The sequence below is a fragment of the Diuraphis noxia genome, unplaced genomic scaffold (genome assembly GCF_037042655.1).
Source record: "Diuraphis noxia isolate RWA-SAM2 unplaced genomic scaffold, SU_Dnox_SAM2 contig0005, whole genome shotgun sequence".
Taxonomy (NCBI): Eukaryota; Metazoa; Arthropoda; class Insecta; order Hemiptera; family Aphididae; genus Diuraphis; species Diuraphis noxia.
Window position 1 is genome coordinate 45966301 of NW_028301715.1, and position 72089 is coordinate 46038389.

Below are 72089 nucleotides of genomic sequence, written 5' to 3' on the forward strand. Positions count from 1 at the left end.
GCTACCTGTGAGCGTTTTTTTTCAGAAATGAAGAGAATCAAATGTACAATATTATTCTAGTTAATTCCTTGGTCAGAAACATGGTAGCTATCTATTAAAGCTAATCATACAGACTAAGTGGTCAAAGCTTTTTCGTTTTAGATAGGTAACTCGTAGCTGTTTCAATGAAACGAATAACACTAAGTATTTAAGTTGACGATAGCTTCTAATTTTTAGCATCATAATTTATAATAATAATACAACATTATACATATATAAAAATTATAATAAATGCTGTTACATAATTAATCCTTTTCATTTAAAGTAAAATCGCTTGCTGGTTGAATAATTAATACCTAATTTAAATACTAAGAAAGTACTTTTTAAGTGACAAATTAGATGCAATAGGTATATTTGATATATATTTGTATATTTGATTATTTGTAGGTAAATAACTACGGTAAAATAAATAACAATTATTAAAAATGCATTTTTTTAAACTATTTTTATTTTTCATAACATGGTGCACAAAAATTCGAAATAATCAGTAATTTAATTATATTTTACACGCTAAAGTTTCATTTTAGATACCTGATATAAAGAATTTAATAACACTAAGGTAGTAGGTATTTAAGTGGACGATAGATTTAAATAATCACTCATTATTTCGAATTTTTGTGCACCATGTTATGAAAAATAAAAATAGTTTAAAAAAATGCATTTTTAATAATTGTTATTTATTTTACCGTAGTTATTTACCTACAAATAATCAAATATACAAATATATATATCAAATATACCTATCGCATCTAATTTGTTACTTAAAAAGTACTTTCTTAGTATTTAAATTAGATACTAATTATTCAACCAGCAAGTAATTTTACTTTTAATGAAAAGGATTAATTATGTAAGAGCATTTATTATAATTTTTATATATGTATAATGTATTATTATTATTATAAATTATGATGCTAAAAATTAGAAGCTATCGTCAACTTAAATACTTAGTGTTATTCGTTTCATTGAAACAGCTACGAGTTACCTATCTAAAAAGCTTTGACCACTTAGTCTGTATGATTAGCTTAGATTAGGTAGATAGATACCATATTTCTGACCAAGGAATTAACTAGAATAATATTGTACATAACATTCTGGCAACTTGGTTTTCAGAAGATCAATCTTTCCTTCTGGTTTGCTTAAGCATTTAACATTTTAACTTTTTACATGGTGAAATATCATTTTAGATAACTGATATAAAGAATTGAATAACAATAAATATTTAAGTAGATATTAATGATATTAAGAGCATTTTAGTTGTATTCTAATATTGTTATTTTACATTAAAAATAGTTTGTTTGTATATAATATTAAAGAAATTGGTCTTAATGAAAAATTTGAAAATTAATGACTGTGTTAATGTTTTTGACCAAGAAATTAACTATTGTAATATTGTACATTACATTCTGGTAACTTGGTTTTCAAAAGATCAATTATTCTTTCTGGTTTGTTTACACATGTAACATTCTTCAACTCCAAGTATTTTAACGCCCTGTAAATTTAAATTATCAAGTAAATTATTTTAATCAAATAAATTAATCGTAGGTATCCCTACTTAAGTTGTTCCAACGACATTATTCCTTGGTCAGAAATATTTTCACAGTTTTTTATTTTTAAGCATTTCAAGTAATCTTTCAAGATATTAAGTTCATCTAATGCTTCATTATTTATCGAACTGCATCCATCAAATTCAATATTAAAAATATTTTCGCAATCTTCTGTAAAATCAAACGTTTATAAACAATGTTATTTATATCATTCAAATACAAATTTTATTATTACAGATATTGAACAGTTGGGACTTTGGGAGGTGTTTCTAATTGGAAAGATCTAGCATTGGATAATGAAGAATGGAATCTTGGTTGTGAGACGGAATGGTCTTAAAGGCCCAATAAACCCAAGAAAGAAAATAAAGATATTGAGAAACTTACTAAAATATTTAAATCCTATGTGTGAAATAGAAGCTTCTTTCCCTGCATAAACGTGTTCTATTTTAAACTGTTTCAAGTGATTTGATGTGATATTTGGCAAACAGTCATAATGAGATACATATTCATTACAACCTTTCCATTTAATTTTTGCACCATTTTTCATAAGCCATTCGGCACATGCTACATTTGGACCCATTTCCTTTATACGATCATCATCCAAACTGTTTTTTAACGTAAAATAATAATATTAAAATAAAGCTAAAATCCTCTTAACTATTTAAAGTAAATAACTTGCCAGTTGAATGTGTCATCCATCCACTTCCATAAGCGACGAGTAGTCGTTCCAATTGTATTTCTTTTAAACAAACAGGATCGTAAGGTTTTCAACATCATGACTTTAAATTGAGACAATCGCGAAACAAAAATATATAATACAACGTTAAATTTGTCGCAATTAAGAGTAATTAATATATATATAATTAGCAGTCAGTGACGAATAATATTAATGACAGGTTTATAAATTATAAAAACATAAAATTGTTTAATAATAAATAAATAAAAAAACCATGGTGACAGAAATACATCACCAATATTGTTATTTTCCTAACATATCAACAATGTATTAAAAATTTGCTAATAGACTTACGTGTATAGTACCTATTTTATTAAATTAAAAACAAATTTACTACCTATATAAGTAATCTAAGGAAGTCACTTTACTGACTGCTGCATTATGTGTTAAGTGTCAAGTGTACCTATTTCACACCATTAAGTATAAGCAAGTAGGTAAAGGACGTGTTGAATTATTGAAATTCAATGAAAAATCATTGTAGGTACACGATGCTAATAACAGTTCTGATCGGAGGCAGTCATTCATTATATGAAACATATGCTTCAAAATAATTTCAAGCGCTTATAAAAAATGTAGATATTTCAATTAAAACGTCAATAAAAAGCTCAAATAAATCGAAAAATGTAAACATTTTAATATGTTTAGAAAACGATGATCTAAATATTTTATGGAAAAATAAAAATATTTATTGAAAGGCCAAAATAAAATACAAATAATGATATTATATTAATTGTATATAAATTCATCCTCCATAATATTATATTATAGGCTGCGTGGATGGGACTGTTTTACTGTATTCGTGCCTTGTATAGAATAGCTAAAATTATGACAGATATTAAAATTTTATATTAGTATAAAAATAATGAAAAATATAAGCTACTATGAAAAAAAAATCAAATTACTGTCCTGAGTGGTTTTTGAATATTTACAAGGCATTCATTCACTTGAATACCCCATGATGTACGCGTACCTATAGGTAACAATAGCCATTTATAGCCGATAGGCTATCGAAATAAAAACGCCAAACCCTTTCTGACATTAAATGAGTGCCTACACCTATATAATTTTACGATGCTTTTGAAATATATTACAGACATCTGCACGGGTTTCCGACGAACCGTATTATTGTTGAGAACTAAGAAGAGACTCGCACATGCACGCCGGTCTACTGTTTCGTTTTGTTATAGGTACTCAACAAATTCATTATTGTGGTGAAACGCGTACGCGGCGCGATCGTGTCCGGTCGATATAACGAGTCGGCGGGAGGGCTGACCGATCGGCGAACGGGCCCGGTTCAAAGAGAATTATACTCATATACTAACATACGAAATGCTGAGATAAAAGAAGAGTGTATGACAGAGGAAGACATGGAAAAGGATTCGTATGCACCTATAAAATAATATCGATATAATAACGACAAAGACATAATATAGTAATAATACATAGTACTTTAGCTGAACCACTGCTGTCATTCTGACGGCGGCATAGGTCCATATTGGTACCTACTGATAATATATAGCCAGTTTATACTACTGCGCGGTTAAATGGTTCACGGACCGATTATATGTATATGTATATTATGGTCCTTTCGGTTCTTTTTCCCGGAGATGCGCAGACCTGCAAAGGATCAAAACAATTTGACACACTATTATCATAACAAGAGCTCAGGGTCTCGGCGTGCAGCTTGTATAATATACAGGTAAGATGTATACTATAATATATTATATATCATCGTTATAACCGCACTGCAGCACAATCGTTTACGACCGGTCGTTTTGTGACGCCGAAAAGGTCTTTGGTGTTTAATAAAGAGATGATATTGGTTGTATAGGTATGTAATAGGTGCAGGTGTTTAATGGTGAACGGACGAGATGGCGAAAGTACAAAAAAATAGTAAAAAATAAATAAACAAAAAACGGAGCAATATAATATTATGCTAGTGCACACGACCGCAGTTGCCATTCGATTGATGCTTATATATTTCACTGTCACAGCAGCGGTGGCGGTGACCTACAGAGCGGCTCTTTGTGTTCGGACGACTGTTTCGAACGCCATCAAAATATATAAAGCAACGAAAACGTCACGTGCCATTTGATAACGATAACTGAGACGTGCACCGCAAGTTACGAGAATCCTGCTGCAGTTGCAGCGTTATCTGACGCAGAATCGGGTGTGCGCGTATACCACGACCACGGTCTGTGGTTACGACCTGCGCCGCTGACCACGGAGCAGCGACACTGACGACAATGTCTGTGCACCGTGTACCACAGGCATATATCATAAAACTTACACTCTATAGATCTATGTGGCGTACCGGCAGCAGTTCTGACGTCGAATCCGTGCTAGAGTGGAAAGCCTGTAGCAAAACCGCCGTGTTACGGTCTCGTTACGTTCGCATAATTTTTTTTTTTTTGGGGGGGGGTTGGAGGATGGCAGAGTGTCAAGAAAAGAGAGCTGAAAGAGCTAATGCATTAGTACGAGAAAAATGGGAAAGTGAAAATGAAACCCATTAAAACCAGTGGTGTAATATTTTGACATATATTGTGACACGTACATACGCGACAGTGAAAATATAATAAAAAACGGTGTCTTGATAATAATGATATCATAATACAGCTGTTGATATATCGCATCTACCTAAAATATTATATCCGAGCAATACATCATCATACGCATAATATTATGTAACATTTGTAGGTAAAAGCATCGACGACGACCGTGTAATATTATAGTCGATTACTGTTGTTATAATATAATACGCTCGTATATACATTGTAATAATAATAATAATAATAATAATATAAAATACGGATTACGACGCCTGTACTGAACTCTCTGAACTTTTTGTGCTGTGTATAATGCGTACGGATATAGTAGTGATCGAACGTGTCAACGTCAAAAACGCGTTTTTTTATATTGATGATATTATATTATTATGACGTCGTGGTCGCCGAGAATTTAAATTATTATTAGGTACTCTGTCGTGGTGTTGTTGTATTATTATTACTATACCGTTGTAATAATTACTGCCACGTTCACTCGTGGCAGAGTGTTTGATGTGTCCGTTGACCCGAAAATGGACTGAATCGATGATCTCAGTGAACATGTATACATATTGTTATTATGTTTTACGTATATATTTATATATAAATGTTTACAGAGTACAAAAAGCGTCGAAAAGTTTCATTCGATCCCGCAGTGTGGGTATAGTATAATATACCTAATAATATGTGGTGCGAGTGTGAGTATGTGTGTGCTTAATATAGTAATTAACTTGGAAACGCACGGACAATATTGTTGTTGTTGTTTTTAATTGGACATTATAATGATATTTGGTTTTCGGGTGGGTACCGGTAGATGTTTCTATATACTACTGTATACATATCATATATCTACTGACTTTGGCGGCGGCGTCGGCGATGTTTGTGCGGAAACCTACAAACCACCCGATACGACTACTGCGGTAATCGCGCAGACTAGACTTTTACCGAACCGTCGAAAGGTTTTCGGCGGTGGCAGCTACCACTTCAAAAACAAAAACAACGACCTGGCGCGCTCCGTATACATACACGTTATATATATAATATCATAAGCGCTCGTGTGCGAACAACACGCACACAAGGCGTACACCACCACACAAGTGTGTGAGTGTGCGTTTTATTTTTTCGTTTCATATATCATCGTAGCAGGTCTATTGGCTCATTACTCATTTTTTGCCGTCCGTTAAACGATCGACTTGCACATAAAACGTCTCTACTCGGAGACGGCATGTACAGGCGGCGGTGTCGCGGAGTCTTTTGTCCGACGTTATATTGATGGATTTCCTCCACGTCTCTCCGACCAAGTCGCCACCGATGTGTTCGACGTTGAGAGTGTTTTCAAATACTCCGCGGCGGCTATTATAGGTAGGTACCTACATCTAGTCTATAGGTACTCGTTTTATATACAGTTGCACATACTTTATATATATATATATATATATATATATTTATAATATTAATATGTGAACGTGTGTTCGTGTGTGTTTGTGGTTCACACCTAATGAACCCATGGTGGAAGGTGGTGTGGACTTGTGTGAAAGTTGTAAATCGAAATTTTATGCGCGCACACACACACACACACACACTGGCACAGTCTGTAAAACGAATACATATATATATATATATATAGTTTGCATTCCCGTTGTACCTATATAGCCGCGATGTTTGTTTTTTCGACGAGTATATATATTAAAGGTATAATTATATGTACCTATATATACTTCAGACGGCTGTACCTATACGTATTATTATAATATTGTGTGTTGTGAATTTCGTCTCATTCGAATAACTGTTTTTTTAAATATATATATAGGACATAGGTATATATATATATAATAATATAGACGCTGCTATATAGAATGATGATTCAAACCTAATAATGTTTGAAGGTTTGAACACTTTGAAATGATATATTCGATGTTGTGAGAGTACTGCAGCAGTTGTTTCGAGTAAACGGATATTAAAACGGCTTAAACTGCCGCGGTGTATATGATCATATACATCCTATATTCCGAGGTTCGAAGGGAATGGAAAATATTATTCAAAGAACCGTCGAGAATTCTGCGGCGTTATCGAGATTCGAGTCGTTGAAAATCAGACCGTAAGTTTAACTTTGTAGGCGATTATAATATAATATGGTATAATGTTATAATTGAAGCCAATTTTACTGATTTGGATGTGCTCGCGGTCGCTCAACTATACTGCAGGATATAATGCGATTAAAACACCGTTTAAAGCGATGAACAACGACGATCGTTTATGTAGTACCTACGCAGTTCGAGAGCAATAAGTGAAGTGTCCAAGTAATGTTCGCCGTACAGTTTTCGCGTTACCAAAACGATCCCAACTGACCATAACAAATAACATAATAATAATAATAATAATAATAATAATAATAACGCTTTCAACTCTAAACTCAGTCAGCGCAACGTAATAATATTATACAAAGTATATACCTATAAACGTTATTTCGCAAGCCTCCCGGCGGCAAAACAATAAAATACATTACAAATGATATATTGCACCTGAGAGGCTTTTTGTGTAATATTATACGTAATTGTGTTCCGGTCGAGCGGCAGCCGTGTCGAAAAATTAAAACGAGACTCGCCCGCGAATAATATTATATTAATATATTATTTACTGCAGAATATAATATACCGACGGCGGACGGCGGAACGAAAATTATACGATTATTATTAACGACGATTCAACGTGTTATTATTGTACAGCATTACGGCTAAATGATGTTAAAATATATTAAATGGTAATATGATCGGCTGACCGAAAAAATATCCATTGAAAAGGTACCAAAATATTAGCACATTATTCTTGAACTATGATATTATGGTAATAAGATATTCGCATTACAACTTTTCGAGCACTAAACCGACATTTCACCACTTTGTTGTAATTATTCATTCCCCTCCCCGGTTCTTCGGAAATTTTCTGCTAAAATCCTTACATTGACCCCCTCCCCTCTTCCTAGAAAAATTTCTCCGGGCACCATATCTCTTCATCATCGTATTCGTTATTTTGATAATTATCATTATTATTGTACCTACTATTATCCAAACCAGAGTGTATCGCGATCTACACATCATAATAATACGTGATGGTGGGTACCTATAATGATCTCAGTGCATCGGAGTGCAGTGCATGTCACGACGGAAAGCGTTCGACGCGGATACGCCGCCTTAGCGTATACCATTATTGCTCTTATATATCTGCAGAAGTGCATAAATGATATCAAATAATAGTACCAATACCCATGTCCTATACTCAATGTGATATTATTATTCGATGGAGGGTTCGTGATCGGGCGAAAGAGTGCTGCGCGAGTTTTCTATACATCTCGACGAAATATAATACCGAGGTATAAGATTTTGTACGGCGTAACGGCAATAAGGTAACAGTGGAAAATAATAATCCACTGACCCGACCTGGTCAGAAGCTATATAGAATAGGGATAAATAATCGGTAGGTGATGGCGTGCAACTGCTGAAATCGCAACGGTTAGGCGCGAGGTCCCGAGAGGTGTGCAGCAGTTCGAGTCGTTTCCTTCGCTGCGCATCTGCAGACTTAGAGGATGACGACGCCGCGAGTAGGGCTGCATACTAGTTGCGTTCCGAAAATATCTATACGAAAAAAGGTCTAATCCGAATTGCGGCCCGAGTTTATTTTGGGTACAGACGAGTTGCGGCCCGGGTTTTTTTCAATTCTAGATAATTTAATCTTAACCGAAAGACCTATCATGCAGTGACTTGGTATACTTTATAAGTACGTCCTGATATCTTCAACGGATGTAGAATGAAGTTTTTCTCGATTTAAGAATATATTTACTGAAAACCGATGACTTACTGAAAATTTAAGTCTTTAGTAGTCAACTGTTACTCTTCAGGTAATTTTGAAATATTATAAAAATATACTAAATTTATTTTAATTTATTTTTGTTCATGACTTTTTATTTAAATGAGTGAATGTTCAAAATGCAACATCCTACTTTACACAAAATACATAGCTAAATAACTACAATTATATTTTCAAATAGATATTTAATACATTTTTTTGTCCATATTACTCATTTAATGAATTATGTATATTCGTCATTTTTAAACTAATTAAATTTAATTAAAATGCATTTTTGTTTGCATATTTTTGCATATTTGAATGAAAATCAATGCATAAATGCATGCATATTATAACATAATAAAATATACATATAATTAATTTAATTTTAAATTCCGGGACGCAATTCATATGTAACTCAAAAAAACTCGGGCCGCACTTCGTATGCATCCCAAAAAAACTCGGGCCGCAATTCGGAAGAAATTTTTACCGCGGGACGCAACTAGTAGCCACCCGCGAGTAGTGTAGTCCCATCACCGATGGCGAATATTATGGAACCCATTCTCTCTGCGACCCCATCACGTTCGCTGCCGCTGATCCCGATCGACCGTCACTATATATACAATTATCGATACCGGAATCGTTATCCCTATAATGCGACTCTTCCGTTTGCACCCCATCGCTATAATACCGACTGACGACGTTTCAGATGTGAGCAATAATACATAAGTCCAATAATATATACTATACACGGACGAGCGGATCGAATCGAAACACAATACGACCAGAATGTAATAATATAGTGAGCATATACACTGCACATAATAAAATATAATAATATAATATTATGTGTGTGTGTGTGTATGTGTACGCGTTTGTTATTTCACGCGTATATACGCTCGATACATCGACTCCGTTGTTAATTTAGCGGTGATTTATGTGCAGAGGAGCCGAGAGTGTAAGCGAATTTACATTTTTTATTTTTTTTAATGTGTTTATATATATATATATACAATATACATGACGTATAGACCACGACATACGTATAATATGCATACGCGAGTGTGTGTCGTGACACTCGATATTATCATATAACTACGATGCGTCGACGACGATTTGCATATAATATATTTTTAAATCGTATATCGCATCGCTGCGGAATAATTTGATGGGATAAAAAATAAATAATAAACGCATTCGGAGCTGTGTTGACAATATATATGCGAGAGTAAAAGTGGATAATGTATAATACGGTTATTGATATTAATGTAGATACCTACCCAATATTGGTATGTGTCGCTCTCTCGCAACCCTGCACCGACGTCGGACGTGGTTTCCAAATAAATGCACATCGATTTTGATTAAATTGCGATTTTTTTCGAATCAAAGTCAACAGAAATACGAAGGAATTACATCTCATCAAAGTGATATTGACATGAAAAACATACGGACAGGAGGGATGGGGTCGGGGACTCGCAAAAATACTTATCGCGGCACAACAAATAACAATATTTCAATATGTCGAAAACCGTTAAAACAGCTGAACGCATAATATTATTATTTGATACACCGATACAGTAATAGCAGAGCTACACCATAAGTACGTGACCTACTTCTGGACAAGAATCTCAGATATATTGATCGATAAGATTTTATAATAATTGTTGGACCATCACTGAGAGGGATGAATTGAAAAATATGGCTGTTAGACGTTGTATAGTTGCCACGATAGTTTTCGGTGCGATGCCAATAATGAAAATGTTTTCATAACAATAGATGATATTATATAACACACGTCGTATTGTTTAATATCGTAGCAGTAATATATATATATATATATATATTGTATCGTCGTCCTAGTGGGCAATGTTTTCTGTACCTATATAGGTATATTCGATATCTCTCCGACATCTACGTCTGCCGTCTCGCGGATTAGTGTACGTAAAAATAAAAAGTTACAATAATTACACACAATAATAATGTTATTATAACGATGCACTGCGTTGTATTTGATATACATTTACACGAGAGCTATGTGCCATAATTTTCGCGGAGAGCTCACGAATACTCTCCAAAGGGTATATTATGTATAGGTAGGTGTACCCGTAATATAATACACGAAACAATTACGGCTCGGAGGCGCGATAAATCTCTGCCAAACCGATTTCCTATATATACCTACCTATATACGAAATTTATATATATATTTATATGTGTGTGTATAGGTTATATGCGATTGGAAGTTTTTCGACGTCAAGTATATAGGTAGATGATGTATATACACAATGTATACCTACACGGGCGAGTGTTATATATTATTATTATTACGTATAGAGGCACAGCCAAGAGAGATTTATGCACAGAACGCGCGTAAAACAATAACAACCGGAACCGTCGTCATCGTCGGGAAACAAAGTATACCTAGCCATGACGGATAAGCAACGAACCGATCTATAACAGCTAGTGCGCGCGCGCGCACACACACATGCTCACATATACATATAGGTATATAAACAATGAATAAAAATATTATATTATTATATTACGCTGTATGTTTGTGTAACGACGATATCATTATATTATATCCAACGGTCCCGATCTACTTTCTAATGTCAGTAGCGCGCAACAATCGTGTTAATCGGGTTTATTATTTTAAACGCGCACGGCTTTATAGACAAATAATAATAATGGAAAAAAAGCTCTATTGTCCGATCGTTAGTGCCGAACGGAGCGCGATTTTCTCCTTCTCTCCGAGTATAGGTTATTGTAGCATATTATATACTTACTATACGAGTATATATTATATAGCCTATAGGTACCTACTCTCCTTTCCCATTGTGAGACGAACTCTGCGTCGGAGGGTACACGACACGTGTGCTGTATATAATATTATTGTTATGTATAATAGAGGTACGAAGCGCAAAGAGGCTGCCTAGAGGTGAAAATGACTTCATCAGACCGTGCAGTCCGTGTCACTTCCGCCACCACCGCGCTCCATCCGGCCGGCGGGTATTCACGACCGAGAAAAATATGATTGTGCACGTTCGTAATTATTATTATCACACTGTATAATATTAAAAATATTTAAACGCGCGCGTATACCTACCTGATTTCTACCTACGCGCGTCGTCGATGGTGTATTTTCGCGGTCTCGTATATATTGTTATATTATAATAATATTCCTTAACAATAAAATTACCTATTCTGTATACTGCTCGTCGACTAAAATAATAATCATTTTTCCCGTGTCGCAGTTATATATTGTAATATTCGTTCGACGACCGCGGGTGGTTCCGTCTTGTTTTTTCGACACAATTTCTTTTTTATCTGTCTGCACCTGTCGCTGCAGTGCGGTGGGTATAATATTAAATAGTAGTTATTATAATCATTATCAACGGCCGCCACCAACTGTCATTCATCGTCGCGACGTCTTTCAGCTTTTGCGATATTAATAACATACCTACATAACGTAAGTAAGTACATCGCCGTGCATAAGGTGAAAAAAAAATTTTTAAATGTGTTCTGTTTCTTCGATGACGATAATATTATGCGACATCGTTATTATGACTCAAAATAGCCAAACAGGGCTGCTCGATAGATCACTTTTATTAGTTTCTGGGTTCGAAAACTACGAAAGACTCACAATGTGACTCAGTGCAATCAAGTGATATAATAACTTATATGTACATCGGACAGGGTACCCCACAAAACCGTATTATACTACCACTATCTTTAGGCCGCAGTGCTGTATTAAGTCCTCCCCCAACTTCGCGTCGAGGAAATTTATATTAATTAAAGCGTCGTATAATTTTTTTCATGAGGTCTGCCGACATATTAATTGATAATTTATTATCAATGTTATCGGTAAAACAAAACAAAAAAAAAATTACGCAATAGATTTGGCAGTATTATAATATGATATAATGATAGCTGCAATTGGCCGCAACGCACGGTTTTTCTAAATCCTTTCGACTTTCCTCCAAGACGATGGATACATTGCAGAAGCGTGCAAAGTACGTCGGCAGAGGTTACACTGCTATACTTGCAGCTGTCGTAGAGACAGCATCCGGCTAGATGTGCTAATGGCACAGCGGCAGAGCGGACGCGCGGCTCCCGTCGATATAGACCGCCGTCTTTAACGCGTGCAACCGCGTTAAGACCGTGTGATTTATATATATATACGCAAGTAACATATTAATTATTTTATTACGTAATACATAATGCATACGCACCGACATCAAAGGAAACCGGATTGAATATATTATATTTTCAACGCAGTCATCCCCGTTTATAGATACGATATATTCAAGCGTTAATTAATTCGAACCAAAACCTTGTATAATATGATCGTCATCGGCGCGGTGGCATGGTGAATTATTGAAAAGTAGTCGTACGCATTACAATATTTCTGCACCCATATATGTAGCTGGCACTTCTCGACCCTACTTATCGGCTACCGGGGACTACATAATAGGAACGTATTGAATAGAACCTTTTTTTTCAAATTGTCATTTAAGTTAAGTCCTGCACTGCGTCAAAGGCCGCTGGACGGTACAATTCAATTTATAAATATTTACGAACATTGTACGATTGGGACGCATGTATGATATGATATACATATTTTGTTACGGTAGGTGCATTGCCCATTTCCAATACATCGGATAATATCTTAAGACTATAGAGCTTTACATACTCATGATGATAGGGTTTACTTTTAATAAGAAATCAAAAGTTGACGGGATGGGATGTTGCACGGGTCTGGGTATGAGAGATTCTGACATGCATGACATGATAGGGGTTACTCGATTCCCTCTTCCCTTTAAGAACATCCGGCATCCGACGAAAATGTGTTGCTCAAAAGAATGTTTGAAAATAGTAGAACCTGCACTGTTAAATAATTATAGATATCCATCATTAGACACCATCTCATGAATAGATAATTTGAGATGACTAAAAGTTTTAAAAATCACCATATATATAGGTACTCTTATCGTTGTATATTTTTTTAAATCAAGTACATCGATTTGTTTTTTATCTGATTAATGTGGATATTAATTATTTAACTATTAATCAAAACAAATTTAATATTTTGTTTTTATAAGAATCAAATCGAACCAGAAAAAAATAATGTTCTTTATTATTATATATTATATTAATTAACTGTGTAGCTCGTCTCTGGACCACAACACGTCATCGACAAGGTTACACCACGTGAGTAGTGTAATCACTTAATTAAATACAAATTTAATGCATTTTAAACTTTTTATAAAATTATACAACAACTTTTAACATAGCTATACATCATATTATAGTACACGCGTTTTGACAAAGACACTCAAAGTAATTAGCAAAGTGTATTTTATCCATAATATCACTGTTTTTACTGATGATATTCTATATATTCGTCGATATCCGTGAATACTACATGCTTGTATTGTTTTAGTATTTATGTGGTTTTGAACATTTCAATAAAACTATTTTATTATTAGCCACAAGTAAAATTATAGTATTTTTGACCTGAAATAACTTTAAGGCATGGTTATTACTTATTAAAACATATTATTATGAAACATTTATTCCGATTCGTTCATAAATATATTTGAACGGGTAACTTAAAAGTTTTCTTTGCAATTAATTAATATTATATTAATGATTGAAAACTAATAATTGGCTGTGGTACATTTAAATGAAGAAATGCATTATTCAATAAAACGAACTCTGAGATTAGAATTAAAAATAAAACAAAAATAATATGTTTTTATTGAATAACTTGCGAAATGCATTCATAAAATATGTTTGGTATTAACCGTGGTTTGATATTTTCAGAAATCACATTGCTTCAACTAAATGCCAATAGTTGGTTATGTACTTATGTCTATATTAATGAATTAAGTAAAGTTTTCAATCATTATTATTTTGTTTTTCAGATACGATTAATTTAAAATATTACAATAAACCTTGCGATGAATAAGAATATTGTAATACGAGTAAATGTTTTTCATTCAACAATATTGTTAAAAATCAAAAATGTTTCTATTTGTTCTTTTATACATATTCTATTATATAGATGCAGAATCTTTTCTTCAAATGACATGTTTATAATTGGAAAATTATTTAAATTTATTATTGGTATAACAGATAAAATATTTCATACATTTTTCAAAATATTAAATGATAAAAACGTGAATATAATTTTACAAAAATAATTGTTTTTTCATATTAATTTGATTATTTTTTGAAAATGTTTAGTGGTTTGGTTTCTATTAGATTTGATCATAGATCTTTAACAATTTGTAAATATTGTGTTAAATAAATTTAAATTATCTACATTCTTGAGTAGATGAGTAAGGTACAAAATCGCTTGAAGTGTATTTCGAAAATTCCACAAAATATTATGACTAATTTTAATAATAAATAACTTATGGAGAAGCGCCTAGTCGTCTTCATTCATCAGACATAATATTTAAGGATGCGATTTGGGCTTGCCGTACCCCGAAAACTATACAGTAATAATAATAATAATAATAATTTTAATTACAATATTGTAATTGAAATGCCACTCGTTTGTATATTCATTACGTCAGTGACGCGAGCTGGTCGACCAACCCGACAAAACGCTCGACAGGCCAGATGGCGTGATGGCGCCTGCAGAGTCTTGCCACACTAATACATAATCATCGTCTCTGTGATTTAATACTGAAGATTATTATTCGGGTATACACCCGAACTCACAGAACATCTGAATTTTAGTTCGGAATCTTACTCATTCGAATCGCTCGTATTAAACGATATTATCATTGCACAATTATATAGGTATGTACCTAACACGTTGACCGCCATGAGCTCTTGTATGAGATCTCACCAGTTTACTCCCTGCCGCCAAGGGGGTTTTACTTGGCAACAGTTTTGACGATTTAAACAAATATTGATAAAAAAAAAACTAAAAATGATATCTGCAAGCTTATTACACCATCTGAAAGTGGCAACACTGTACTTTTCAAATCCGACAAAAAGTACCGAATATTGAGACTCTGTATGAGATCTCACCAAAAATCGATTTCGGTGAGATCTCATATGGAGTCTCGATATTCAGTACTAGTAATTGTTTTGAGATCTCAAATAAAATCTCATGGCGGTTATGAGTTACAAGAAAAAAAAATCCGTGGCGGTCAACGTGCTAAGTAATGTAAGTGTATTATATATTGAGCACTTTGCGCTTTTTTAATGTTTAAATCGCGAACGAAAGTATCAGAAATCCGAATCGCAGTCAAAACGCGTTCATAAAATCGTAACCTCATAAAGCGCATCGGTTAAAGTCCGAAAATCTTAAAAATGCATATATATATATAATATATAGTATACTATATTATAGTAACCGAAATATTGCATATTATTGTATTAAATTGCTTGTAATATTATGCAAGTCAGCTGCAGGCCGAATACTACGATTTATGCAATACTATAAATGTAAAATATTATATTATTAATTTATAACATATACACAGTAAGAACCAGGCCCTATTGTTTGTAAAATTTTAGTCTGCACACTTAATTTTATTGCTTTAAACGGCAATTTCACTCCCACTATTGTCTTAGAAAAAACAATGTATTAAAAAATTATATATATATATAAATATTATAATTTAACGATGCAATCAAATAAAACAACAAAAATTCAGGAAATACTCCTTGTTCCTAGTAGCTGGCATATTATTTAATTTTTGTTTTGCAGACCGTACCTAGTGCACATCGCTTGTACATTCGTTGTGCGCATTGTGTGTCGTGGTGCACATAAAAATAAGGCCTGGTAAGATCATAAAATAATCGAAAAAGCCGACGACTGACACAAGTTGGCGATAATATTATTATAGTGGAGCGGTTTATAATTAATAATTATTATCTAACCGCAACCAGCATGATCGCGACGCGACCGCGAAATATCTTATTATGTTAATGTGTTACCCTCTGTAAAATATTTCACGTATTTTTCGTATTCCTTATGCTTAAGCCGCACTACTATATAACGGCTCGACGATAGATTAATAATATATAATAGATATGCGGATAATGACATATTATTCTCTCAACGACGACGCGTCGCGCGTGTCAAACGTACGGCATAAAGTATTTATATTATTATCAATAAAATATATCGAGTTGACGTGACCGTATAATGCGCAACGCCACTATATTAAATTATAATAAATTTATTATAATTTAACTTTAAATGCGTATAGTAAATTATACAGAGCGGATCATCGTGTTTTCCCGTTTTTCCACGACGTCCGTGCACAGGAAAACTGGAAAACAAAATCACCAAACCGCCCTGCATCACGCTGTAACTAGGTAGAGTATGTTGAATAAATTATAAAAAAATACCGAGTTCTGTCCTTTGCATAATCTACACGATTATTGCATTTCACTATAATATTTTCAGTTATTAATGCAATTATTCGTATATTATGTGCAACCGTGTAGTGACGTAGACCTCTGACGTCGTCGTCGTTAGACTTATATATATATATATACCTACGGTGCATTACAAAAATGTTTAAGTGAATACTTTATAATCGCATCATACGCGACTACATTATTCGTATAGACGAACTCGTCGAGTAGATGGTTAGTATAAAGACGTCGAAACTATTAATAGTAAGTGATCAAAAATTATCATAATTTAGACTCTATATCGTCATTACTTGTAAAAACCGTCTACGGAATAGTTTCGTATGTATATCCACTTACATAGTGTGCTATTGTATCGCAATATTAGAATAAAAAAATCACTCATTAACGGTGATAAAATAATACAAAGCATAATATAACGCGACTCCCACGATCACTAGCCTGCACATTATGTTTATCTGCCAACATCGTAAAATAAAATATTTATTATATTATATAAAACTATAAAAAATGCAGAGTTAAATTTCCTAAAAGATATATTACCTATATTCATTTCAGACGATTCCGTCAATCATTATTACTACGAAACCAATTCATTATTTTGAAGCATCTAATTCGTATTCACGATCGAATAATAATTATAACACAATGAAAACATAATAAACTCAGTTTATTAACAACCACTTTCCCCTCTCCACAGTGTCATAATATTATCGCGAAAATTCAATCGAATTTATTAATTCATAACACCACCGTATTACTTTGTGCTAATTTATAATATTATTATCATTACGATTAATGCAGTCATTATTGCAGGAATCGTCCAAGTGCTGAAGACGAGAAGAATTTAATTATATTGTTGTTATAGTTTGTTTTCAACTCTATATGCGCTGCGCGGGATGGTTAATGATGATCAAAATATAATATCACATAATTGGGGAAAATATCTGTAAATTTGTGAAAACAATATATTATCACTATATAGGCGAGTTTGGTTAAAAATTATAAATTGTTATCCGAAAAGTGAAAATATGTATTTTTAAATTTAAATTTTCTTATTTGATTTCACTTGCAATATAATAATATAGTCCTCTACGAAAACACATGCTGCTGGATTACTTTTCAAACGTGCATCAAGATAATCGACGAATCTTAAACCCTGCAACAGTCGTCCGTCGATTGTCTTTAAGTGAATAGGAATCGAGTTTTTAAAACTCGTAATAGTAAGACGAGATGAGGATGAAATGAACATTGTCTACGACGGTGCCATCGTTCGCTTAATGAAATCAAGGTTTGGCAATGATCCAAATACCACGTCAAATTAGCCTAAGATATTGCAAAATAAATACACAAAAACAGTAATCTACTCAGTGACGTCTACGATATCAGTTCAAACGTGCTTAGCAAATTTCGTTCGACCTTATTTTTTCTCAACGGAATAATATAGAAATAAAAAGCAATTTTCGTCGCCCGGCCGTGATATAATACGATTTCGACAGCGCGGTATAATGTTTATGAAATTGAACCGATTATATTGTGTTCACGATTTTCCAAACGGTTTAAGATTATTATTTTTAATGTCATACTCTTTCAATTTACTCGTCATTTAATAGCTTATAATACCATAGAATGTACCATTAAATTCGTATTTTTGGTGAACGTAAGTGTACGATGAAATGTCAATGTCGTTTATCATATTATTTAGACACAATAATTTGCATTTAATGGTTTGGCTTTCAAATACTTAGGTAGCTATGCAACGCTATACACCGAGCTATCCATCAATTTACTAGCACGTTCTGTCTATAATAATGAATTATAGAAAAATATAAGAAAAAATAAACCTTTTGAAATCTCTCAATTTCATTACAACAAATAGTACCATGTTATATGTATATGTGACGTCTTATTACTTATGTATATAGTATATAATATATGTGGTATAAAGATTGAGTTGTCGAATTTCTCGGATATGATCTACCCAAATCCGGTTTAACGATCCACCTGGATGTGCTTACCCCTTAAATTCAATTCGATCGTCTTTAAAAAAGGTCTAATATATTCTTAATATAATATATTATGCATACCTATAAATCTCTAAAAATAATTTATTTTGTAAGATGTCTCTTTTTAAAGTACGTGACTATCAATTTATTTGAAACACGTATAGCCGTATAGGCAGCTGTTGTTATCAGTTTTATTATTATTTCTTAATATACGAATATTGCTATGAAAAATATTAAAACCTTATAATAAAGCCGGATAAAAGATTTTTTTTATTCGTATAATAGTACGCAGGTTATAGGTAATTTAGATTTAGTGTGTGATCATGAATAATATTATATACCTACTTCATAGTAATACTTATTATATGACATTCGCCGTGACGCGAAGCACACGTAGTTGATAAACTTCGATAAAAAAAATATACATATATATATATATATATGTTCATAAATATAAATGGTCTATCATATCCGCAGCTTCGCGACACACATAACGGGAGCACATGTACGTACAGTACCAATAAGAACGTTCGGTGATGCTCGATTTATACAATAAAGCATTCTGTATACTTTGGCTGTCGCTCTAATCAATAAAGCATTGGACGGGTGTGCCAATATATTATACACACACACACACACACACATATATATATATAAATATATTATACGTACACGTTTTTATTTTTTATCTCTACCCGTAAATAAATATCGTAAAAAACCCATATAAGATACTAAAGCGTACTACTATCTTTCTTAGTTTAAATGGTAGTTGCTGCAGCGAAGTTCAACGATTTATTTGCCGCGATGGGAAGCACGTGAAACGAAATGCGTGTCACGGCGCCGTTTTGGGCACAACGCGACACTGCTGCAAATCGCCAGAGTGACAGATCGCTTTTGGCCAATGCCAAGTTTGCAGCTTTTGCCGATCCAAAGTTTATCCCGTGAATTAATGTCTAAAAACAGACGAGACGCGAATGCGATAAGAGTGCGCGATAATAATGCGATCGCAGAACAAATTTTCAAAGAACATTTTACAACTTGAATTTATCAAAAGTTAATGGAAAGCGCTGCAGTCGTCTTACCATTAGCCTTCAGGTAGGTTGGTTTTATTACCATAAACTGCAGGCATGCCTCGTTTCAAAAACAACATTAATAATCGCAACGTTTTGCGCGCGGAGCGTGTAACTATTATACGACGTTTCTCATTGACCGCGCAAACAAAAAACATATATAATTCGTTTCCACCAAATCAATTCGATATATTATTATAAGCTTCCTTTGTACTATTTTAAATATAAATTAACTTGAACAATGTGCACGCGTTTTACACAACTAGAGCTTCGGAAAACTTGTAGTGATTCGAACAATATACATACAAATATATTTAACGAGTCCTCACGACTCGAAACCATTTTACAAGTGTGACTTATGATGGGAGCCACTGTTTTCAAATTGGCTTTTTTTTTTCTTGGAGAAAAAAGTCATTTCAACCAACACAAACACGACGGAACCCTATCGATTTGCCATTTTTCTCCGCGCAACTCCCCCTCTTTTCCGCCTGAATGTCAGCTGCCGCGGATTTCCAGCCACACGCAACAAACGCTCAATTCACACGGCTGGTTATAACTTATATTTCAAGCTGGTGTGCGGAGGGGTTCACTCTCTCTCTCTCTCACACACACACACACACACATATATATATATATATATATATAATATATATCTGTGTGTGTGTGTGTGTTTATATATACGCGTGGACGGGAGACAAATGTTTTTAATGAACGCTCTGGGTCGGCTTGGTATTTCGCCTTTTGTTTTGCAGTCGAACAGAGTGCGGCGAGTGCATATTATATAGGAAAATAGAAAGAGAGGGCAGATGGAAACAGATAGAGTCGGAGGGCGACGTGGAAGCAGAAGGAGTATATAGCGCGAGTGAGACGGAGCGGTAATATTTTTCTGGGGTTCATATAACTATACGTATATATATATAGGCGGTCGGAGGGTTGTGGAGGCCGAACGAGACGGGTAGGCGTTCATTAAAAAGTATTGGTATCCACCAGGGTGTGATTTCGAAGGACCACTTGTTTTCCCGCTATATCGTTTACACGGTCTCCCCGTGGTTTTGCATCGTTACCCGGTCTTCCGGATCAATATCACGCAAGCTCATGTACAGCACACATATTATAATGCCACGGCCGACGACCATCAAAAGTTCTCTCCCGCGGCTCGTATAGTTTGCACGCAACCACCGCTGCAGGAGCTATGCGCGATATGATATATTATTATTATTATTATTATTATTGTATTATCTGGCGATGGAATTCGCGTCACACGATAATTTCGTCGAATGTGTAATATATGTACGTACACTACGTACGGGTAAACCCAAGCGCGTCGAATGATATCGCCGCACGTCATTTAACGTTAACGCGTCCGCGTCTCAAAATTGATAACCAAACTCGCGATATACATTGAAGCGTAAAATAATTTCATATTATCAATAATAGTATACAATATGTACGTTGTGAGCAGCGTAGGTAGGTACCTACATTGCGCACGAAATATTATTATTATTCACGTCACACACACGGTTATTGGCGTCGTTCGAAGTGCCACACAAATCATTCCGGGGTAGGGGGAGAGACGTTATATTAAATCAGACGTGTCCCAGTGAACATCGACACGACGAGCGACTATATATAATATATATATATATATATATATACGTCGAGTGTGACACGTGGGGGGATGGAGACGTATTGTTTTATTGTATAATAACGAACGGCGAGGGTGTGAAAAGCTGTGTGTGTAGTGGTAAACTTTGCGATAGACTGACGATAAGACCAGATGGCTTTCCAGCTGAATGGTTTTGTGCGGGAACGTGCGGAAAACCATTCGTTGATATAGCCCATTATAATGTATACATATTATATTATAACGCAACGATAATCGTACGACTTCGATGAGCAGGGCGGGGATGTTGTGTCAGAGTCGCATTGTAAACATTTTAGTCAATCACAATACGACGCAATGTATCCGCGTGCTCGCTTACCATTAATCCGAAGATTTAAAAATTAGAATAATAGTGCTGCCTGCCAAACGTCACTAATTGGTTAAACGAGCCGGACGAATAGTGGCACACAACAACAACAACAACAATAACAATAATGAAAATGATAAAAATAGTAATAATAATAATAATAATAATATATACCATTAAGTAGGCGCACATGACGATTTTCTAAAATACTCGTGTGTCCGATGGATTTGTCAGTCGATTGAATAATGGCAAACGGCATCGTGTTCAACGGTATAGGTGCTTATTTATATATATTTTAAGGAAAATAACGAACATGACGGGATGCGTGAACGACTTGTCTCGGAGTCCACGGGGCATGACTGACAGCGGAGTAAAGAATACACTACTTGGGAGTTGTGACGTTTCTAATTTTAACATTGTGATGCTTAGTATTTCGAACAGAACAGTCTTAAATCGACCAAGTCAAAGACTGCCGCCGCGCCGTAGTTGTACAATATTAATGTATTATAGTCTGAAACCGTAGTTCTATATACGTATTGTATGTTTTTGGACGATCGCCCGAAAACCGTCTCGTTGCATAACACTCATCACCGATGATGCTTTCAAAGGTTATTATTTACACACGTTCCACGTCGTGGTCGTACGGCTTTAAATGATTATTTTAAACGTTTAACTATTTTTTTTTTTTTTTTATAACATATTATAGATACCGTAAAATACACACATAAGTATGTTGAAGTATTTAATTATTGAATAACAAGAACTTTGTAACCGACTGATACTGCAACAAATCTCCGACGAAGGCGGGCGAACAGTATAATAATATGTCTTTTTTGCCCTGCAGGACTAGAAACAAAACAAATGACTGTTGTAAGTTATTACGTCAAATAGACTGAAAATATTGTCTTTCCAGCTTAAGAAATCTCCGAAATAAAAATTCAAAAGACTCCACAACAACAATACACTTTTACGCTTTTGTGTTGTGTATGCGCTGTAGAAGGAATTATTAGTAAGTGTATTATTATATATTTTTATAAAATATAAAATATGTCGGTGAGTTGAAACAGCAGAGTCATAACACAAGTCATAAAGTATAATATGTTTAGAGATATTACACTGTATTAAAATTTAAAATATAGATTTGATTTGTCTAAAACTTTATCTATACTATTTTTGGTAATTTTGGTGTATTAGTAATATGTATAATGTATATTTTAATATGTGTACTCATTTAAATATTTTTGAACAATGTTTGGTAATCTCTCATACTATGAATGTACTCACTACTATCATTTACAGTGTTACAGCAGGTAGTCATCAATAATCGATGAATCGTTCTGAAAAATTACGGAAAATATTGTTTTGTATAATATTATATTATTATCCCCTCGTGTTTTTTTAGTCACTTTTTTTTTCATTTAATCATTTAATTATTATTTACATTTTAGTACTTGACTAATTTTACAAAATGATCTGCTATGATTATACTTGTGTAACCATATTCTGTTTGTAGTTTAGAGTCGATATTGATTACTTATAAGTTATTAGTATAGGTTTTTACGTGACGAACCTCATCAAAATCGTTTAGTGACTTGGTGAGGTGAATCTCGTGAAAACGGCATCGGCACAGTGAACTTAATCCGAAGTACAACCGATCGCAGTGCACGTAATAATATATCAATAACAATAATAATAATAATTATTATTATTATATCGTTTCGTCGATGATCGGCGTATAATAATGACGGCGGCGAAAAGAGAGAATCACTGCGCTGCGCTAAAACGCCGCCACGTCGCCGGTAATTATTTAAATATTATATAGTTTCCGGTGTCGGCCTCGCGCTGTATAGGTACAGATATTATTACAATAATATACGCGCACCCATATAGCTATACGGCAGCATGTGCTGCACACCACACTCTCTCGCGCCGAGTAGATTTGTGCCCACGCAGACTCTGTAGCAATAATACGAAATGGCGTGACGTCGGGGCATAAAAAAATTAAAATAACAACGTATCGGACGATGACACACTGACACGGCGGAACGAAGATCTACCGATCGGCAAAACGATTAAGAGAGAATAATAATAATAATAATAATAAAGAAATAAAGAAATAAAAAAAAAGTCAAAAAATAAAACGCACTGCGCCAATGACCTCTTGCGATGAGTCGTCGCCGTATATTGAAAAATAATATATACGCTTTTGTGAATGCACAATATTATAATATACAGGGTGATTTCAAGCATATATTCACACTAAAATCATATACATTTTTTGTACATCTTAAATACTCGCTTCAAAATTAAAATATTGTAAACAGCCCACGAGGTCGTTTAAATTATATTCTTACCTTTAAATTTTATAAAAGGTCAATTCACTCTTATTTTTAAACTAACGGAGCTACACGTGATCTGCTGAGCTCAAAATATGATTTGGTATCGTCTAAATTTTCAGAAAATGTGTCTGGTAAATAGTGTACATTAGAGACACACATATATATATAAATATATTCTGTCCTAAAATTTCAAATATCTGAAAAATATGGTCTTTAAGTATAGGGTATATTTAAAATTTCAAAAAATCAGTTTTAAACAACTGCAGCATCATTGTTGTAAAATGAGGGAAACCAGCAGTGAGCGCGCTTGGTGTATCACCTTGTATATATATAAAGGTACGTGCGTACAACTGGTGCATCGAAAATCCTATATCTCGCGAGCACGTCCGTATTTTTGCGCGCGAGTACTTGCAGCATATATAGCGGTTTGTTCCTATTTTTTCAATCCTTGCGCGAGTGTTATAATTTATAACATAAGTGTCTATTCGCGTATGTATAATAATACTATGCATGTATTCACTATTATAGTGCTCGTTCTCTTGTTCCGGCCGGATGCCGCCGACGACGTGCCTGGTCCGTTTCGCCGCGTAATCGTACACACGGCCCGTTTAAAATTCGATTTGTATTTCGTGGATTTTTTTTTTCGCGAGTTCTACAAATTCGCTGCTACTAGTACACGGGAATTTCGCTCGAATTCTTCCGTCGTATAATCATATTTTATATCGTGTTATCCGACGTCATACAGCAAGCATAATATTGTTATATACCGTCACAACGGTTCTATGTCTCCGAGCCGAGTAATAATGGATACCTCGCCATGCACGACCGTCCATCCGGTCGAATTCTGTGATACAGTGACGCATAATATCATTTACAGTAATATTAATATTGAATTTGTCATTAAGCACTCCTCAAATATCTGCAGGCTTGATAATATGGCACTGCGTTGCATTGCGTTTATTTTATACAGCCCTACTTATAAATGACGCCTTAAGTTGTGCTGCACAACATTGTTGTACATATTATTATATTTTGCAGCTTTTATTCGGTTGTCTTGGCGCTCGTTATTGTTCATTTTCACATCTAACTAATTTTATTTTTCTGTTCCCGATTTTAATTCGCGTGTGCAATTTATACCTTTTCGATATGACCTGAAGCCTACATATATAAATTATATACCTACATACTTATATATTATATAGTGAAGTCTTGTTGTAGTCCTGCCACCCATTATCTTCAGAGTCGATTTTTTTTTTTAAATTCAATTTTTATATATTATATAATATAATATTATTATATTTACCTAGGTAGGTAATATGTATATTACAATCACCTGCCAATATTCGTTGATCGTTTGACGACGAAGGTATATCTGATTCGATCGTGTTTGATAATTATCGTTAACGAACGACATATCATAACAATTATAACTATTATTCAACATTATTAAGGCGCCTACCCGTACGGAAAGACGGTCGAAAACCGTCAGAGATCGAAAACGGCGATAAAATATTAAATCTAAACCAGTTTATCTTATTATAAGAAAGGTAGAATCTTTCGTCCGATCAACTACCATACACAATTAGTTTAATGACGGCCGATTTTGATTAGTATCTCATTATCTGGATTCTGCGGATATACATATTATAAGTAATAATACCAAACGGCAGTAGGTACTACAATGCGCGCAGGGTACAGAGATTTAACTGGTGGTGTTCGGAACGGCTATATACAAAACGACACGTCGTAAAAAATAATATCAATGCGTTTCGTTCGTAAACAATAAGTCAATGATTACTAAAACGTTGTTTGTTCGTGTGTATGAAATGTCGTTTGTTGAAAACAGATAAAGCACACGCCTTTCAATCGTTCATAAATCATAATTTATAATACAATATACGTACGTACACGGCTATACACGCATGTACTTGTCCATCTAACTATATACGAATCGTGGAAAGAAGTGGGACGTAAATATTCGGCGTCGAGTTTTGCACGACAACACTGATAACAAAAGTCTATTCCTGCTTTCGTGATTTTCAAATTCGATTTCAAATTGTTAATCGACGTGATTGATGTGCAGCAGTACACGTACTTATCACTATAAACAATACGCATTAGAAATACGCTATTTGAATCGTGTGTTAATATTTTTTTTCGAACAATTTTGAATTTTAAATTTTTCAGTTTTTTTTCAGTTTTTTTTTTTTTTGTTCTTTAACTCTAACGGACTCTTAATGCTGTATCTACGCGATTCGACCGTGTTCGGTGTGATACGGATGCCGACGAACGCGCGGATGTAACAAATTTAATACGTCATGCGTAGTAATATAATTGTTGTATTTTTTTTCCTCGAGGTGTTTGAACCGCAAACACCGAGCGATGAGTGACCGTTCATTAAGAGAAACACGCTAATAACTCATGGCGTGTGATTAGATAGTCATCATAATGAGAAAGAACGTTTAAAAACGTTTCATTCACGAAATACGATTTTCAAACGAGATGTTATTGAATCATCTTCGATATGGTATAATAAATAATAATTTAATAATAATACCGTATAATAATATTGTTGTCACATGTTTTATGCTCGTCGGCACTCGGCGCCAACCCACACAAACGCGTCACATTGTGACAGAGTTTCGAGGAATATAATAACAATGGTAATGGAAAAAAAAACGCTTTCGACGCGAAAAGTTTTGAATTCGAAATTGAATGGTTTATTGTTGTTTTTTTTTTTGACCAAAGTCATATTACTGCTGTAGACACTCGATATCCGGACCAGATTCGCGGAACGAGAGGAAAGGTAGCGGAGAAGTCGACTCACGAGTCGTGAGAACCGGCGCCGGAGTTCCGATAAATCGTATATTTAATAATATCGCGTGCACTCGGATTACACGTCAGATAACAGTTGCAAAATCGCTGACCGATAAGAAAATCGTATGCACACTGATATATATATATATATATATATATATATATATATATATATATATACCGAAGCATAAATCGCTAATATAGGCACGACGACGTGATCGCAGACTACACACGATCCTCGGCCGTCGAATCATAATATACTATTATATACGATATAACATATGATTATAATAATGCATATATTATTATTATAATATTCGGCGCATATACCGCGGTTGCGGTTTCGCTCGTCGTGGACATCCGAATATATCGCCTTCGAAGACGTTTCCTCGAGGTCGTGGCCGTTATCTTTTATAGTGCTATTTTACTAAATTACGGGTCATACCTACGTATACAATTATACGCCAAATTCCTGCAACCTATTATACGTGCGCAGTTACAAGCTGATCCAGCTAAAATAGTCCTTGACGGTTTTACAATATTATAATAATATATATAATATACAAACCTTTAGGTATGCAATATTGAACTTTTTTATTGTCATACCACTCTGTGACTGTCGAAGGTCTTCCTTTGGTTAGCGCGTCGATACAAGATTTGTTTGGCAATCATACTATTCTTAATCGTTATCGTTATATTGATTAGTGATTAGGATGTGTTATTTCAATTTTCTTTGAACGCGTTTTCAAAAATTAAATTTTAATATCTCAATAAATACCGTTATGTTATTATTATGATGCAGTATAAATCTTTAATATATTCGTATTCTGTTACTCAAATTAAACTAATACGTTAGTTAATTTTTTGTTAATTGTTTAATACGATGCATATAATAATATTATTAACTATAATATCTTATATTTCTCTCTATATTTAAAAAGGTGATTCACTGTATGTTTGCAATTACTACAATTATTTAAACAATTTAATATTATGTTGATAAAATAAATTATGCTCTCAAATCTAGATTTAGACATGATCTAACTGATTTTTATTTTTGCTGTGTACTTCTGTTGTCTTTTATTGTACTGTGGAATTAAAAAATAAAATATTATAATTGTCATACACAACATTATTACTATCAATATGTGGCATAATTTATAGATAGACAACGCATACCTTTCTTTAATTCGGTTCGTGGTTTTATAGTATGCATATTTTTTTACTGCTTGTATACCTTCCGCCAATTGCACAGTATATTAGATTCAAAAACGACGTGAAAAAAAAAAGAGTGTATACGTGCGCAGGTATAACTCGGAGTTTTTCTTCCGTATATACCGGGAAATCAATTGAGCGTCTTCAGCAGTGCACACTTTTTATGTGGGTTACGTACTTAACGGATGAACTTTAACCATTTTCGTACATATCCGCCCGGGCGTTGCAGCGGGAAAATTCCATCAACAGTATACGGGGACTGCAAAAATATAGGGAAATACTGTTAGAAATAAAACTGTTTTGCGTCGTAAAATCGGGAATATATTTTAAAGCCGGCTCCGCGGAGGTCCTTAAAAGTTATGCCGATGTGTTTTTCCTCTCGCTGTAATATAATATATATATATATATACATATAAACGGGTTCAGGGATTAAATCCGGCCGAAAATTTGATGACTTTACGCGTTTCCTGACGGAATTATCGTTTTTAATTTATTTGGCGCTGCGGTATTTTAACCACGTCTCCCCGCCACACGGTTTATCCGTGTTATTCAGACTCGGGAGCTTCGTCGCGACGACGGTGATTTGAATAAATTTCAAAACTAAAACAACGGAGCGCATTTAAATACCGTCGCGCGTTGAAAATTTAAAATTGGCCGGGTTCGAGCGATTCCATCATCTAATCGCGAGAATCGCACAGACACGAATTTCTCGCAAAGAGAGAGAGAGAGAGAGACCGTCATAGATAAATCTGCGGACACTGCACGCGCACGGAGCAACCATATTATTATTATTATTAGTATACATTATACGACCCACCCGCACTGTTTTAGTTGTTGAACGCGTCAGTATAAAAAATAATAAGTCGTACGCCGACGCTCGTATTACCCGTATAATACGCGTACAAGCAACGATAAAATATGTTGCGCGGGGCAATAATAATTATCAACTTGTATTATAAGTGTAGTGTAACATATTATATTATTATATATTTCATAAAATATACGTAAGGACACGCTCGACTCGTACTACCTATATATGTCTACTCGGACGTTATACCGCGGTTTCGGATCTCTATTCGGGATACGTGAGGCAGTATATACCTAGTACCCAGTGTCAACCTGTGGTATATCACATATTTAATATACGATATTATTTATATTTATATTTTATATGCGATACGACGTAGTAATAGGTAGGTTTTCGAATCGTCGTCTTATTTCTCTTATTTCTCGGGTTTTGCGGGATAATGAATTTAAATCATATTAAATACATATGATATATAATATATACATATATCTGTTCATACATGCTTATTGTAATAGATAAATGACCGATATTTTGAAGTCAAGACTAAATAAACAGGCACGTCAGAATGTTATGACAGGTATAAAGTCTTATTATTCGTTATCGTCACCAACGTCCCACCGCCCTGCGGACATGGAAAAAACGATATCAACCGGATAATGTTAAAGTGTTCAATATTTTAGCGTCTATTCCATGTCTGGGGAACATGAACCTTATTTCCATGCGCGCCGTCATCTATTCTAGTTGGTAGCTGACATGATATTTTGTATCGTGACCGCGATCGTCCGTTCTCGTCGATCTGCTTTTCTCGTCATTCGTGATTGTACCTACATCGGCTATATCTGCACAACAAGAACAAGAACAACAACGACGACAATAATAGTGTAATACAGTCGAGAGATAGTCGCTGTAGTGTAGCTATCAGCTATTTTACTGTATTGTGTATTATGGCCGGGCGACGAACACCCATCCAGCTACTTGTCAGACCGACCGGAATGCGTATTATACTCACGCAGTAGGTAATTATTAGTATTATATAGGTATGCAATATTGTGTATAATAATAATAATAGTATATGATATTATAATGAATAGGTACTATTTACGTCCTGGCGCAGTGCGTCGTACTAGGTATATTATACAACATAATACTACGTACAGATGGCCACGCAAAACGTTATACGCCGAGCTTATCGCGAATGTGTCGTTTCGTTGTTTTCTGCCAAATACAAACGGGGAAATAGACAAACCCGAGACTATAATATCATAACGAACTCGTGAGGTTCCGTTGTCTGCATCGACCGGTCCGCAATATTGAGCTAAACTCCAAACGAAACACGAATAAAAATAATGCTCAACCCTATTTATTTGGTGGTCGTCTATATACCATATCTCGGTCGCGGTATCTCACACCAATTAATGTTATACTGTTGTGTGCGATACCGCGGTCGTATAACCGCTCATAGACGGACCGGGCGCGTTATCTGGTCGCGCCGCGTGTACACGACAATAATATAATATTATAGTAATAATATTACTGCTATATACGGTTATTATTATTTTCATTTGCCTAGTTAGACGCACACTGCGCTTTATTATTTCAATTGGAGATCATTTCTTTTTTCGGTCGCGAGAACCAGTCCGACGCGGCTCTTAAATTTCGTTGTGCTGTATGACGTCGTTTACCTACGTAACCTATACTGTCTTGTATTTCGCTCACCGCTGCAGCAACAGTCGTCGTCGTCGTCGTCGTCGACAGACATGATATCATGTTATTATTTATTGCTCGTCATAATATTTTCTACATGGCTACGTGACGACGACGACATTCCCATGTATTTTGTGTTTCATTAAAACATTCTACACGAATTTTACACCGACCACCATCGTTTTTATCTCTGGTCCAATTATTTAAAATGTACCTACGTAATTGTTACCATTATTCGAAGAAAGTACAATATTATACCGCATAACATATTCCGAATACGAAGTCTTGTACTATTGAAGCCTTACAGGTCAAACTGCACGTAAATATAATCGTGTAATAAAAATAATGTTATTTCTTATACAATAATTAGTAATATTTAACATTTGACAAAACCTAGACAATTGAACGAATAGCTTAATAAAATAATTATTGCTGATTACTCTTCAGTATTCACTATAATATTATAATATATTTTATAGATCCCAGCAATGGAAATAATATATTATAAACATTCGTTTCTCATTATCGTTTATTATACACCTCAAGTTCAGTTATTTATCATAACAATCACAATCTTATCAAATAACATTCCAATACAGTTTCAGAACAATTGAAATCGGCTACTCGATTCGTATAAATAAGAAAGGAAGTTGAAGTACATAATACATAATATGAAACTCTCTCTCTATGTGTATATATATATATATGTTTGTTGATCTCATATTATTGAAAAAGTTGCTCAATACAATAAATAAAAATTCGGAGTTTTAAATGGATATTCAGAAGTATTTTATTGCTCCCTCTAAACAGTTTTAGTATAATATACTGATTACGGATGAGCATAAAAAATCGGCGCCTATTCGGGTTTTTCTGATCCCCGACAATGGGCCATTATACGAGAGAACTTGCAAATATAATATAAATAAATATATATATATATATATTATATATTATTATGGATACAAAAATACACAATACGTATATCTCGAAACTCCGCTTTTCGTCACGAGTGTTTTTTTCTTCAATCGATACGTTTTTCCAGCACGTTCCTTGGAAAACGTGTCGTCGTGCCGACACAATTACATTCAAAACATTCGATGAAATATTAATGCATATCGTATCAAATATTGTGTCTTAAAAATTTGAATAATTTGCCAATCGGTTTTCAGTTTGAGTTGCATGAACAAAATACTACATTTATTGAATTATTTAGAATGTAATCGTTTTTACCGATATGCACCCTTTTATGGTGTGCTAAGGTATTAGATCTGGCTATAAAAACCGATACATTAATGAATAGCTAGTAGTAATTATATGTAGACCGTAAACCTATGATTAATGAATACGGTGTATACTGTACGACAACTACTAATTAAAGAGTTAACTTAGTAAATTAAAAAAATGTAAGAAATTTCTAAAATTCGGTGCTGTAGGTTATCGACACTGTACGTACTATATACACTTTACACTATGATATATTAAAACATAATATAATTTTTTTTTTCTGCGTTCGAATATCAATTAAAAATACAATTTTATATGGAAGGATATTTCAAACACTTGTAGAATTACCGCCAGTCGAGTGTATTGGTGGACATCCAACGAATTAAGACCAGATATTTCAGTTACCAATATTTAACGATTCCATACACGAGTATAATTAAAGTGTATTTTATTTATATATAGGTCAAGTACTTATACATCGTATATAGTATGTATATTGCTTGTAAATAAGTCACACTGCAGTAGAAACAACAATGTCGTCGGATGGTCGAAAAGGATTTCGTCAAAAAATCGTCGTCTTCGATCAATCCCCCGGGCTGCACAGTCGTCTGTCACGTGCACGCACGCACGAGCAATAGCGACGTTGACAAATCTTGACGTTTCGCGAATCGGATACGTGTACGACGCGGTGAGTAGTATTATATATACGACTATCGCAAGAAATGACATTTTCTTTTTCCGCGTTAAAATATTTAAAAAAAAAAAAAGAAATAAAAAACGGAAAACCTAGAAATAACGTTCGTCGAGTCAAATCCGATTCGGCGACGTTTGACAAACGACAATCCGGTGACACAGTGTTCGATTTCTACAACCAACGTCACGGCCACGATTTCTATTGTATATTGTGTTTTTGTTGTTATAGTTTTGTTCGTTTCACATAAAGCAAACATAGTCTCAACATGAAATGTGAATTTGAATTTCGGTATTAACTAGTCCGTGTTGATATTTCACGGCAATATTGTTGATCGTAATTATTAATTTTAACTTTATGTCGACATTATATATAGATCAGCGTTCATAAAATCATAATATATGGTATTTTGTGTAGGTAATATTTATTTTTTTATTAATTATACATTCACATATAAATTGTATTAATATAACTCACGAGTTGGACAAAAATAACAATATTTTTTGAAAAGTAAATTATCGTTTCAGGAAATATTTAAAAATCCTTTATTTTAGGTATATGTGTTGCGGTTGTTACACGTAAACCCGCAAAAATAAGAAAATATTTAAGTTATATAAATGTGCCATTATGCCATTATATATTCAGTAGGTAATTTATTTATTTATTTAAAATATGTATGGGCATTACGCCCAATTACAGCATGTAGTACTTAATTTTAACATAGGTAAGGAAAGAGAAAATAATATATATAGGTAATACGAGTATATAAATAATAATAAAAAACATTTTTTTCTGATAATTTAAAATAAGTTACTAAAAATACATGTGTACTCGTACATATGTAACTGACAATAATAAAGTTAGGTTTTATAGTTGTTAATGGACTAAGTAAAAAATGAAACTTGTACTTAGTAAAAACCATGTTGGTAGTTTTTATAATTATTGAGAATAGAAAATATTATCATTATTTAGAGTTAAGCCAATGACAAAATGCAAACTACATTAGCTAGTTAATTACGGGAATTGATTTTGTTTTTACCAGAATAGAATAATAAATATTCTTCAAACTAAAAAAAATATACTCAGTTACTCACATAATATTTCATTCGTAAATTTGTGGAAGCATATACGATTATGAAAAACTCGAAGTATTCCTTACGTTAGATGTATAATAATATATAGTTTGAATATTTTTTTTCGTTCTTCTTTGATCTCATTGTAAGATTATTATTTTTTTTCCACCCAACACACATACATAATAATAATATGTATGTATAGAGTATAAAACGTGCAGTGTGAGGATGTGTGCTGAAGCATGTGTCATTACTCGGACGGTCATTACGTGAATAATAATAATAAAAAAAAACTGTGCGTATAAGAGAGATAGGTAGAGTGGGCGGGTGAGATGGTAAAGCGAGTGAAGAGAAGCCTTTCCTCGAAGAAATTATACGTTTGGCTGTGGGTCCGATTTTTATCATTATATACCAATTGTACAGGTGGTGTTGAGTATAAATGTCGACGAATAGTCCGTTATAATATTATCATTATATTTATAGCTATACATAAGTCGTGTCTCCGGACGCGTTACGACATTAGCTGGCTACTTATGCGTTTATCTCCATGTGCTATGTGTCATTAAAATACCGCGTGATATTGTATTTTCGGTTTGAAATACGAGTACATTACGCTTTTGTGTGGTTTCCGAGTGTTTATCCGGAAAACAGGCGCTGCAGGTCGCTGAGTGTTTGTGTAGGTGCAGACTATGTTATCGTCGTATCCTGAATTAGATTCATATATTATTCGAGAGATCATAACGTAGACATGTATGTTGATTTAGTCCTTCTTTTTCCCAATAATTAATTAATTTCAATTTCAAATTTATATAGTAATAACTCCAACGCATAGATCATATATTATTGGAATAATGGCCAATATCGTAGGAATAAATACGCATTATGATTTTAGGTAGGTTGTATTAAATCATGAATAACAAAATAATTAATGCATACAATGATCTATCAATATTATTTTAGACATAAAATTATTTTTGGGTTATAAGTCTACCGAATGTTATTTTTTTATTAATACAAACATTTTTATGTCTCTTATGAAATATTATTTCCAGATCAAAATAACCACCTATCTGTTTCTAAGTCAGTATTTCCAAAAAAAATCACTTTTATTTTTTATTTTTAAAAGGGAAAATAAGAACTTCTTTTTTTCGTATATGTTTCTGAAAATGAAGAATACATATTTTTTATTTATATACTATACACATAATATTTGTACAAAATGCAATGTGACTTCAGAAATAAAAAGGAATCGTAATTAAATTTGTATATTATTCTAAACAAATACAACAGAGTACATAATTAATTTTTGTAAAAAAAGAAGAAATAGTTTCTATATGGTTTCAAAAAGTATAATATTATTACATTTCGTTAAAAGATTGTCTGTGTCCTAGACTGTATTTTAATAAAATTGAAGAATATATTAAATACATTTTCCGGTCAACAAATCAAAAAAATTGTTGTCATTGTACCAGAAATACTGAGAATATTTTAATCTTATACGTATTTAGAATATTGTTTTGATATATTCTTATTTCATCCGTTTTCTTAATTTGGTATAAGAAGTAACAGTTGATATAAATTCGTTAGATACATAAAGTATGGTATTAATCTTCTCAAAAGTGGGTAAGTGGGTTTGTTTATATTATGATATGTGTGTTAAAATTTTAATTTGATTATTGTACGTCTTATACTGTATTAATTTTGTTTGCGTCAGCAAAAAAATCCAGTAAAAACGAATGATCCTATACATCACCGCAAGGGAGTGTTCGTATGACATAAAGACTAATATTTTTATTACGTTGTCGTGGATCAGATGAGTTAGAAAACAGTTGATTATTATTTTATTTCCACTGCCACGGTCGAATATGAGACCATCAGAAAATCGATTTTTAATCTGCCTAAGCTTATTTATATTTATCTTTATAGTATACATTATTAAGTACACGTTAGATTTTCCCTTATGGTTATTATAACTAATAAATTGTATTGGAACGTGGTAGAGAAATAAAATAAAACACGATGTTAAGTTAATAATTTAAGCCCATCAAAAGACATTGTTGTTCAATTAAAATAACATAAAATTATACCTACCTATAGTATATGCAATAGAACTCAGCACTTACCAATAATATTATTGCTTTTTAAAAATATAAATATTATATCAGAATGTATTTTATATAATTATTCATGGTGTTTTTATACTACGTAAAACGTGTAAAAACATTTATTTTATTGCGTTCTTGTAAGTTTTTATCCTAATGAGATATAAAACAAAGTATAAAATTCAGTAACTCAGATAGCGATCATGACGATTTTCGAAGAATGATGTAAATTTGATCTCAGCATACGGTTTTTAATAAATTTCGATTTAATCGTATAAGTTTTGTATTGGTGCCTACCTACATATTTAACATTTTCTTCGGAAAGAATGACAGTTTAAAATCGTTTCTGTGTTATAGACAACAACATACATGCACAAATACATGCGTATATGTGTATAATATATAATACAATCGCAGTAATTGTCATTATCTGACCATAGTTGGTACTCGAGTCGGAATTAAAAAAAATTCAATATTTGTGTCGAGTGTAAGACACCATTTTGATGCGCTAACATGAATGCGCACTTAAATACAATTTATCCGTGAAAGTTGACACCCGGATTATAGACCACTTCGTCCCCGATAATCGCATATGATTTAAGTCCATGCGATGAGATTTTGTTCTTAATTTACAGACAACCGCATTTGTATATAAATTCTTCGATGATGGTGTCTAAACCCTTCGGCTTACACAACGTAGGTGAATATTGCTTATACATATATAACTTCAATACCAATAGAATAATAACTAAGAATAATATGGTCAATTATTTAACACCTTGGAGAGCATAGATCCCAAACGGACAAGTGCTCTCATAACATTTTGAAGGGGAGGGAGAGTACCCCCTTACCCGATACCACTATATTTGTGGACCAACATTTCTGTTTACTGTAATAATAATGCAAGGTAATGTGGGTGGTCACTTTGGGCAAACCAAAAGATGTTGAAAAAATGTTGGCACTTATTAATACTTAGGTATATATATATTTTTGTTGAGGGGGAGGGGTTAAAAATGTGTATTTGCCCGAAGTTGACAGATATTATCACTCACCACGTAACTACTGTGTTTAATAACTTGTTCGTGATTTCTGTGATTTGAGTTGATCAAGAGAATTGATTTTAATAAACGTAAGAAAAACAAAATCTTTTTCAAAAATTAATAATTTTGTATTTTTAAATTTTTTTCTTCATATTATCGTATTAAAAACAAAACTCAAATTATTCACGTTGAAAATTATTTACAGAAAAGAATGTAATTTTGCCGCCATCAACACGTCCTTTCTTCCAACATCTCCTTTTTTGGATTATTTTCAGTTCGAATTATTCAGTAGTCGCTAATAAATTTTTCTTGGGAAATATCCGATTGTGTTAAAAATAATGTAGGTAGTAAGTCGTAAAATAATCCAATTCTTCCGAGCATTTCGATCTCTGCGGATCGTAAACAATAATTACCGCCGGTCAACAAAAGATTTTATTGGTAAACCACATCATAAAATACAGTTGGCTTTTAGACACTGATTCAAAATTAGTAATATGGTTTTAACGCTCCACAATAATAGGTGTATATATAATAATACTATAATACACTTCAATGATAAATGAATTATACGAATATTAACTCATTTTTCACTTCGTTAAATGAATTCATGAATACCGTGCACGATCACATTAATATAATAACGCATCATATTATCATATGGCTTAAAATCGTTTAAAGCAAATCGTGTTGACCTAACGCACACACACACACTCACAAATGGCTCTTCTGCATAGTATAACCACGAGCGATGTTCTAAACGACTGCGTTTTTCGTTCAATATCCATTATAATACCTACATTTCACGAAATCTATTATTTCGCGTAGGTGAGTATAATATAGATACGCATAAATTAAATCAAAACGGATACACGATAATAATTATCATGTACAATGTTGTATTATGTTGTGCATATATTACTTATATTCATATATTATGCACAGTTATTTTTGTTAAACATATTTTTGTTAATATTTAATAATATATATTATTGTTTTTTAAACATCAACTAAGAATGCGCGTTTGTGATAAGTCGGAACGGCGGGGCTGTATATATATATATAATTTAAAAACGTTAAACAAATCTTAGAAATCGTAACTATAGTCTCGTAAATTAATAACAAACATAATATGTGGACAATAAATAATACATGATTTATCACGCGTTTCCTGTGAACCGGATAGGATATAATATTATGTGATGAAGACGTACACATAGTACACTGTCGTATGTGATTTAAATTTTATATACAATAGCTAAAGAGATAGGTACCTATAATTGTGTGTTATATGTTTCAGAATGTCCAAACTCTTAACAATAAAAATAATCTAAGAAATAAAAAAACAAGATAAACAAATATTGATTATACAAAAAATTGTTTCAAAATTGAAAAAAATGTGATTTGGAAAAAACTCATATCAAAAATAAAAAAATAATATTATCATATGTTTTTAATAACGACTGATGTTGTAAGAGAATATAAATATGTTTCGTATTTTGGTGTGTTATTCTGTGTTAGCCTAGGAAAAATATATCAACTTATTTTTTGATGAATTTAAACTTTTAATAATATTTTATTCTGTTTTCAGAGTAGGCCATACGATGATGGTAAAAGAAGGGCGTGACAAGTTGTGTAATGTCGCAGATGGTTACCCTTCTTTCGCGCAGAACGAAAGAAAATTTCGAATCGAAGAAGAAAGACTTTTAAATCGACATATGACTAACAGAAACCTTACGCAAAATCACGTGACAATAATAATTTTAAAAAAAACTCTTTTAAATTCTCTCATAAAAAACAAAACGCCCCAGATAGATACGCGCATTATCATTTAAATTATATTATTATATAACACACCGCATACATTGCAATTTCGGAGGTCTGCCCGAGGACCTCAAAGCTTTTTATGAACATTGAAAACACATTCGTCTTTTGAACCGACTTCTTTCTTCATTGCGCGTGATAAAATACGACACGGTGTGCAACAGCCTTCGAGTCCGCTTGAAACGTGGGAAATCACGTGCGGTCGAAACGGGGAAAATCACGCGCTCGGCCTAATCGATCATAAACGTCGTCCACCTCTGCAGCAGCTATTTATATGTACATACACTCACACACTCAAGTATTACTATATATCATTAAAATATTGTAACATGCGTACTTATCCATGTATAATAATATAACGTATATAGTGTAATGTTGATAGTAATTTATGCACCGATATAGTCTTAAGCGAGTCCGTCGCGTGTTGGTGTGTATAAAGTCACCGATTATTGTGTTCAATAGCATAATCATATATTATATACATATTATGATATTATAATATTATAATACTATGATATTGCAAGACACGGTAGTCGATAATCGTTTCGTTTAGGAAAACTATTCCGATCTTATAGGCTGTGCAGTATACTTATTACACAGCGACCTGACGTCATTATACCATTAGCTATTATTATTATTAAACCGTATTATGCATATAATAATAATATATTATGGGTCGTCCGTGGCTTGATTATCTCGCCACTGCTGCAGCAGCCCACACGATGATCTATCGTAATGATTTCGTGATCCATCCGTAGCTAAATGGTTCACTCTAAATAACCGAAATCGTAATATTGTTCTCCGAGAGGAATGAAAATCGTATATTATATAAGCACAGACGAAAACCAAACGTCTTCCGTGTCCATACCGAGCCATATCTACTCCCACTCCCGACCTAGTACAATTTACTTAATAACTAGTTAATATAGTTTTTAATATATTTATTAGTAAATATAAATGTAATTTAATTATTTCGTCATCATTAGATATTATATTTTTTTTTCTATTTTAAGAGGATATGCATTATCATACTATATTAGATTTAATTAAATAACTTAGAAACCATACATATTTGAATTTAAATGATAAGACATAATTCAACATTTAAAAATAATAATCTACTTAAAAGTCAACGTCTTAACAATTCATAGTCAAAAAGGTAGATCTTATTTGAAAAAAAGAAGTCGCTGAAATATTACCATAGCCTCACAAGACACTCATTAAGTACACTTTCTATGTATACAATCATAGTATGTAAAATATCATGGTTTTTCTTTTTTTTTTTATAATCGTATTTAAACATTATAATAATCAGTGTTTGAAATTTGAATAAAAATATAGTGGTATATCAATCTGTATATATCTATAATATGGCCTATATATAATCGAGACTGCTCATAAAACGAATTCGCATGGCTGTCATCATACGCCTAGTGTAGTTATTTTATATTACGTCCGTATTCGAAGTGTAAGTGAGTGTAACACGATATTATATTTTATTTTCAACGCGTACATACGTGTTGTTTATATTATCTAGACCACGAACAATTTATAAAATGTACAATAATATGATACATATTATAATATAAACGTGCAGAAAATTAATAATAGTAATGGTAAATTTTTGTCACAGCAAATTTAATATAACAGCTATACGATATACATATAATAACTACAGTAAAAAAAAATACACACACAAAAACACACTACAAAATGGAAAAATCGCTTAATATTATTAAACTCGACCAAACCGTTTCCAATCACACATTATAGTACGCGCCTCCGTAACGAAGCCACTTGTATTAATGATATTATATGTATCTAATACCTATATAATAAAGTACTAGTATAAACAAAATATCAGAAGCGAATAACATTATACAAACGTTAACGTATTTTCAATGTAATTCAAACAATTCGTACCCCAAACAAAAGTTACAACGATAACCACTATCTTGGTTATAAATGTTATAACGCTATAACTTTGCAAAGCTCAAAATATAATAATAGTTGCAATGTATTAAAATCAAACACGTACATCTCAATCTTTAATTGTTATGTGGCGTTCGAGCTGATTCAATTCATCTTGTTTCTTTCTTTTTAGTCAAATTTAATCATTATAATTTATAACACAGTAACACCAAATGTGAATATGTAATCATAACATTGAGTACGCGTTACATGTCACTTGTCGAAGAAATATAACTGAAATAATATTATTGTGTCGTATACAAATTTCGCCTGCTGCACTACGAGGTTTTTCAGAAATTGTTCCGCTGCATAGAGTTGCAAATTGCAATAATATATTTATCGTGATATTATCGAAGATATTAGATGATTTTCAAATGTATCAATTGTTTAAAGTAAAAACAAGGAAACAAAGAGTCTGGAATAGTACAGAAAAAACACTGTTTGGGAATTGCTTTCGCAACCTCGGAACCTTTATTTCAACTTCTTAATAATTTTTCAATTTTTGTAATTAATAATTGCAATGCATTACAATGATTGAGAAACCTATTGATGCCTTAGATTAAAGCTGCAGATCATAATTAGTATTTGGTATTAACCAAAAAAGGATTTTTTTTTTTTAAGCATTATTTTTTTAGCCTTGTTTATTAATAGCGGACGCTATTTTTTATTAAAAAAACCGCCAATGAATAAAATTATATAAAGCCCCTCTGAATTTAATATATAATGTTATAAAATATTATATTCATAAATATAATTGAAATGGATAATTTATTTTGTTTAACAATAATTCTACGTTTATATAAACATAAAACTTCTACTCGATTTTAAATGGATTAGGTATATTATATTTCTGTGTATTTCACTTCCAATAATGAATATGTCAAGTATACAAAACAAAAATTAAACTTCGATTTAATATTCAACGACAATGAACAGTACATAATTATATTAATGTATTTTAGTTATTTTGAAACATAAGTTTTAGCCAATAACGACTTGGACGTTGAACTTTGGAGTTCTTCTGGAAGAAATAAATAAAAAAGACAGTTCTCTTGTCAAGCGGGAAAAACATTTTCTTATAAAATATCACAACCCTATTTAATTTGAACATCACATTTAAATAATTAAAAATATTTAATTTACTAAAGAGGATTTAGAAATAAAATGCAAATATATCATGGTTAATTTAAAATGGAAAGTTACGGTACCACACGAAGAAATAAAAATTGAATATAATTATAGAATGTAGAATGTTATACATTATCTCAAATAAGAAATTTACATTTAAAACATAGCATATTTATAAGTATGTGAGTCAGTTTAAACTACACGCTAAATACAGTTACCTTAAGACTGAAATGCATTACACTAAAATACATTTAGTAATTTACTATAATATTTGATTATTTGAATTATATTATTTATCAATAATTCGAAATTGAAATGTTTATATAAATATATAATGTCTTAAAGTCAATCACTTAAATATAACATAAAAGTATACTTGATTTTAACTGTTGGTTGAGAGATAAAATGTCAGTTATAAATCAAATAAATTATTTTTTCTAAATAATATTTAAAAAAAAACAAAACATAATAAGTCGTAGTTTTGTCTTCTATAAGTCATTTTTTTAAAATCCTTAGGTATAATTTATTCTAATATAATTTACTAGCATTCTTTGAAATATAATTTTGATCATTTTTACAATGTTATGCACCATCACTATTATTCATGGTTTGTTGTTACTTATTTTTAAATTGTCAGAGTATTCAATTTGAAATATTGTCAGTGTATAGGAATTATCATTTATATATTTATTTATTTGAATTTCATACATAAATAATATGTATAATACAATATCGTTTTGTTTACAAACTAAGATTTAAATAAAATCTTGGTTAAAAAATGTTATTTTCATTTTATCATAATCACAAAATACAATTTTTCTGTCAATTTGAACCAAAAAATTTCAATAATTTATTAAATAATAATTTTACTTGCTCAATAACTTGATCATTGTTGATAATTCTGATAAAGACTGAACTATTCATAAACACTATTTTTTTCTCACTAGTCATATATTTTGGTTGTATTTTAAGGTTAAAATATTTCTATAATTATAATTTTAGATAAATCGTTGCAGAGAAATGTATTTTATGAATTACATCAGACGTTCTATTTTGTTAGTTCTCGTATACTTCAGTGTTTGTATCCTGCTCATGTATGACTTTATACGGCACATTTATTTTTGTCATTGTAAGTCTCGTATTACAATAGTATTTGAATTTGCAGAAAAATATAATAGTTAAGAACTATTTTAAAATTGTCTTAAAATGTATCTAAAAAATATATATTTTAGTATACATTATAGATATTATCTTAAATTAAAAATGTTCTCTTAAATTTATTGATTGTATATATATATTATATATATAATCGTATATCTTTTTGTTGTTAATGTATGTCACGAGCTTATCATTTGTTGCTTTGAAGTTGGTTTTATGTAATTACATATTTTACATATTATGACGATTTCTGTTTGATCTTTGAACGAATTATTGGTTCTGAAACTTCAAACTTTCAAGGTGATTTTGTCTGACAAAATAAAAACGACGTCCAATAATGAAAATCTAAATGGTTTCAGTAACTCAATTGAATTGAAATTCAGTTTGCTTGGTTAAAGGCTGTGGTCGAGTAGGTAATAATACTAACCTGACAAACAAACAATTGTAGACACACCTAAGTAGATTTTTGTACGAAGGTTTATTTGTTGAAGTGAAATACTTATCGTTTGATTAGAAAGGTAAACTTTATAAGATATAGTTTTCGAATTAATTAAATACATATTTAGTTAAATTTTAATATTGATATTAAACTGTTCTAATCCGTTAATGTATACCCGCGTAGGTATGATAATATACATAATTTTAAATTGTTTTAAATGCGAATAATAATTATACATAGTCATCATAATATTAAATTCTTTATTTGAAATGATTTAGATTGGCTTTAACGGTGTTTAAAATAATAATAATAATAAAATTAGTTAACGTCACGTATCCTATAATATTATATTTTAATTTGATGCATTATTACTACGTTTTAATGTCACTCATCAACAATCCGTTGAAAAAAAAAAACTACATTAAAACGACTTAATAATACTACTATATGTAAATGAATGAATGCTTGTTTCGTACTGTATTTATTATAACATTATTGTACTACGTCCGCATATGTATATTATTAATTATAATTATTGTTATTTTATTTTATTCACGTAGATAAACACATTACGAGTATTACCTATAATACGGTGAGTGCAGCAGTCATCATGCTCTCAAATAAACGTTCGCGCTGCCGTTAAATGGTTTTCAACTGCCTAATGAATTCGTGCGATCTCCCAAAAGCAGTATTTGTGATGAGTAGCAAAAGCAACTACAGCTAACAGCAGAAGCTGCAGAAGTGTAGCAGGTAATAACACTGATAGTAAACAATACCTAATTACCAACAATTATTTAAAAAAAAAACTATTATAAATTTATAAGTGTATATTATGGAAAAGCGGGAGGCCAGCAAACGCGTTGTAGTTAAAACACATTATTATATGTTTAGTGTTGTGTTGTGTGTGTGTAATAATGATAGTAATAATACGCATTACGTGCATGTATACGTCATATATGTGTATAGTTGTAAAGGTAATAAATATCGTATAGGTTATGATACACATTACACATACAAAGATACGAGAGTATTACTGGACGAATAATATGTAATAATAATAATAATAATAATAATAATAATAATAATAATTTCATATATTATATTATATTATATTACGCGTCTTGCGTCCATCGAGCTCGGTATATTGGAGCGGGCGAGACGTCAGCGGCCGGAAAACAACGATAACGATTTGCCCTTTCACTTGCGGCCGTGCGTCGTTTAAAACGTTATACGATATCTGCTGCACGTATATAGGTATGGACCTATATTATGATACCAGATAACAGGTAGGTAAGTATATATAATATGTATGCAGCACAATCATAATTTATGTGCAGGCTCGGCAGTGTGGCTCTCGGTCTCGGAGATCGGAAAAATCGCCACGAAGGCCGCCCGGGTCCGAAACCAACGCGGCGCGTCATTATTAATCATCTGAACGATAATATATATATACCGTCTTCGTCGTCGCCTGCTTATGATGGTGTAGGTACCTGATCCGTATACCTAGGTATATAATAGCATACCATTCGATTAAATCCGATACGCGTAGTTTAATATTAGGGACACGCGCTCGCTTCCATATTTTATGATAATTATAATATTTATATGTTTATACACAATATCAAATAATAATAATAATAATATCATCGATGTTTCGCCGCATTAACTCATCGCAGGAGTTATGTAGTTTCTTGGCAACTTGTTTTCTCTGCAATCTTTTGTATATGTACGTCTTGCATATAGCTGAGCTCGCAGTGGTTGATTGGACCAAACAAATTATTATGAAGTTTTTCGTAAAGACTTACACGGGTGGGCAGGACGCAAACAATTTTTTTTTTTCGCTATAGTTACCAAAAGTAGAACGAGAAATGATTCGATCTAATAATTCCAGAAATGATGTGATGTCTCATATGACATATAGTGATAATATTACTTATTAACAAAGTCTTCACTGCATAATGACAATACTTATAATCTATGTGCGTGTATTCATTTTTAATACGTTATCTAAGTAGATCGTTGACGATTAGAAATATTAAAAATGACAGATAATTTAAAACGAGATTCTAGAATAGAAAGCGAGGAGCCGATTTACAATACCAACTACTCATCTTGACAATATTGTTTTCTAAAATTTATATTACCAACGATGCGAATAATTAGATCGAAATAAATTTATTCAGTCACAATTTTGATGTTGAAATTTATAGGCTGTAGGTAACTACTAAAAGCTTATAATATCATAGTTATACAATTTAATTATAGCTATTAAGGCTATTTATTAAAATTAAAAAATTGACCTACTCCTGGAAAATTATTTTATTGAATCCTTTATGATGTTCGTGAATCGGTTGATTGTCCTTCAACGTTAATATTGTAAGTACATCTTTATATTTTGAACGACAGTTTGAACGCACTGTGTGCGCGTCTCAGTAATAGCTTATCACATTGAAACAATAAAAGGTGCTCGTTATTATTACTTGATAAGAAACAACGACATTTCGTCAAAAAAAAAAAAAAACGAAATGATCATAGCTGATATAAATATTATATTTGTCGGAGATTGTGGTGTCGTCAGGCCGAGCGGAGCGAGCAGGAGGCTAAAAATTGGGACGAAATTAATTTGAAAAATACCGGTACGCATGCAGACGGATGAAAACAATATTTTAATATTGTTATTATAATATAACGTATATTATTATAATATCATCATGTTTTATGGGTACGACGACGAGTGTAAATAGATATTTCCGACGAGAACGCGAAACCAATATTATATTATATTATACACGACCGCCGCCGCCTCGGGCGGACGTTAAAAATAAAAAGAAGATGAAAAAAAAAGCGGCTCCGTGTGTGCTGCAGGAGGAGACTGCCAGCCGTGTGTGGGACGCATGTGCCATTAACATACAAATTACATTCTTTGGAGAGTCGGTTAAGAACTCGGCCGACAGACAGGGTCATCGTTGCTCACACACGCACCATTACGCGCCGGCCAATATAGTTTCCCTGCAGGTCGGCACAAGCGTGATGATAATACGCATTTAAATAATAATATTACTATCTTCGTCGTCGTAGTCGTCGTCGTCGTCGTCGCCGTCGTATAGCGTAGGTATATACCTATACATATATAATATGCGAAGTAAATCCCGTTACTATATAGTATATAATATATTCCTATACTACGACCGACGATCGTTGTATCGCCGCCGACATCACGGGCTACGCGCATCACGCGGCCATAAGCCGGTGTTAAGTTCCGCCGTGGATTTGGGGTGCGGATATCGTTTCGGATGAAAATAATAATAATAATAAAAAAAAAAAATTGCTTGCGAAAAACCAATTTCGCGGGCTCTCTCGTAGCAATACGAAAGGGTACCTACGCGATTTCGGAAACGCGGTGGCGGTGGAGGTCCAATATAACGACTATATATTATATCCCATAATATATAAAAATAGGTGTTCGTATGTGAAAATAACAATACACACACACACACCCATATACACTATGTACATAGTGTTATATGCGTATGTATATATCGGTCGGTAAAACCGTAAATTATTGCGGGGGCGCGAGCCGGGTTTATGGGCCGAGGGTAATTTGTCGGAGCCGGGGCTTTTTTGCGAATTTCGCGGAAGGGGATACTTATCCCGGCGGCCACCCGGACCGTTGCGATTCTTGCAGGGTAAATTGCTTCCGGAAAACGCATTATACGGCCGCAGGTAACGGAAACTATCTTAATTAGATCGATCCGGAAGCGGTTCTGGTGATGGCGGAGAGCCCGCGATATAATAATATACACACTGATATAATAAAATATGTTATTATGATACAGTCGACTCGGTTCGTGGTATACCGGTAACTATATCAGTAGTAATAATTCGTACAAGCCCAAACGAAAAATCAAGAGTGTTATGAGAAAATATTTAATTGTTTGAGACGTCTGCAGCTATTGTTTCACGTTCTATTATGCATATATAATAATAATAATATGGACTATAATTGATGTACAACCGAATAACGCGGTTACGCGGATGACAGAAATATCATGATGACGTCGTCGATGTTCGACACCATTGCAGAAAGCAGTCTTAAACATATGACAAGTAGGGGTACTCTATAGGTATAACCACGGCTGGTTTTTTTTCACGAACGAATTTCAATTTTTCTCGCGGATTTACGGGCAGACTACCAGATTTATAACACGTTAAAAAAAAAAAAAAAAATGTAAATAAACTATTGTGTTAATGGCGCCCGTGCGGTAGACCACACCCGGTGGACGAAAATTACGTTTAAAAATCACGGTGAGCCGCTAAAGGTCGGCGAGTACAATTATTATTATACTATATGACGATGAAGACGACGACGACGACGACGATAATAAATAATCATAATAGTAATAGGTAGAAGGAATTCAGATCGTCGATGCCGCACATGATACGAAGGAGCTCCTAAAACCGGCTCACCCGTACCTGTGTTGTACGCTTTTGCGTATAGGTATAATATATAATGATATCGGTCTCGAGACGACGATGATCCATTCATCATAATAATGTTAAAGTGTTGTACGAGCGCGTCTTGTAAATAATAATATAATAACGTAAAGTGTGCATAGCCGGCCCGCAAGGGATACAGTCGTGAAAAATGTTTTATGTTAACTGTATTTATAGTACCCTACCGATTGCTAATGCGTTAAAGTGTTACGGTAGAATGGATGTACTCGGAAATTGTGATGGACGACTGTAAAACACTATAAACAGTAAATCACTTTTTATACTGCCGATAAAAATGACCATAATATAACGCGTAATAGCCGGTACCTAATTGCTTTATTTTTCTTCGTTTCGTTTTTACGCCACACACAGAACGGATTCAATCACAATTATTATATTAGTGCGCGTGCTAGGCGTCTGAAACTCGGAACGCACGCGATCTTCGGGATAGGATGCACTTGAACCGAGCACAGCGGTGATTATTTTTTTGAAAATAAAACGTTTGAACATTTTTAATACACTCTTGTCGATAATATATATTAACCAAAATAAAGGGTAGGTCATTACGTTTTGAGATTTTATTTCGAAATTGAATTTTAGACGTTTATTTATACATTTCATGTTATTTCACATCTTACATGTAACGTGAGAAGATAACAACCAGTGAATTTCAATTATCTTCTATTCATTTTATAAATTAAAAAAAAACAACAGATAATAACGAATTTATAAAGGTGTTGTTATCGCACCAAAAAAAACCTGATTATACAGGTGCTTCTTTTAACAATTTTCAAATTTACAAATAGAAATGCAAAAACGTCGGTCATTATAAAACCATCGAGTTCGACTATAATAATGTTGTTTAAATTTTTTTTTTTTTACTGATGTTCTTTTTTTGTAAACATTTTTAATAGTTTCCACGAGGTGTAGTGTCATATTTCGAGTATGAAAAATTTATTTTTATTCTCTTCAGTACCTATTTACTTATACTTTCAATGATTAACGATATGCTTTTCGCGTCTTAGCAACAATAGCAACTGTCATATTAAATAGAAAATACATTTAAATATACAATTGTATTTCTGTCGATTGTTTGTCATCTATACTGCAGTTATAATAAATAAATTACATATATTATAATATTAGAAGTCGATACAATTAATTGTACATAACGATAAAAATATAAGATTATTATATAATAATCACAATTATAAAAAACTTTACAATCGTGATAATAATTTATCGAGGTGCATATTATATTGTTTAAAATCGTTGTCACAATAATAATATTTGTTCTTAAAAACATTTGAAAAACGATTAATTGTACTTATTGGCTGGCGATTGATAATAAAACAAATAAATCAAAATGCTTGAATTAAAATATGTAGGTAGGTATTTAGAGTTTGCTTGCATTTTACCTACCAAGTATATAATGGATGGTAATGGCATAATAAAAGTAAATTACATATTAATAAAAACGGTTGGTAGTTATAAAACCATTCTTTGACTAATACATTTATAGATGTTTTATTTATAAAACATAAAATACTATACATAAGCAATAAGCATAGAATGTAAATGCATCGACTAAATTCAACATTATTTCAATGTTTTGTATTCTAAAGGTACTTGAAATTATAATTTTTCATATCTTGATCAGCTTGTATTAATAATTAAGCGTCCCATTCTTACTTAAAAAACAAAAAAAAACCATATCAATGCATTTATATTTGCAAGAGTCAAACATGTTTTTATTTAATAAACGACACCAACAACTAACTAGAATTATTACTCATTAGTAGTAGTTATTATTTATAAATTGATTCTAGATTAATATTACACACACACACATATATATAGCAAAAGTTGTAACGTTGTGTAAGGTTCAAATTAAGAAGTCTGGTAGTTTCAGTAAACCTAATTGATTTATTCGAATATAATAATATTATTTTGAATCACCTCCACGGTAAGCCGGTAAGTGCTGGGTATACCTTCTATATCATACCCACGACCCGTCTAATAACTAAGTTGGCGCAAAACATGTTTAACAATATTAATATAAATGTAAAAGTTTGAAAACTACGAGAAAATAAAACATTTCTTCAATCCTCGTGTCTCGAGAGATAAAGACCCATATTTGTCGCAGTTACCTATACGCAATATATCTCTTATCTTAATCATTTATAAATATATATATGTGTGTGTGTGTGTGTGTGTATTAATTTGTAAATAATATTTTAGAAGTTAGGTATGTTGTACGTCATGCATGATGATATAGTCTGGTGCTGCACTAATATGCTATATCGATCGGGTGTATTATTATACCTATCACCTATTTATTCTTCATAGTATTATTATCAATATACGCAATCCTTCGTCGGACCGGAAATCGATTATTTGATTGTGTGCAAAGTCGTAGAACGATACGTACATGTGTGTGCGTGTGTGTGTTATGGCTGCTGTGAAGAAACAAAAACAATTTGCAATATACTCGCCGGCCGCCCATTGACCCTCATCCCCGGCCGTCGCGTTGTTTTATGCTAGTGCGGTCGTCGTCGTCGTCAGTGAGTAATAAAAACGGTCGGCTCTTCGGCTGCCTGAGGAGCTGCCCCACCACACCCTTGGCTGCTGTCTCTGCAAAACCAAACTCTTCTGTTCCCCCCCTCCCGGGGAGATGATATTACTTGGCCCGTTGCGTGGAGACAACTGCTGCGGGAAAATCGACCTCCAATATCGGCTCGCTGCAGCGGCTCGTCCCCGCTACTATACCCCTCGTCCGGCACCCCTTCAGTGGACGGCAGTTAAACGCGTATAGGTTAGGTATATAATATATATATATATATGCATAGTGACCGCCGCCGCCGTTGAACAATAATCCCACTTGACGTTTATTGTTTCCGAGGAGGAAATCCAATTTGAGTTTTTTTGCATTTTTTTTTTTTAACGCTATGAAACGACGTTTTTATTACGACCGACCGAGTGTGCGCTTACCGGCTGCCACATGAGATCGAACCTGTGGTACGTATAACGAGCTCGTTCGTTTACCGTCGTCGGGTAGTGCGTAGATCGTCGTTGTTCGTTCCCTCGACGATTAATTACGCGAGGTTTGCAGTAAATTATATTGTTTAAAAAAAAAAAAATGTCTATAAACGCCAGGTCCTCTTGTGTGTATGTATGTGTGTGGTAGGTAGGTACGTCGAGTGTATTTTATGTATTTTTTTTTTTTACAAAATTACGACCGGCCAGTTAATTAGTTTTCGGTTAATTAGGGGGAAGGCGATATCGCTTCGAATTCTTCGGCGCGCGCGGTTAGTTATTATAGGTATACGTACATCGTTTCGGACTACTAATTGAAACGATTGGCGGCGGTGGCATTTTGTGTTATGTTATGATAATGATAGTATCATGTGTATGCGATGTCTAAAGAGAATAGTGAAAGAGAGAGAGATAGAGACTGCACGCTGCAGAAACGACTCCCTTTACTCGTAAAATATAACAATATAATGTAATACGCCATACGTTATAATAACGACGTATACGCGACGATGACGACGACGACGACGATAATAGTAATAATAATAATAATAATAATCGTATATATAACGACCGTGTGACGCAAGTACAAAACGCAGTGATATATGTACCTCGCAGTCAGTTTTGGCCCTCGAGATCTGCCGCCACCGACCATTGTTTACACGGGATATAAACGACTTCTGCATTGTATATATACATGGGCTGCTGTAGCTGTGAAAGTGTAGGCCTGCAGTATTATAGCTGCTGCAGTCCATTGTGCAGCACGGGCGTCGCAGAGACGTATCATAATAATGTATAACACAATATTATTGAAATGTCTCGTATAGCTGACTCGCTGTCGACTGCAGCCAGGCGGGAATGGGATTTTTGTGCCGATCACATCCGATCGCAGATCACTGCGGCTCTGTATGATTCGTTTTAATAAAATTTCATAACAATATGCCTATGCGATGGCTTATATATATAATACGAATACCGGCCCCAGCTAATCACCCCACACAATTCATTGCCCCCTTAAAAACATACCAACTCGGCATGATTCGAAATTTGTGTTCAATTTGTCGTTGAATACCCAGAAACGCAGTGATGTTCCCTTGAATTTACACAGTCTTAATATCCATCAAAGACTTGTAGTACAGTCGTATAAAATACGATATGTCTAAAATTTGTATCATTTTTTTTTCTCGGATTCTTAGCTTTGTATATAGGCGAAACGATATTTAAGATCAGTACCAAATAAATAACCTGCATGTAATGCTAACTTCTTGCTCATCTACACTAAATTTTATAACCAACAACAACTATACCTATCTTTTAAAAAAAAGAATGTTATATTATTATTATTTCTATAAATTTTTTCAAATTTGCAATCAAAAAATTAAAGGTCACTTGTCGAGATAAAAGTATAAAATATCGTATAATATGTATAGATCCTTGAGATGTAGCTTTTCTAAAGATAAAAAAAATCTTAATCGATTAATTGCCTCAAGAGAATACCCCAAACAATCAGACAAATAGTTTTTCTTTTTCATGATATATAAAAATATAGAGAAGATATAGATGACGAAAAAAATCGCTCAAAATTACGCAGCTATGTGAGACCACCAAAGTTCGATAATATACGTATATAATATACGTATATAATAAATATATATAGTATATTGTATATACCTACCTAATAATATAGTGTTGACCGCGGGACATATATACGTTATTTAGGAACGTCGAACAATTTCAATTTGCGAACGAAATCACCAAGTTTTTTTCTACAAATCTACAAATTTGGAGTTTAATTGGACGTACAACGTTGGCGTGGTCATTTGTTGAAAAGTTTGTCATTCGTCCGTGACCTGCAACAGCTGACGTTATTTTTGTCACATTTCCGTGCTTCTCTCTCTGTGTCGAGTTTCGGTTTGTCTGTTCCAAATCGGAACTATTTGTTCATAAGTTTTGTTTTTATTTTTCAATTAGGAGAGCTAAGATGTTTTCGGTCACGAGAATAAATTACGTTCCGTGAACTTTTCAAAAAAAAAAAACATGTTTCGCAGTAAATATAGTTAGATCAAGTAAAAAAAACTAAACATCATACATCCTATAAATACTAACTAGCATTTATATAGAGTTAAATAGAAATACCTGACAAATAATAAAATAAAAATCATTTCTGATAAAGCATATAATAAATATATAACCTATAATAAACATTTTAAGAAAATTTCTATTATGTCTGGAAATTCTTTCTCAAAAAGTATATTTTGTTATTACCTATTAAATCAATTTCCTCCAATGAAAGATTGGCGTTTTGAAATTTTTTAAAAATAAACTACTATAAACATTTTTACCATACACATTTGACAAATATTCAGAGTGAATGTTAATTATTTTGATTGTTTTTTACAGTAACTTTTATAAGTATTTTAATAATAATATAACACATAATATAGGTATTAGATCCTTCAACATTTTCTCATATATTTTTTCGCTTATTGTTTAGAATTAAATATACAATCTGTTTATATTTCGTAAAGGCTTATTATAGAAATTGGTGAAAATAAATTAGTGTCTCAAATAGGTTTATAAACGGTATATAGTATATTATTTAATAATCAAGTTAAATTGATCATGCGGCCATAACACTTAAAAAATTACCAAATATCGGCCACCGAGTTTTTATACTATATACACTATGTGTTCAGCTAATTGGCTATTTTAATGAACTAAGTAATAGTTATAATATGTATATTATAAGTCGACAACAATGTTGCCGTAATTTCTGCAAATCTTTCGATAAAATAAAATTATACCGCGCAGACCTGCAGGGTAATCTACATAATATTATGAGCAGATATGTGACGTGCTGATGTGTATATATACGAGACCGCCGCTTAGATTTGTAGGCCGGCTAATTATTCGGCTAAACGAATAAACGCGCGAAGGCATATTTTAATATCATTTAATGTTTAGCGGCAAAGTGTATATACCTACATCCGGAATAAATTACACCGAAAATGGAATTGCCGACGAGAACGAGCGGCATAAATATGAAACGTGAGTGGGCTCTCTTATTATCACCGAGTAGTTGTATGTCACCACCATTGCCGTATCTGGGCTATATCACATACATAACATCATACCGACGGCGTTCACAGAAAATAATATATCGTTTTAAAAAACAAACCGTATCAGATGTGTGATGGAAGTGTGACCGCGGTCGCCGACGCGACGAGAGTGCGTGCTCATTATACTAACACGAGGCATAATAATATTATAATATTTTTATAACGATATATGACTATTATACAGCAACACCGGTGAAGCTGAAAACGGCTGTGGGACAATTCAATAATCAGCGACACAGATTGGACGTGTAGGCATTTTTTCGGTTTCCGCCGTATCGTGAAAACGTGCCGCTGTAAGATGACAGCTGACCGCTCGTGGACGTAACCGTCACCTCTAGTGATCGCAGACAACACGACGAACAGTGTTTAGTTTGTCTCTCGAAAGTTCCGAAAAATAATAACCCTGTGTAAGTACTGTTTAGTATTAGTATTCAGATATTTGAAGTGGAATACGTTTACTATAAAGTTTAAACATTACACGAACTATCGAGTACTTGTGTATCATGATGGATTTCTTCTATCAGAAGTTTTTTCGATCCACTGAGAATATACTTTTGGATAAAAATAATTTTTATTAATAATACACATTATAGTTATATATAAATTATAAATTAAAAGTGTAAAGTTATCCAAGTCGAGCGTTTAACATTATATTCCTAAATAACTTTAATATTATTATTATTTTACTGTTGCAGATGTAGAAGCGTGTCATCGCAATTCCCAGTTAATTATATAATCTCGGTAATAGTCGCTAACTACTAAACGAATAAAACGCTTCTCTAAACGATCATCAGTCATCACAAACTTCAGCTCGGTATTCAGCTTTCGTAACTTTCATATGAGAAAATTGCATTTCAACCAAATAGTGTAATCCAAAATATTATGTAGTTAACAACTAAATGTTTGAAAAGAATTAATAAGTTCTAATAAAGAGAACCTACTTTTGATATCGTCCAATATCGATGGCAAGTATTTATTATATTTACTTGTGGATTCGAGTACGAGGCACGATGATTAATTTCGCTTAATGTCCACCGCAAAATAACTGTCAAATTTTAGCTTAGTTTAATAGTATTATTATATTAAGTAAACGTTCACCGAAAATAATTGATTTCGGCTCCGAATGAAGTGTCAAAACGACATATTATTGGTTTTCGAGGGACGTAAAAACTGTAATCGAGTTGGACCGAAGGGTGTGTGTGTGTGTGAAGGTTAAGGACGAATTTATATAACGACAGAATTAAAAGCGTCTGTCGACAGGACAAACATAATATACGTATATATGTATAATGTACCTACAGGGCATAAAACCACAGTAATACGGTTTAGGTATTTGAATAGCTCCAAAAAAAAGTTCAAAAATAGATGTAAAAATTTGGTATTGTATGAGGGTTGTGAATAGGGTCAAACTTTACGCTATTCCGAATACAAGTAACGTCATCGTAACTACTGTAAATTGGTGTATATAAATATTAGTTATTACTTATTGTTATATTAATATCGTTATTGCGTGGCTGTAAAGTGTAAAGCGTAGTGAGTAAGTAGAACGCTGCACGTCACATTATATTTTAAACACAATATAAACTTTTGTCTTTAAAACATAATAATATACAAATTGTAGCTTATATAGAAGAGTTTAATAATAATAAGACAGTGTGTGTCTTATGATACACATAATATAATATACATCATGCACGCTGCTGCTACCGTTTCGGACCGTTCGTTCCCACGATAACTCCAGGACCGCGCGATCACTCCGTATATTACAATATTATTATTATTGTATAATATACTCTGCTCAGTTCGTCTTTACAGAGTTCCACGACGATATTATTATTATGGTAAATACGCTGAGCGCTGGATCTCATCCGACGAATAATATAATAATTATTTCGTTCGTCTGTCGTCGTCGTCGTCGTCTTTCGAGACGGTCTTCGCGTGGCGCCACATGTAATATATAATATAATATAGAGGACTATATACGATGCAGCGCATATACGTTATATACCTACCTACCGACCTGCACTCAACTCGAATACAATAACGATAATAATAATAATAATAATATTATATTGTACATTGAGTGACGCTGTGATGATGGTTGTCTTCGTTTTCGGGTATTTCGGTCGTCGCCGGGCGCGTAGGAGCGCACGGGAGAATAATAATATATTATATCATATTATTATATGGTCTATTCACGTCGAGGCGGTGGCGTGGGTAAACACTAGAGGACGAGTGTGAAGACGTGGTTTCTAAGTCGAAGGGGGTGATGATGATGACGAGGATGACGAGATAGTAGGAGGCGGGCGAGGGGTGGTAGAGCGGCGAAAAACAACAAGCCGTCGCGGACTTAAATGCGCGCGACGCCGCCCGCGCCGTCGGAATTATTTTCATCACAATATTTTGTACGTCGTGTACATTGTGTTTGTACCACTTGTTATTGTTGTATACCTATATACGAACATAATACGTGGTGTGTGACATACTTGTTATTATATTATTATACGCGTTATATTTTAAACGGCAAGCGGTGGTTTTCCGACCTAAGGAGTGGACGCGTTATTGTTTTCACCGTAAATTTTTATTTTCATTCAGTACGCGGTTTTTGATTATATTGTGTAGTGCGTGTTTGTTTATGGAAATATTGTAACAACTATCTATATTCGTTATAGACGCGGGTATACGGTTCTCGGTGATCTATGACGAGCACGACTCTGTCCACGGAAAACAACGAAAACCGCGGAGACCTCGGCGACCACGGCGATTATAAATACGTATTATAATTATTTTACATTATTGTGTGTGTTTATAATGCACAGTATTCGTGGTGTGACGCGTGTGGCTGTTATACAAGTCGAGAACGCCGCCGTGAAGCATCTGAGGTCTTCTACCATCGTTTAGTAATTATTATTATAGCCGCTAACACGGTAGGCGTCTCTGCCCATTGTCTACAGCGTGCGACGTTTGTTTGGTTTTCGAGAAGTTTTTTTTTTTTTTTTTTCATATTACATACTCCAACTCCGATCGGTTTTTTTGTACACCACAGCAGCTCTCCGAGCATTGTTCTCGAACATTTTCCACTACATAGCAGTGCGTATTTAATATAATAATATATATTGTGTTGTAATGATAATAATAATATATTAAACAGTTGAACGTGTTCCGCCGACCGGTCGATTGTGATTTCACATACCACGCGGACGTATTCGTTTGCGACTCGTCGAGTGGCCACGCATCATCATTCAGGGTACAGTCACGAACCTCGAGAGGACGTCAAAACAATGGGGGCCTGTCCGCCGCTGCAGTTTCAGAGCAATCGAAATACCGTACTCATTATTACTTAACTATTATCATCGTGCATATTATAATACGTGTGTGTACCTACCTACTTGTATCCGATGTGAAACTTTCAGCTAAACTATTGCGGACGTATACAAAAATGATGGTACATGGGTACATAGGCAGCTCCGAAGTCGTTGACGATGAAACATACATACAAACCCGACGTGATGTTTTGTAGTATGAGTGCTAGTGGGATTCGCGTGGAATTATTATTTGTTTGTTTTTTTCGTTTCGTTTCTCCTCAGCCCATTGTAATCGCACATGCTTAAGTAGCACATAATAAAATATTATGTCGTATATATGAACACGAATTCGCGGTCGTTTGAGTTTTCCAATAATAACATTACCGTCCGCGTACTTCCTCGTGTTGCGATTGCGAAAAATATGTCACACCATATAATATAGTCGTCCATATGCATATTATATTACATTGAAATTGAAAATAATATACCACCTGGTGGATATCGTATGGAAAACGTCGAAAATTTTACGTTTTCAATCTGATCGACCAGTTAGCATTATACGTACGTTGGTTTTTTCCTACAAGTCGGGCGTATACTTGTAATACTCCGCCCTTACAGCATCTCTTGGACCGGTGTCAGAAAGTTAACACTGTATATGTATAGGCGGGAGCAAAAGATATTTGTTGCCGGTCCGATGATCCAAGCGATACTATATATAGGTACTACCTAAGTATATAGGTACGTAGTGTGATAGAGCCTATAAAGCCATACATAGATCATGCATAGGTCACGTTGGGACTCGGGGATTTGAATGCGTGAATCTCGGACATATGTGAAATGGTACAAAAACCGAATTTTCCGGATCGACATAACTACCTGCTATGATATAATATATACACCATACGCAATGTGTTATTTAAATCATATACAAATATATATACCTATCGTAACATTATACTATAAAATCAATCGTGGTCTGAAACACTGCAGCACGTCCCATCGTCTATAATACGTAACATCCGATTCCTACACCTGCAGATACCTACCTATAATATATACATAATATTATTAAAATATATACGTCGGTCGATTATCGACGCGCATTGCGATATAATGTACAAAAGTGGGCAGACGCATGCAATATCATGACAACCGCTGATTACCGATCTGCTTGTCAGACAAGATCGATTCCGCGGGGTTTCTATAATACATATTACATAACGTTAATGACGAATGGTTGCAGCCAAACTGCAGGCCGTCGTAGATGCAGCTGTAAGCGTCGGTGGCACGTAATCGTTTCGAACCGCTGCGGACGTTTTGATACATAAAACGAAATAAAAACAATAATAATAATAATAATAATATGATAAGTCAATACACGCGCACGCACGTCATAGGTATGATATTATATATTATATCCATCGTATTTTGATGAATGTCTATGGTTAAAATGATTATGTATTACGAGTATGCACGTCGACGGTTAATCGGTCCGGTGGCTATTCCGACGCGACAGGTCGATCGAGTGATGCTTTTTGGTGCGGCCCAAAATAATGATTATTAAAATATACTCGTACGTAAAATAACGACTGAACCCCGCTGCAATTGACATTATAAGTATTATTACTTTTGTTTGTAGTATGGTATTGATACAGATGAAATTATTTAATCTGCGGTAGTAGTATAATATATATATTACTCACTATAGTGAGAGTGCGACTTGGTTATTTCAATGATTTTGAAGTCCGACAGCGTTTCGAAACCCAACCGAACTCTTCGCCGCCGCGTATGGTCAATAAAAAATATAGTGAAAAAAATACGACGACAATAATACAGCAATAATAATTGTTTAGTCGACGATCCGAGTTCGTCTGCGTATGTGTGTGAGTGTGTGTGTGTGCTCATCGGTTTTTATATTAATGCCAATTACGGTTCGTTTATTTTACGACCGCCGAGACGGTATATATATACTATATTATATTATAATTTATAATATATTATATATAGCCATATACTCGTAGGTATTTATATATACAATTCGTGTATGGTGTATAGCAGCTATATATATATACGTGGTCGGTTTTATTTTCCGCCCGACATCGGATCCTCCGGGAACCCCATCGAGCGGGCGACTCTTGTGCACATTATACACACACACACACACACACCGCGTTCTATTATCTTATATCGTTATGACCGGAAGAAACCAATTATTTTATAGCCGGAGAAAAAAATTCCCTTTGGCATTTCCGCGACGATTCCGCAGACGCTTTGCTGCAGCAGCGCGTGTGTCGTATACGCAATCCGTTGTATGGGTTACGGTTGATCAACTGTACAATATTATATTTCACTCCAGCAATAGCCCATACAATCGCGCTGGACGTATTATACTTTTCAGTCTTACTAGTTTCTATGGCTTTTTTTTTTTTGTCGTGCTCGTCCAGTGGTCCGAAAAAAATCCTCCTTCCACTCGCCAATGGAAGCTGAATAATTCCGAACACGTCACACCGAGGTTTATAAATAATGTTTTAAAACGATCAAATTGTTAACAGAAGGAGCCTATTGATATAAATATTAATTGCATTTTTAACTTAATTTTATATTTTAATATAGGTTAGGTTAGGTTAGTACGAATTGTTTTTAACAACTCAAATTTTTTTTTCGGTTTTATATATTATAGAAAACTTATTTTTACCGTCATCAAAAGTATATTTTGTTATGTACGTTTATGTTTTAAAGAGAAATAATATAATGTTCTATTCTCGTCGATATCAATCCAAAGAGATTTTGACAACCCCTCTTAGCTTTAATAACTTTAATTCTGATTATGGCAAGAGGATTACTTCTGGTCCACTGGAGCCAATATAGTACCTAACCGGTAACTTTTCATTTCATTAAGTTAAATTGCTTAAATTGACTAGTTAATCCCGGGAAAATAATCGGAGCATAAGAACTATAATGATGTTTTAAAACAAAAACATAAGTAACTGTTTGCATTTTATTTTCAATCACTTTTAATTGCTTTCAATTTTGTTTCTCAGATTGTGGAAGCATTTATTTAGTGAATATAATGAGAATGAAATAATAACAAATAAATCAAGTAGTAAACGTGGTAAGATATTATGCATTATTAAATAACTATAATATTATTTCTATTTTCTAGTTTTATATTATTAAATCGATTTAATTTATCGGATTCCCTTGTAATTATCATTCCGATTAAATTTATATTATATTCTTACAGCATTGATGTAGATAATTCAAAATAAATTTAAGGTACAAAATGTATTACATTATTTCATATTTCATATAATATTATAATATGTCATGTAAATGATCTCGTTTTTAGCTATTGGAACAAAATTTATGTTTTCAAAGATTGTTTTATTTGCTGTACGTTTTCTTTGAATAAAATATATAAATTAGGACAATGTTCGACGCTATAACGGCACGAACAAAAAAAAAACGTATAGCGCCACCGAAGAATTGATCGTCGTTTATCTGATTGACGATTTGTTGCATAATAGTAAACAATATTTTAGGACCGTATACATTATGAAATATGGATAAAATAATGCGACGGCGCATTGTCAGCATGACGAAAAATAACTGTTCTAAACCCGGTGTAATAATAATCTATATGTCGGTATCCGCTTAATTGCAATACCGTGGTATATATTGCACTGTTCATCTGCAAGACGTCAGGTTGGTATGCGTTTGTGATATAAAAATAATTAATTATATTTAATAGTATGTTCCGACTCAAATAATATTACGTTTGTTAATAGCTGCGTCTCCAATCTATTATACCTATATTTTAATCATACTGATGCGACATTTTTTCTATTGTATTGTAGTTAAACACTATTTTTTAGTAAGACACTCGTCGTAGATTATTACATTGTAAGTTATAACAAATGAAAAAAAAAGAATACCAATTGGTAATTGGTTACTATAACCACATATACCAGTGACAAGAGTAATATATGGCCGGCTTGGTCAAACCAATTGTCTGTTTATTCGGTGTAATCGGTGTACATAACGAATCGAATACATCACGGATCGACTGGAACTAGGTCAATAAATAAGCAAATACATAAATAAATAAATAATAAATACGCATATCCCGATAACTCTGGATGGCAGGAACCGGACATCGCGCGATGGCCCTCACAGGCCACTGGCCTTTTTGGTAACACAAACGCACAAACATCACCGAAGAGTATTGGTTTCATGATCTGTTATTATTATTTTTTTTTTTTATCCGGACCTTGGTATCGGTCAATGGTTCAATAATATCATTAAAACATAAAGGTATTCTAACCGATTGTCGCTCTAAATAATAATGAAGCGATTTCTCGACAAGGTAAATTATTGTTATGAAAATATTTAGATAATAATCTATATACCTAATCTGTAGCGGAGATGTTCCTCGTTCTGGTCTTTCCGCTCTCGTGGACATCTGTGCTAATTTTACGCGCAGTGGTATATTACGACGGAATATATAGATGTGACATCGGATGAGGAGGGGTAAACAAACGCAGATCGCTATTTAAATTAATGTTTCACTAACGGACAATGTATGATATTATAATTATTGGAACGTACTACACGGTCTAATTATTTAATTCATTGATTCACCAACAATTAATACAATTTATCTGTAAAAAATAATATTGAACGTTGCATCTCTATGATGATGATCTTGAAATCTGTAGATGTTTTTTTCGGATCTACGTCTACGGCAGATGTATAACTTATTTCGTATACGCCGATTACTTTCGACGTACACAAATAAATGTACAACAAATATAAACAGCACCTTTAATAAAAACTCGTGTCTAGTGACAACCGAGTCACACGATCACCACCACTACAATCCCATCACATTTTTCTTGTGCTATGATTTAAATCTTATTGCTTAACCTAGTTAGTTTTTTTTTTCTATATCCGCTAAAACTCGCTGGCTAAGAATTAATACTAAACATTATTTCATACGTGGTTATACTTAACCCACCCAGTTAATATGTTTTATGATTATGCACGATACAACACTAATATACCTATAAATATATATAATATCTTAAAAACGATAATCGCGATGTACCGCAGCTTCCTGTAAACGGCATATTTTATGTGTTATCGAGCATCAAACTTCCATACACGTTTCCGTCCAAGTAAAATATCTCGTCAAGCATAAAGTTTTTACGTCTACATTCGAATGCAAGTCGACCGTGTAGGATTTAATGGGCTGCTATTGACGGTGACAGAAGACATTTTCAATTTCGTTTATTATATTATATTTCATACAATAATAATAATAATAATAATAATAGTAATATGCATTCAACTGTCAGCAGCGTTCAACTTGTAGCAGTCAATATACTGGTATATAGGTAACGTAAGTTGATTCCGTCTCCGCTGACGTGCAGTTAAAGTCGTGCGAATCGAAACGATATTAAATATTGCAATATTGTATAATATGAATAATACGCTATACGCAAAATGTTTTTCGTCAGATTCAAAAACCAAAGACGTCTTGTTGACGACGAACATCCGCGATATAGTCCCATTATAGCCGGCAGAATTATCCAAATCGGAATTTCAAACGTAACTATATGTTATAATAGTGTCAACGAAGCAACACTCTACTGCTCTTGCTTTTTACTTCCATTCTGTTTGCAGTGTGATGATACATTATAGTGATGCATAATGTGATATTATTATGTACAACGTATATGCTATGCCGTGTTCGTGTAGTGTTCAATCGATTTCCGTTAAGATTAAAAAACGATTCATTTGCGTTCGAAAACGCAATAATTGTCGATAAACGCAGTAATATACGTGTCACGAATTAATTCAAGAGTTGGAATGTTATTTTGATCACAGTTTTACGCTGCAGGTGTATAGTCATACACAGGACGTATCGATAAATAAATCGACAGCAGGCCTGCACGTTTAGTGCTAAACGGATGAGAAATAATAATAACGCATAAGATTATTGTTTGTCAAAATACCGGTTATGATTTCAATAATAATGATAATATAATAATATAATAAACGATCGCTGTCAAAATCAGCTTACGACGTTTAAGATATTTTTCTAAATTTATTTAGGTATAGGATTATCTTTGTGAAATTTATGAATTTGAATTTTTCACAATCATCATATTATTATAAAAGGAGACGCTAACGTAGGGGTCGATTTTATCATCGAGTAATATTATGTACTATGTACATAATATTATTTGGGAAGTACTTACACGTCGTTTTGATGATGAGGGTTTACCTGTGGCCGGTGCCTACGGAATATTTTATTCCACATAACTCGTACAACAGTGCTCGTCAGAAGGAGCAAAAAAAAAAAAAAAATAATAATAATAAATAAATAAATAAAAAAAATAACGCTTAGGGTCACAATAAACCGAAATGGTTTCTATTGTCTACGGTGGCGGCGGTGGATGAAGAGCTCAGGAACACAAAAACATCCCCACCGACCAATAACCATAAATATGCGCTCCTTCGTGCACGTCGCAGTAAATAATTATTATGCAAACGAATTTTTCCCGTAAAACATAATGTAAATTCGTGTTTGTGTGTGTGGTTATACTGCAGGATGATGTTCAAACATAGACGCTCAATTTCATTTCTGTGTTGGATGTTTTCAAACAATGTTTTTCTTTATTTTGATTCTCATTATGGCACTCGCACTACTAATAATAAGAATATGTATTCATTATAGTTTATGATTTAACCAAATATTATGTTTAATATCATAATTCAAACAAAAAATAACAATATACTTACCTATGAAATTATTATAATTTTAAAAATTAATATGTATGAACTCGATATATATTTTATTACTTACAATTCATGTTTTTATAGTGTAAATGAATTCTTATAAATATTTAAAACACATTAATTAATTAATAAAATACTGATATATTGGAAAGTTATTATACTGCAGCAATATAATTGTCTGTTTGAAGATTGCTTTCAAATTTAAAATGTGACTGAAATCGTACAAAAAAAAATTCCATTTGTATATTTTTGTTTTCTAAAGTAGATACGTGACAGAAATATGATATTTATTAATTTGAATATTTTTTTTCAAGTTAAAAAGATGCATTTGGTACTCTGTACACTGTAAAATATTAATTTCAAATTATTTTACATGATATAAAATATATATTATGATTCATAAAGTGCCTCTGTAACCACATATTTTGTGGATGAATAAAATTAAAATATTTGCTCAAACACATTTTTACCATGAAAAATTGACTTGCAATATTATTTATTATTGTATATATTATCGTCGACTGCAGAATAGTATTTACTCTTGTGAAATTAAACGGTCTTATAGCTGATGCTGAATCGAACCCGAGTAGATAAAAAAATTCATTTTGAAATACCTTGTACATTATTGCTACCTAAATGTATAATTATATATTATGCCTGTAACTGTAAGGCGGTATATACATTTTATATTTTATAGGTACGCGTGCGCGCAAAATACTGTAGTCGCGAAAGAATGTCGGGCCGACAGAAATCGATTAGATAAAACGTTCTCGGTCGGCTGTTTAATTTGTTATCGGAGAAGACTTGCCGCCTTATATATAATATTATATAATATACTATAGATGTATAAAATATAATCGTCGTGGCAACTACCTGCCCTGTCGAAATCATCCTCCGGCAGCAAGAAGTTTTAAGTCGCATTAAAACGCTAATGGGTTAATCAAAGGGACAGCAGATGCTCGATGGTAGTTTTTTTCATCTCCGGAGCCAGAACCCCACGTGCTGTCTGGCCAAACGCACTGTGTCTAATCGCAAATGCAGGGTTAAATACAAAAAAAAAAAATGTTGGTAATAAACCGCCATAATAACTCGCTTCCTTCGTTAAAACGGCCTTAAACCTAAATTAAGTGCTCTAAAAACCATTTATTAGCAAAATGTGTTTCCCGTTACCAATCACATTTCGTTGAGAATTCACCATTTTATCTTCGCATACTAAGAACGTTTCAGTTCTAAGAAACGTTATAGTGCTACATAATGTATATAATAATATGTACACTTAAAATTTTTATTTATTGAAAATTACATGGCAAATTGCATGTATTATATCACCAGATCGAGGTAATACTATTAAAACATTGCACACATAAATATGTGAACAACAATAACATAAGTTTAAGAAAAAACATATCTACTGAATTGTTATTATTATTATTTTTTTGTTTAATTATGTCATTTCCATATCAATGACATCAAATCCTTCAAAAAAAAAAAAAAAACAAAATTAAAAATCTATATAAAATAATATTGTCATTGATTAGGTTAGGTGCACAACGCTTAACCATATCGTTTGGGCAGCATACAACATTGATAAAATATTTGAATTGAATTTCCTAGAACTACTTAAATTTTTCAGATTTTTTTTACAGAATATAATATATAGAAAAAGTACTTGATAAATTATTCGTAAACATACTCAAATGTGCAAAAACCTTGAAACATGAAAAACGAATAAAATAAATTGTTCAAAATAGGATTATTATTTTACCCTGCTGTTAGAGTATATTGATTATCTAAAAAATCCTATTTTGAATTCCATTGAAATATATAGGTATTAGGTATTCATTAATAATGTATTATTATTAATTAAAGTTAGGATATGTTTATGACTATTAAATATGTTTTCTTTTAACCGATCACAATGCAGACCAAATCATTAAAATTGTAATATACAAAGTAGATTAATTACTATAAAAAATATTTATTTGTATATATTGAAATATGTATGAATACATAAACATAAATACATAAACACATTTATACAAGACTAAATTTAATTTAATTTGTGCTCAAATGCTGTCTAAAAATGTTATCTAATTGTTATATTATATTTATTATTATCATTGTATCATTACTCCAAAATGTTTCGTTGTCAGATATCGGGTTTTATGAAATATTCTGAAATTAAATGACTAAACTTACTATTATAGTTTGCTATAAACAAAATTTAATTTCATAAATAGCTTTTTGTTAATTTGTTCAAATTAATTTTACTTGAATGATTGATGGATCTCATCAAAAATTAATTTGAAAATATTCTGATCATAAAACACTGGAGATGTACTTTACAAAATGCAAAATTATTGATTATTATCACCTTCATAATACCTTATCAAATAAAACAAATGTTTTTAAATTAGGTAAAAAATGATATTAAGATTTTGAATACAAAATAAATAGTTTGTTCAAAATATAATAACTTAATTTATTTATTATTAGAATGACAACACATTTGGAATTCAATGAAAACTGTATAATTATTGTCTAAATAACTGTCTTTATCACAAATTTATTGTTGATGAACTGTATCACCTATTAACTTTTTAAATTATTTAGGTACTTACTGTATTTAAATATATAATATTTCTTCTGCTAAATGAAACATTTCGAAATATTTCATTACTGGAATTGTGTTCTCTTAAAGGAAAAAAACATCATAGTATGTTGCTGCATATTTATTAAATACTTTTATATATTGTCTATTCGCGATGTTTTAAAGATTAAAAATAAAGATAGGAATATTTTAAGTGCATTGAGTTTGATTTTTACAGTGTCAAAAAAAAATAAAAAATAAAATATTGAAAAAAATGTGTTTAAATTTTTAGATAAAAATACGTCATATTGAACTATAATAAGCCAAGTCATTCTACTTCAAATGATTAAGTATTATATAAAAAATGATCGAGTTAAATGCGAATGTTTTTTTCCAAGTGTATTTATTTTTTAACCCAAAACAATTTTTAAAGCCTCTTAAAATTATTTATTCTCTTAAGTGTTTTATAGTGATTACTGTATGTGCACTGAATGTTAATATTAAGTCATCGTAATGCACAAGTATTGTCCCATACAGGTACTACATCCGGTAATAATAATAAAAAATACTATTTGATCAAGTAAAACAATACTGCTGTATTTATACACTATATGTATAAATGTATTTCCATTTGAAGTTCTATGCGTATAAAATCACGATCTCACCATTTACGTCAGGCGTAACTAAAATCTTCAAGCGGGTTTATGGCTTAGAATTCTGGAAAATGGTGTATGATATAGGTATAATACAAGTATCGTTAAAAATTTAAATAGAACAGTAAGTTGTTTATTTACGCGTACGCCAGTAACAAAAAGGAAATGACGATATGAGGCGAATTGGAATTGAAACGTTTTCCATAAATTACAAAAACAAAAACAACTAATAATTTATTCAAAAAGACGGTTCCGTGATGGTTATTCAGTGGTGAGAAAAACGCACCCAACGTTCCCCTCCATCTCAAACGACAATAATGTATAGACAATATAAGCAATAATGATGTCATTATTAGCTAAATAATTACAACATGATGATAATAATATTTTCTCACTATGAGGGTTGTGCATTTTGTAATATATAAACGTTGAAAATGAAAACCTAACAAAGTCTTAACGGCTTATAATATTTTACTTTGTGGGTTAGAGGTATCACATCCCTCTTCCCCTCGTATCTCAGTATAGATCTGCCACAGTACGCTGCATTACTTCGTTTTAATTTGCACGATCATCGATGTGTCTCGACATTTCTATAGGTTCGAGTTTCGTTACGATTCACTCTTCGATGTTGGTCGTTTGTAATAGATGTAAGAATAACATCAAAACAATAACAATATGTTTCGGTTATTGCAAATGTGTATTTTTTGTATTATTTTTTACTTTTGTAATGATTAAGTGTTCCTACTGGATAATTTACGATTTTTTATGCTTTACAACTGCACAATAGTGTACATACATCATCCACAAAGAATATAATATCAGAATAAACCATGTTTTTGTAGATTATAATTACTATATAGGTACCTAATGGACGGTATTTAATGGACGCCAGCCACACAGTCTATATATTTTATATACGGCTGATTAACGCGTATAGGCCGAACGGAGAATTACAAAAATTCGAATTGTCGTCGGATTAAATACAAATATAAATGTATATAACATGCATGTGTTTATTATTTGCAGCATATTCCGGTGGACTGTTGTTTCTATTTGCTGTCACCGCAGAAGCTATTGGACTTCCGTAATCATCCTATATAAACACAATCGGGAAGTTTGTTTTTAAATCACTTCTTGGAAACAATAAACGAAAAAAAGGATTTACCAAACACGAACTCCAGTCCCGATTAAATTTGCATAAGCGTAGCTGTAAACCAAAAAAAAAAAAGTCGGAAAAAAAACGTTGGCACTGGCAGAAAACGCCTATTTTTGCTCCCCCACCCACGATGTCCATCCTACATCTACCGACCCTTATCCTCAACATCCTCCGCATAGCCGATCTGCCGTTCGATCGAAACTCGAAATACTGCAGCACTGCATCGTGTACGCTCGCTATATATATATCTAATATCACATACATATTATTACTATATACAAACTCGGGTACTAATGTATATAATGTATATATATATAATATATATATAAATATGTGTGTGTGTGTGTAAGCGCGTACACGTGGCTGGCCGCGCGTATAGTAGTAATATATTATTCGCGACAATTAATCTTATCGGACTCTTTTGCATAAAACACATCGAATCGATGCGCGCGGGAGGAAAAAAAGAAATAAATACCTCTAACTATAGCATCCGTTCGGAAATTATATTAATACTAGAGGGCGAGGTGGACCGCCGCCGGATATATATATAGCAGCGGAAGATTAAAAACGGAAAGACGTGGAGCTGCAGGAACGCGATATTATATAAATACTAAACAGCGACCGACCGAACTCATGATTTATCGCCGCCAATCGTTCTTCGGCCTAACAAAACGTATGCCCATCGTATATAACATATACGTAATATACCTATTACCAATTATACATTAGCCCATTAGCGCTATGTGTATAATGTCTCATACTATTTATTTATGGTAAATTTATAAGCACTCACGCGCGAGCTATTTACTCACGTTTATTCCTGCAGTGGCAAGAAATTTTTTTCCGGTCGATTTCGGTCTGCGTTTCATGATTTTCAATATTTCAAACGCTCGTTGTACCTAGTATATAACAATTTTTGAATTCAGAGCGAAAAATTAAAATTTTACATTGTCAACATCGTGGAAAATAATTTGTGCACGTACGAATCGCTACAAATTCGCTACAAATCGCTACAATATTTTCAAATTGAATACACTGCTCCCGTATAAGGCACAAGACAATATTATATAATTTTTATAATTTTTGTTACTTATTCATTAAAGACAATCTCGTTGTGAAAGTCCGTGGCAGATAATATGTTTGAGCTCGCTGCCGTATAATAATATCATTTACTATGTATAAGCAGTGTACAAAGTACCCATCCCCTTGTCGGAACTGCGTCACCTGCATCAACAGTTCGGGCTAAACGATTTTTGCCCCTTCGTAGGTATATATATGCATACGGCGAGGCAACAATTCGTATTTTATTTAACAGCGGACCGGGGCGGTAAAAGCGCGTATTAATAATTTTAAAAAAATGGTCGCGCCGCGATACGCATATAGCACACAATACACTGTGCAGTGTGCACCTATACATATACACACATACACACACACACACACACACACACACACACACACACACACACACACACACACACACACACACACACACACACACACACACACACACACACACACACACACACACACACACACGTGCATAGGTATATAGGTATACCTTTGCGTACTGTACACATGATAATATGCGCGTACGACAATACGCTAATATAATATGTAAATGTGTATACGAAATCGAAATACGCTTTTACAGAGATTACAATGCGAACACGCGTATACCTGCACACACCGTATACAGGTAGTATAGGTATAGAGGTATAGATGTAGATTGTAGGTACATATAGTATTATGACGACAACGGCCTTCCGTGTATATAATAAATGTTGTAGCGGTGAGTATACATAAATGTACGCCGCTTATTAAATATTTATACCGTAAGAAGCGGGCGATGCACTTACGCATCGCCAATAGGTCTGACCTGTATTATACCTATATATAATACATACGATGTTATTATAATAATATTATATGTTTTCAGGTCATGTGCAGCCCCCGCCTGCCGTCTCATCTGTATGCGATAATATAATATTATAATATTATCTGCAACTTAACCCGCGCAACATCATAACCGTTGTGAACCGTTGGGCTATTCGTATATCCATTACGCCTATATACCTATATGTATATGCATCGTGTCCGGTCCACACACGCACCACCCGTGTATATATGCCGATGAGATGAAAATCTCCGATCTCGCGCGAACTAGACGTCCTCTCCGCCGAGTGAAAACCGCTAGAAAAATATAATTTTACTCCCTACACACACACACACACACGAGCACGAGATGTGCGTTTCGATAGCATCTATATGTACGTATATAATATTATGCTATGTACAAAATATAATAATAATATACATAGATAACGTGTACACAGGTAAGTGCATTTACTTACGCGGCGCATGCGCGTGCACGGACACGAACTTTGTCTCTTTATTTTATATATTTATATATATTTTTTTATATATAATTGTATAAGTGAGCCAAACGACGACTACGACTTATTGTCGCGTGCAAATGGCGAATCGATTAGAATCGCGTATCGAACGAACTTAAAAGCGGAATGAGAACGACGCGATCTAACTTATTTTATATTAGCATTAAATATTTAAATAGCATACGGTTATATACCATACGATACCACAGAAACGCCGAAGCGATTTCGTGTTCTCTTGTTTCGTATTCTCTCCCTTATATATGTATATATAGAGGTGACATTTTTGCCATTCATTATTATAACTATATGTAGCAGTTATATCATCATATTATCTATTGATAGGTTAACTACTTAGCATGTTAAATACATCACTCGTCGGCGATCTGCCTTCGGAATGCGCGTTATCACGTCGCTATGCTCGACGCTCTTTTCTCCAATTTTTTTTTCGTCCGCCACCTCATCTATAACTGTCGGATCGTCGATAAAGTGTCATGCTTCCACCGCTACGGCGCGCCGTATTGTATTGTAGACATACGATTTTATTATAATATGAGCACGACACACGTGTGCAGTGCAGGTTGCCCTCGATTTGAACATTTGTATGACGTTATGGTTTCCGAGACGCGTTATAAAGGTGGTATATACGCGACCACTGCGCAATGTATATATTATACTCAAGGGCTTATCGAAAAATGGCGAATAAAAGTATACGAGCATTTATGAGGAAATCCGACCATCATTATTAAAGTGATTAACGGCGAGGTACTCGAGGTTCTCTGTTTAAGTCTCTTGTCACCCGTCACACCGTCGTCCACAAAAAAAAAAGCAGGGGACGATGAGTGTGTGTGTGTC

At 33.2% G+C, this 72089-nt stretch overlaps 1 protein-coding gene across 1 annotated transcript; it reads right to left on the reverse strand.

The window, feature by feature from the left end:
- Positions 1-1406: 1406 nt before the first annotated feature.
- LOC149055411 (ATP synthase subunit s, mitochondrial-like) lies at positions 1407-22494 on the reverse strand. The gene is made up of 5 exons (XM_089229606.1): positions 22332-22494; positions 2263-2362; positions 1968-2188; positions 1592-1754; positions 1407-1528 (listed from the first exon to the last, which is right to left on the reverse strand). The coding sequence occupies exons 1-5, from the start codon at positions 22414-22416 to the stop codon at positions 1414-1416; spliced, it is 684 nt and encodes a 227-aa protein (XP_089085732.1). The 5' UTR covers positions 22417-22494; the 3' UTR covers positions 1407-1413.
- Between the last annotated feature and the right edge of the window lie 49595 nt (positions 22495-72089).

Bases quoted from the DNA above. Each gene is read 5' to 3' on its own strand.
- LOC149055411 (XM_089229606.1), bottom strand. From the start codon at position 22,416: ATGCCGTTTGCCATTATTCAATCGACTGACAAATCCATCGGACACACG. The intron at 2,363-22,331 runs GTATATATTATT...CTCAATTTAAAG, and splicing joins TCATGTGCGCCTACTTAATG to TCATGATGTTGAAAACCTTA. The intron at 2,189-2,262 runs GCAAGTTATTTA...GTTAAAAAACAG, and splicing joins ATGGATGACACATTCAACTG to TTTGGATGATGATCGTATAA.